The following is a 72,089-nucleotide window of genomic DNA, read 5'->3' as shown; positions in this document are numbered from 1 at the left end:
TCGTGGAGAAAGGCATCAGGTTCCATTGCCAAAAAACGGACAGGGGGGCCCAATGCTCTGGGGCCCACGACCACAATGTACGGGGCACTGGAGGAACCCAGAAACACCATGGAGGAACCCAGCAACACCATCAGGGTAGTGCCCAGGACACACTATCCATCAGATCTCTCATCAGACGAACCAGAGGGAGCGCAGGGTTGGACATCTGCGCCTCCGCCAGAGCAGTACTAACTCCAGAGATGGGAGTTCAAATCATTCCCACAGGAGTAAAAGGACCTCTTCCCCAAGGAACAGTAGGCTTAATGTTAGGATGCAGTTCTTCTACGCTAAAAGGACTTATGATAAGTCCCGGGGTAATTGATCCTGATTATGAAGGTGAAATAAAAATTATAGCTAGTTCTCCAAAGGGTATATCAGTAATTTCACCAGGAGATAGAATAGCACAGTTATTAATAATATCCAGCCTACATGATAAATTTTCCAGTAGTACTATGGAAAGAGGTTCCAGGGGTTTAGGCTCCACAGGTGTAGATTGGGCTATGCTGTCTTTGAATTTAGATTCTCGCCCAATGCTAAAACTAAATATTCAAGGACATGAATTTAATGGGCTACTGGATACAAGTGCAGACCTTAGCATCATATCTCGTTAAGAATGGCCAAAACATTGGCCATTACAACAAGCCACTCAAACGCTTCGAGGCCTAGGAGTGGCAACTAATCCCCATAGAAGTGCAATTGTCTTAGATTGGAAGGATCCTGAAGGATGTGAAGGAACTATACAGCCATATGTATTGGATCATCTTCCTATAAATTTATGGGGACGAGATGTCCTAGATCAATTAGGTTTGACATTAACAAATAACATCAATCCAAATATGCCCACTATTAGGGCTAGACAAGGTTTCAGGGAAGAAAAAAGATTAGGAGAACAAGGTATAGCAGCACCGAGTCAAATAGTTCAAGGAATAAATAGACATGGACTGGGTTTTCAGAAGGGGTCACTGAGGCAATAAAAATTACTTGGAAATCAGATAGACCGGTATGGGTTCCTCAGTGGCCCCTGACTAAAGAAAAGATACAAGCAGCCCATGACCTGGTCAAACAACAATTAGCGGAGGGACATATACAATCTTCTGTATCTCCCTATAATACTCCCATTTTTGTCATTAAAAAGAAATCTGGTAAATGGAGATTATTACAAGATTTAAGAGCCATTAATAATGAGATGGTTATTATGGGACCTGCTCAATCAGGGATTCCCCAATTGTCTGCTTTACCAAAAACCTGGTATGTTTTAGCTATAGATATTAAAGATTGTTTCTTTTCAATTCCAGTTCATCCTGAGGATAGTCCACATTTTGCATTTACTATCCCTGCACTGAATCATGAAGGTCCTGATCAGAGATATGAATGGAAAGTACTCCCTCAAGGGATGGCTAACAGCCCAACTATGTGTCAAATTTATGTTAATAAAGCAATCCAGCCACTTAGAAATCAAAATCCTGAACTACAAATATTTCACTATATGGATGATGTATTGTTAGCACACAAAGATAAAAACACATTGCTGGACTGTTATGCCACACTTACAAATTTATTAAAAAATTATAATCTAGAGATAGCAATAGATAAAGTACAATTAAATTTTCCAATTAATTATTTAGGAGTTCTATTATCCTCAACCATGGTCCGTCCACCTAAAATTCAAATATGAGTAGATCAACTCAGATCACTTAACGACTTTCAAAAGTTATTAGGAGACATAAATTGGATAAGGCCTTATCTAGGCATACCAACAGGAGAGTTGGGACCTTTATTTGATATCCTAAAATGTCCATCAGATCCAAATTCACCCTGCATATTAACTCCTGTAGCAAGAAAGGCATTAAAAATTATTGAAACATATATGGAAAATATGCATTTGGATAGAATTGATATAAGTTTGCCTTTATTATTTATTGTAATACCAACAAAAAATATTCCTACAGGAGTATTTTGGCGAGAAGGTCCATTATTGTGGATACATTTATCTTATTCTCCTAACACTATTCTTACTAGGTATCCTGAGGCTGTAGGACAATTAATACTCAAAGGAATAAAAGCAGCAAAGGCAGTGTTTGGAATTTCTCCCAATAAAATTATTACTCCATATACTATGGATCAAATTGATGAGTTAGCTAATGAGTTAAATACTTGGGCAATAATCATGTGTAAATCTAATGTTTCATTTGATAATCACTTACCATCTAATCCTTTGTTGTCTTTTTGGTCTAAGCATCCTGTAGTTTTTCCAAAAATGACAAGAAAAACCCCTATCATGAATGCTCCAAATATATTCACTGATGGGTCAAATAATGGTACAGCAGCAGTAGTTACCCCTGATCAAACTTTTACATTTTTAGTACCCAAACAATCAGCTCAAAAGGTAGAGCTTAATGCAGTTTTACAAGTTTTTGTGATGTTTAAAGATTCTGTATTTAATTTATTTTCTGATAGTCAGAATATAGTTAATGCTATAGTATCCCTTGAAGATGCTGGTAGGATTTCCCCTTCCTCTACTGTTTTCTCTTTGTTTTCTGCTATACAAAGTCTAATCTGGGACAGAAAAGATCCATTCTTTATAGGACATATCAGAGCACATACAGGATTGCCTGGAGCCCTTAGTTTGGGCAATGATTTAGCAGACAAAACTACACAGGACGTACATATTTTCTCTACACTAGAAGAAGCTACACATTTTCATAAAAGATTCCATGTCAATGCTAATACTTTACAAAAGCATTTTAAAATAACTAAGGAACAAGCTAGACAAATAATAAAACAATGTCAAAATTGTGTGACCTTTTTACCACAAGTTAATCTTGGAGTCAATCCTAGAGGACTGATACCTAACCACATTTGGCAGATGGACGTCACACACTTGCCAGAATTTGGAAAATTAAAATATTTGCATGTTACAGTTGATACTTCTTCTGGATTTTTGATGGGCTCCCTTCATGCCGGAGAAAAAACTAAAGATGTTATAGCTCATTGCTTACAAAATTTTGCCACTGTGGGCGTTCCAAAACAGTTAAAAACAGATAATGCCCCTGGTTATACTTCTACCTCTTTTAAACAATTTTGCTCATCATTTGGCATTACTCATATAACAGGAATCCCATACAATCCTCAGGGACAAAGCATAGTTGAAAGAGCTCATCAAACTATTAAAACGTACTTATTAAAGCAAAAAGAGGGAATTGGGAAGGGGTATATATCCCCCAAAGATAAACTTAAAATAACCCTTTTTACTCTAAACTTTTTAAATTTGGATTCATCAGGGCTTAGTGCTGCAGAAAGGCATATGTGTCCAAAAAATGTACATAAGCCTAAGGTACTTTGGAAGGATATTCTAACAGGACAATGGAAAGGTCCTGACCCAGTGATTGTCTGGAATCAGGGGTCTGTTTGTGTATTTCCACAGGGAGAACAGCAGCCGATTTGGATTCCAGAGAGATTAACTAAGGTCCTGACCCAGTGATTGTCTGGAGTTGGGGTTCTGTTTGTGTGTTTCTATAGGGAGAACAACAGCCGAATTGGATTCCAGAGAAACTAACCAAAGTGAATTCTATGGACCAAAACAAAAACGAAAACAAACAAACAAAAAAAAAGGTGATTTGACTCAAATCCATAACAGCTGATATCCAGAGCTCCAATTTGGCTATTCTTACATCTGCGACAGTGATTAACCAGGATGCTTTGTTCAATATTTATTTTATTATTGCCTTTTCCCACATCATAAAGTTCTATTTTATTTTTGAGCTCATACAGACCTAGGTTAATGTTTTTCTGATCAGTTTTATTTTTTGACTGTGGAGTTTTTAAACATTGCAATGGAGATTTCACCTAGGTAAAGCTACAAGGCCTTTACTATTGTCTTATGTGTTGTATGTTATGTGCGCACACTTCTGTTTTGTGTTGTATGTCTGTATGTGTGTATGTCCATATATCTTATATGAGGAGGGATTTCCTGGGGAGCTATTTCTGGCTGGGGGTTCCTGCAGGAGCCCCGTGGCTTTTCGGGAGGATTCCCCAGGAGCGTGTGTGAGGTTTTTTTCTGCAGTTAAAAAATAAAGTTTGTTCCTGCTTCAGTGGCTCGTGATTTGTGCCCAGCCAGACTGTGGCACTTTGTAGAACCTTTTGGGTCTGCTAGGTATAGGATCATGTCATCCTGCAAATAATGCCAATTTAAGTTCTTCTTTTCCTATCTTTATTCCTTTAATTTATTTTGTCTGTCTAATTGCTCTGGCCAGTGTTTTGAGAATTATGTTGAATAGAAGTGGTGAGAGAGGGCATCCCTATCTTGTTCCATATTTTAGAGGGAATGCCTTAAATTTTTCTCCATTTAGAATGATGTTAGCCTGAGGTGTAGTGTAGATAGCTTTTACAATGTTGAGGTATGTTCCTGTTATCCCTAGTTTTTCTAGTGTTTTGAACATAAATTGATGCTGTACTTGGTCAAATGTTTTTTTCTGTGTCTATTGAGATGATAAAATGGTTCTTATCTTTAAGTCTATTGATGTGGTGAATAACATTTATTGATTTCCATATATTGAACCAGCCTTGCATCCCAGGGATGAATCCTACTTGATCATAATTCACAATTTTTTGATATGTTTTTGTATCTGATTTGCCAGAATTTTATTGAGGATTTTTGCATCTAAGTTCATTAGAGATATTGGTCTGTAGTTTTCTTTCTTTGAAGTGTCTTTGTCTGGTTTCGGAATCAGGGTGATGTTGGCCTCATAGAATGAATTAGGAAGAGCTCCCTCTTTTTCTATTTCCTGAAGTAACTTGAAAACTATTGGTATTAGTTCTTCTTTAAAGGTTTTGTAAAACTCTGCTGTATACCCTTCCAGTCCTGGGATTTTCTTGGTTGGTAGTCTTTTGATGGCTTCTTCTATTTCCTCCATTGATATCGGTCTGTTTAAGTTGTGTGTATCCTCCTGACTCAATCTGGGCAAATTATATAACTTAAGAAATTTATCGATGCCTTCACTATCTTCTATCTTATTAGAATATAAGGTTTCAAAATAATTTCTAATTGTCTTCTGTATTTCTGTAGTGTCTGTTGTGATATTGCCTTTTTCATCCCGTATGCTAGAATTTGAGTTCTCTCTCTTCTTCTCTTTATTAGCATGGCTAAAGGTCTGTCAATCTTATTTATTTTTTCAAAGAACAAACTTTATTTTTGTCAATTTTTAAAATTGTTTCTTTTGTTTCAATTTCATTGATTTCAGCTCTGATTTTAATTATTTCTTGCCTTCTGCTACATTTGTTGTTGTTTTGCTCTTCTTTTTCTAGTGTTTTGAGATGAAGTGTGAGATCATTTATTTGTTGGTTTTTTTGTTTTTTGAGGAATGAACTCCAGGCAATGAATTTCCCTCTTAGAACAGCTTTCATTGTGTCCCATAGATTCCGATATGTTGTGTCTGTATTTTCATTTACCTCTAAGAAATTTTGATTTCCTCCTTTATGTCTTCTGTAACCCATTGATCATTCAGTAGCATATTGTTCATTCTCCAAGTGATGTAGGATTTTTCCTTCCTTCTTTTTTTGTTGATTTCCAGTTTCATTCCATTATGATCAGATAAGATGCATAGTATTATCTCCACCCCTTTATATTTACTAAGGGTTGCCCTGTGGCATAATATATGGTCTATTTTTGAGAAGGATCCATGTGCTGCTGAGAAAAAAGTATATCCACTTGATGATGGTTTATATATTCTATATATGTTGGTTAAGTCTAGGTTATTAATTGTGTTACTGAGTTCTATGGTTTCTTTATTCAACTTTTGTTTGGAAGATCTGTCCAATGGTGAGAGAGTTGTGTTGAAGTCACCCATAATTATTGTGTTGTGGTCTTTTTGACTCTTGAACTTGAGGGGAGTTTGTTTTATGAACGTAGCAGCACCATTTTTTTGGAGCATAAATATTGATAATTGTTATGTCTTGTTGGTGAATGGTTCCCTTAACAGTATATAGTGTCCTTCTTTATCCCTTTTGATTAACTTAGGCTTGAAGTTGATTTTATTTAAGATGAGGATGGCCACCCCTGCTTGCTTCCGAGGACCATGTGAGTGGTATGATTTTTCCCAACCTTTCACCTTCAGCCTGTGTATGTCTTTTCCTATCAGATGAGTCTCCTGAAGGCAGCATATTGTTGGATTTGTTTTCTTAATCCAGATTACCAGGCCTATATCACTTTATTGGTGAGTTTAAGCCATTAATGTTTAGGGTTACTATTGATATATGGTTCGTACTTCCTGTCACGTTTATTTATTTATTTTTAATTTGGTTTGTTTTTCCCTCTTTGATTAGTTTCCCCACCCCCATTTACTGAGGTACTTCCTACCATTGGTTTTGGTTGTTGTTTTTCATTTCCTCTTCGTGTATTGTTTTGCCCAAAATGCTTTGCAGTGCTGGTTTTCTGGCTGTGAATTCTTTTAACTTTTGTTTATTGTGAAAGATTTTTATTTCATTGTCAAACCTGAAGCTTAATTTTGCTGGATACAATATTCTTGGTTGGAACCCATTATCTTTTAGCATTTGAAATATGTTGTTCCAGGATCTTCTTGCTTTCAGCATCTGTGATGAGAAATCAGCCATTAACCTAATTGGTTTGCCTCTGAATGTAATCTGCCTCCTTTCTCTTGTAGCTTTTAATATTCTCTCCTTGTTCTGTATGTTGGAAATGTTCATAATAATGTGTCTTGGAGTTGGTCTATTGTGGTTTAGTATGTTCGGTGTCCTGAAGGCTTCTAGGATTTGGACATCCATTTCATTTTTCATGTCTGGAAAGTTTTCTAAAATTATTTCATTCAGCAGATTTCTCATTCCTTTGGTTTGGACCTCTATACCTTCCTCTATCCCAATGACTCTTAAGTTTGGCTTTTTTTTATGATATCCCATATCTCTTGGATGTTTTGCTCGTGGTTTCTTACCAGCCTTTCTGAGTTGTCTAGACTCTTTTCGAGATGATATATTTTGTCTTCATTGTCTGATGTTCTGACTTCTACTTGATCTACTCTACTAGTAATACTCTCATTTGAGTTTTTAATTTGGTTATGGTTTCCTTCATTTCTAGGATTATTGTTTGATTCTTTTTTATAACCTCTATCTCCTGGTTGAGTTTTTGATTTGCTTCTTGAATTTGTATATGTAATTCATTGTTGAGGTGTTTTTTCATTGTTTGTGTTTGCTGTCTAATGACCTCTTTAAGATTCCATTCCATGTGAGTCAGGTATGCCTTGAGTTCTTTATTTGACCATTTTTCTGATGCCTCTAGGTTCTCCTGTAGATTTAGGCTGTCTTGCATTGTTTATAATCTTTTTTCCCTTGTTTTTTCATGATGCTTATGTTACTTTCCGGCTCTGTTTGACTGCTGTGTTAGTATTTACTCCTATAAATTTGTTTTGGTTTTGTATATCTCTGGGATCTCTCCTTTGTGATGGGAGACTATATCTAGAGATGTTGAGTTTTATTGTACTTTAAAGCAAATTCATTCATTTCATAAAAGGCATACGGATTCTGATGGCGTATAGCAATCTGTGGTTTGGTCTTGGGACTTTATGTTTAGGTCGGGTGATGTGATGGTATGGCGGTTGTATATATTGGCAACCTTTGAAGATTGCTCTACTGAAGGGGAATATTGACAGGAGAATGGACTGGAGTATTTGGGAGGTATCTAGGGACTTGGGAGCACTATAGATTGCCTCGGAACATTCACCTATATGCATTTAGTAAATTGCACATAAAAGGAGTCGTAATGCTTGGGAAGAAAGGTAGGAGAAGGGGAAGGAAGAAGTCACTAAGGAGAATGAGAGAAAGAAAAATAGGTTGAATAAAAGAAAAGGGGAAAAAATTGAAAAGAAAAGAAAAAAAAGATGAATGCTCTCTTAGAGTGTGATTAACTTTTCTTCCAGTAGGTGGAGCTGTGTCCTCCAGGCCAAGCTTCTGCCCTCAATACAGGAAACAATCCCTGTGAGGCGGCTCCTCCTCCCCCACTGGGTGGCTCTCCAACCCTGGTCACCCAGGGCCGTTCCTGGTCTCCAGCCACCTCCCCGCTTCTCCTGCCAGCCAGGCCCCACTCAGCAGTGATGTTCTTCACAGAACTAGCTACATGCTGGGCCCACAGCCCCCTGGGTGCCCTGTTCTCTTGAATGACTGGGCACTCTCTCTGTTTGTCATTCCCCGGGACCCCAAGATTGTGGAGCAGGGGGCTGGGGTCCGCCAGCTTGTTTTGCCTGATTCCCTCCCGTAGCCACGCCCCTGGAGCTGGCGAGAAAGGCCTCGCTGTCAGCGCTGGTGGGAGCGGTAGCCGGGGGTCAGGCGCCCCTCCGGACTCCCTAGGGTCCGACAATCACGCTCACTAGAGCTGGGGAGGGGCCTTGAGATTTCCCAGCTGTGTGGAGAGGGGGGCCCAGGGTCACACACCTGCAGTCCTGCTCTGGCTGCAGAGCGATCCCATCCGCCCAACTCTGGTGACCTCAGTTCTCTGCCGGGGTGTCCGACGGGAAGCGTGTGTCCGGTCCCTCTCTCCCAAGTCCCACCTCAGCTCTCCATCCGCTGGCCCATGGAGGCTCGGTTGGCACCACCTCAAAAGATCCACAAAAGATCCAAAGACTTGTTTTTCCACTCTGCTCGAGGGTCTCTGTAGCGCTAAGTCGTGGCAGGTGGGTGGCAGGTCACCAATGAACCAGCCAAAACTCCGCACGAGGGGTAGCCTGAGTTCACCCGCGCTGAGCTCCCGGGGCCTCTGAGAAGCTCAAACTGCTCGCTTAAGTTCCACCTGAGCCCAACATTGCTGGACGCTCCTGAGCAGACAGCATCCAGTGGGTCTGAACCCTCTCTTTGCCAGCGTAGCTGAGGAGGTCACCGGATGGATCCCTCCGCACCCGACACCGTGTTGGTCTCCTAGGTGCACTTTTAGCTCGCGCTTGACCTCACGCTTAAATGATACTATATAAATGATACACCTATAAAGGATAAAAAGCCCCAGACAATTGGTTAGCGTGGGAAAGGTTCATTGATGCCCGTGGAAAGTAAGATCCTGTGGTTCCTATTAAACTTGTTAATCCAGGTTCTTTGAGGTGTTGGAAGAAAAAGTTCACAACAGATTTTAGCATCTTTCCATAGTCAGTTGGCTTTCGGTTATTTTATCCCAATATCGTTTTTTTGTAACCTCTGTGGGTTAAAATAAAACGTGGAATGCCTTATCAGGCAGCATTTTTTGACATTAAAAAGACCCTAGATTTTTATTTTTAGTTTATTAAAAGGACTGTGACTGGACACCCAGGCCCAGAGGGCCTGTACAGCTCAGACTTCTAAAAAACATTGTAAGAAATGAGCACTGATTTCCCTAGGAGGAGTCTGTTGTTAGTGAGGATGTCAGTGTGTTGGAACCTTAAGGGCTGATACCAGCTAATGGTACCTGTGTGCATTAGATTATTGTTTGCTGGGCTAATCTGCACCATAATCCTGCCAAGGCATCAGATTATGAGAGCGACTGTGTGACCTTCAGTAGTGCCAGCCTCAACCACCACTTATCTGCAGTGATATGAGAGACCCCAACTGAGAACCAGTTGGCTCAGCTCAGTCTTGGGAACTGTGAGAGGGGAGAAAAATGCTATTGTTGCTGTCCAGCCACTACATTTTGGGTTGGCTTGTTAACACAGCAATTGATAACCTGAGCACTTCCACCACACTATAACTGTATGAATTATATCTACATAAAGGTATTTTAGGGCTTAAAACCCAAATGTCATCCAGCACAGGTCCAGGAACAAAGTAGAAGGATTCAAATATGGTATTTTGATGCAGAATAGAATTGTCCTGAATCCAGATCTGGAAAAATGGATAGGGAATAATTTTTGGAAGAGTTTGCAGTAAAACAGAATCTTACAGAGTGGAGAAGTTGGGGAGACAGAAGTGGATGAAATTGAGAGATGTCTAGAACATGCCTCAGTGCTCCCATTTGAGGGCTGCTACGGTAACACTTTGATAAAACCAAACTGTGAAATCAGAGTCATTTGGCACAAGTAGGGATTTTCTTCATTGTACCCTTGGAACTAAAATTGTGCTAACTCCCCAAAGTTTTGCATTATCTGAAAAATTATGCTTGTCTTGTGTCTTGAGCCATGGATTCAGAATTAATTCCCATGTAGAATGTTCTTATTCCCACAGCTCTATTGCCCCACAACACCCTCAACTTCACTTTACAGTGAAGAACCAATCATCTTTCCAAAGAACCAATTGGTACTTCTGCTCAGTTTTTCTATTGTGGGTCTATTTTCTACTTACAACTGCCAGGTCAGAGGAGCAGCAGATTTATTGAGTTCATATTGACATTTACATACCAAGGGGGAAAAGTGGACTTAGGTTTGCCATCAGGGATCAGGGATGCTGTGGACACCTGATGCTTGTAGTTTTAATTTGCATTTTCCTAGTGATTAGTGATGTTGAGCATATTTTCATGTGGTTATTTCCTATTTGTATTTTCCCCATTAGATTAATGTCTATTCTTGACCTTCACCTAATTGTAAATTGGGTTGCTTGTTTTTGAATTGTAAGAGTTTTTTAAAAAAATATATTCTGTGCATTAATTTGACTCTTTTTTGTCACTCCATCTTTTTTTTATTGTCAAAACCATTACTATCACAACAGTGAGTCACTGAGACCTTGCAAGGTGCCAGGCACCCCGGGAGCTTACATGACTTACAGCACTTAGTGTTTGGAACAAAAGCATTACTCAGGAACTTTCATTACAGGTCAGACACATCTGAGGAATGGCTGGGAACAGCTGGGCCCTCTTCCTCTAGCTGTGAGCAGCACAGATGCTGAGGGACCTGGGGCCTGGGTTGCTTCCCCAGCAAACATGTGGACGCTGGGCATGGCTTGGCTGGCATCCAGGATCATGACATGACATGCTGCTGATGCCCCACAGAAATGCAGGCATTTCTGCAAGGTGGCTAGCAGAAGGAGCCCAACATGGCGCCCCACATGCCCATCACTGAGTCAAGGTGGATGGTTCACAATGGCACTGTGAATAGTACCTGGCCCCAAACTTACTGTGTTGAGTGTCATGGTAAAACTGTTCAGGAGAAAATCCCAGACTCAAAATGCCTCTTACCTGATATGCTGGAAACTGGGTTTGTATCTACAACACTGACTGCATTTCACTGGCAATGATAGCTGACAAGGTCTCTTCCTTGTGCTGTTTGCTCTTTGACTTTGGAGCAACAAGTGCTGACATTTGCTCACAAAGATGCAGGGAATTATGACTTTTCTTATCTAATATATTGTTAGAAAACACTCTTCCATTTTGTGTGACTATTCCAAACACTTCTTTTAGAGGTTATAATATCATTTAATTGTGGGATCAGAGGCACAGTTAGATTGTACCTAACACAGTACTCTATCACTTTAATACTCTCAAGCCTGGTGTGGCAGCTCACACCTGTAATCCCAGTTACTGGGGAGGCTGAGGCTGGAGAATTGCAAGTTCAAGACCAACTTCAACAACTTAGGGAACTTCTCTGCAATTTAGCGAGGCCTTGTATCAAAATTAAAAAATAAAAATAAAAAGGTCTGGGGATGTAGCTCAGTAGTAAAGTACCCATTGTTGAGTCCCTTGTACAAGTAAAAACAAAACAATAAAAAATTTCAAAATGTGTCCATCATTCTCTCCAGGATTTTTCGGCGGCATCCCGGTCTTCTCCCCTAGGTGGCAGCAGTGACGCGCATTTGCAGTCCGCAGGCTTCTCAGGTAGATGTCACTGAAGCAGCGCATCAGCATAGAGCAGGGTAGATGGCCAAGTTTCTGAAGCCTTCACGTCGTTAGTGCCTCCTGGACCGTCTGGACGCTTGGGACGCTGCGGAACTGTGACTGAGGCAGTCCTCTCGCTGTGACTGGGATTTGGTGTTCTCGGTGCTGTGTCAAGTCGCGCTGTGGCTGTCTTCCTGAGTGTCAAACTATCCAAGTTCGTGGCTTTGAAAATGCATCGAATTGCAGCGCACCTACTTTTGCAGCCCGTGGAAGTCACTGAGGTGCATCCACCAAGTGGATTGGAGACAGCGTGAACCTCCTCAGCCCGGCTGACAGCAGGTCACACCTGTGAGGATCAGGATGTGCCAGTCCACCTCCTATCCCAGCCTGCCCTCCAATCCAGCACTGGGAGTTGCCTGGCGCAGTCTGTTCTTGGAAACCCCAGCGCCTGGGAGCCCCGCAGGGGTGGCGGATCAGCTCCAGCTGCACCCACGTGTGCACTACGCCCACCAGCTCAGCAGGCAGCCAGTTTTCGGGAGTGGACGAGGGATATGAAAATTCACACGAAATCAAGATATCAGTGCAGTGACCTGCAGGAAGCTCAGATTAGAGTCCTCAGCATTCCTGTTGCAGTCCTTCTTCCCCCTTTTACTATGCTGTAGCTCTTTTTGCCATCTTAGCTGTTTATTATACTTCCAAATGACTCCACCAGCAGCCTCCCAGGGACCCAAATGAGCCATTCTGGAAGCAAATCCTCCAGGCCCAGTCAGCCCACCCATTACCATTGCGTGAAGGACACACGAGCCTTCCCCACTGACCTCCAAATTCATATGTGTGAGGAAATAATTGATTGTGTTTTTTAACCACTAATGAAAAGAGAAAGATGTTTTGTAATTATGTTCTGTAAATCAGGATTTTTTAGCAAAATTATCATTTAAATATTAATAGTAATAATAACAACAACAGCAGTAATTTCATTTCTCATTAGAAAAAAATGTCTTTCAATCATTCTGTCCAAAATCTTTCTGCCTGTAAAGATGTCCACCCCGTCCAGAAGGGAAGCTGGGATCATGATGACTCAGGGGTGCTGAAAGGTGGGCCCTGTCTCTGGAGTTTCCCAGATGAGTTGCTGACAGGAGAGGCCCAGGCAGCAAGGCCTGGGTGGAGGAATGTGGTTATTCTGGTGCTGGTAGAAACTGGACTGTGCAGTCTCTAGAGCTTTATCTGGGTGACTTAGGGTGTGTCGGACTTTCCTCCCTGAGCGTCAACACCCGACCATCACATACTGAAATGGTCCCCCCGCCTTTGCTCTTATACTTGGTCCAACAGTTAGCCAGTATCTTGGGGGTGGTAGAGTCATCCTACCTGGGCCCCAGAATTCCCATGGACTCTCTCCTTAGGGCTCACAAAGAATGCCCTAGACACACTAAGGCCCAAGGAGCCTCAATAATAGTCCTGAGAAGAGGAGTGTGTAATTACAATTTCAGGCTTGAGGAGGCATTTACAGCACCTGACTGTGTCTATAGCTGTCAGGGTCACTCCTGTGTGCTGGGTTGCTGGAGACTGAAACACTCAGGCTCACTCCAGGGCAACTGGGCTAATTGGGCTGCACAAAATAACCAAGAGACAGAAATACCTTTTTGGGGGGTTGCTGTGATGGCTCCTCTGACCTTAAGGGTCCATAGGAAGAGAGAGAGCAAGAGTACGTGCTGACCCCTTTTATTGAGGAGAAGCTATTCAAATGAGGCAAGGGGCTGAGTCTGTCTTCATGATGTCCACTGTCAGCAGGCTGACTGACACCTGGGTAGGCCACACCCAAGGGCACAGTAAGAGAAGGGGACACACAATAGGTGTTTCCATGGAGCATTCTATCCCAAATAGGGCCAAGGGGTAATATCCCAAAGGAACAGGTGAGCATAGCTCCACCCCTGGGGCTGTAGGAAGACACACCCAGGCAAGAAGACACAGTCACTCAAACCCTAGAAGAGCGGGGCAGTCTAGCAGCATGGGTGCCTGATGCCCCATCATCCAGCATGAGAGTTAACTCATCATGTGCAAGGTTGGTCTCCCACATATTCCCCCTTTCTTAATATATAAAAATATATAACTGGGAAATTTTATCCTTTAGTCACGGATTCTTGGTCCGAGGTCATCATGATCTGCTATTGAAACACAAAAGGAATCAGTAGAAAACATACCATTTAAATAGCACAATCAACTTGGAAGATCCAGGTTATTATTATTACTTCACCAAACACCCATCAGAAGATTCTTAATCTTTTTCCAATTTTATTGGGAGGCATTGCATTTGGCCATAGTAACACAGACATTTTCATTAGCAGAGGGCTCATTCATATCATTTATTACATTGTCTTCTAGAGCATTATAACTTAGTTCTCATCCTTCCATCAGCACTTATCTGACCATGAAGGATTTTGGAAGTAATTTAAGTCAAACATTAAGAAAATCCGTACATTGTAAGTTTTAAGGTATAGCCACAAAGGCTGCAATTGAATAAGCAAGGAATAATATTTAAAGTAGTCACTTTAGGGATTATGAGACCAGTAGTTTGCTTAGGTCTGGTTAATTGACATACACCTACCTGTTTTAAAGCCTGAATATTAACCTCAGCATATCATAGCTCTGAAATATTTGCTGGCAATAACTAATGATACAATAAGTTGTATTTTTACAGGTTACAAGATATTTATCATCTTTTTTTCTTAATTCTCACATTTAAGGAGTCTATTAGGTCTGTCAGTAATGTAAATACTCTTGGAAAATCTATTTTAATAATCTTTCTGATAATTGTTCATATATACTGTATCATTAAAGACCAGCATAATTGGCTGGTTTAGGTTTCTCATATGCTGTCTTGCATACGTTCCTGTCACTGGTGTGGTCAATTAGTTGCTTGGCTAACTTAGTCGCGGGCCGGGGGGTGCGGGTAGAGACATGCAGAATCAACACACAGACTCTGGGAGCTGGTGAGAACTGACTGGTGACAAACCTCAAGTGGACGTCCAGTAGCTCAGTTTCTTTTTGGAATGCACACAACTGTTACAGGGTTTGACTGGGATGTGCCTGTCAATCATACATAAGCAAGACAATATCCATAGGCCAATCATCTTCTGCCTAATGTAACCGCACCGTGAGGAAACTCTAAATATTGCTGTCGTGGTGGAAAGCAATCTGGAAGGGTCTTTGTCCCTAAGAGAAGGGGCTTACTGAATCAGGGATTTCATGCCCTGCAGCCCCTGACTCGGTTTCCTGGCCTGGTAGTTGTCAATGCTAACCACAGTGCGGAGGATGTGGTTTCATGGACGGCTCCTAGAGCAGAGCACCCCATCCTGCAGCTGTTCCTGTCAGGCCTGAAGGAATGCGGATTCCGCCAGCACTCCAAGCTGCTCGTAGCTGCCAGTTGTAACTGGAAGTGATTCCAACATCTCCTCCCCTTTTATTAAATTTGTTGCTGAAGGAGAACCTTGATGAGAAAAGAAAGGAAAAGGGAAAAGCATAAAAAAAATAAGAAGAACCAAGAAAGAGAAAAGCACCCAGACATGGCCCATCCCTGTAGCTGCATTTGTCTCCTGCTGTGGTGAGCAGGCAGTCACTGTTGACTAGGTCTCTGTCACTAGGGTTCTGATCTGAGCTGGGTGTGGGGAGCAAAGCAGCCATGGGTCAGGAGACCTCTCTCAGAAAGGGAGAAGAATTAGGCCTTTTCACCAGTGGGGGTGGTGAGGTTCTTTGCCTCACCTCTGTTGGCCCCCAAATTTTCTGCTGATGGCCCCTCTGCGACTGTGCCTGTCTTAGGTTGTCCCTCCCTTGAGGAATCTTACCTGTCATTGACTAACCAGCCATCCTCCAGGGCCAAACAGGGTGATGTGGAGTGTGCATGGCATCGTCCCCAAGAGGGCTCTCTGTCTCCTGATAGATAACGCCCCTGTGGCCTCCACGCCAGCATTTACCCTGGGATCAGCAAACTCAGGTTTCTTCTCCATGGAGGGCCCAGCTCACAGCACTGGGCTGGTGGGGATGCGTTCAGGAAGGAAGGAGACAGGCCATAGACAGACAAACTGTAATATAGTGACAAAGCTGAGAGAGACAGATGAAGAGATCAGTGCTAAGACTCAGAGCAGATCCCTCACAGAACTGGCCCTTAGTTGGTGTTACTTACATCTGGTCCATAGTCGCCATCCATAAAAATTCGGAAGAATCCGTTATCCCAATACTATCTTTTTCTCAAAAGATACTTCCAGACACTCTGTTTACCACAGAATAAATATATAATTGACCATTACAGTGAGTACAATTAATCTAGTTATATGAGTGGACCCTCTAGTCCACACTGTAATGTACATTAAAGGTGGACCTGGGAAATGGGTCCATACAAGTCTTTTTATAATTTTTATTTACTTGACAAGTTTGTGAAGCTGCATGTGTATAAACTCATAGCTGGAAATTTACTTTCCTGAGCCAGGTTTCTCGGTCATTATCATGATGACTGGTTTAAACTCTCCTTTGATAGCTGATTTAATTTACTGAATTGTTTTTAGTGACATTAAGACTCTCAATATTACAATTTAAGAAAAAAAATTTAAAATATTTTGTAAAATCTAGTGTGTGTCTCTGGGGTCCTGAATTCTCCCTTTTCTTTATTTAATAAAATTGAGTAAAGGCTTGGTATAAGCCATAGTATCATCATTTTGAGTTATATATTATAGTACAAGTATTTAAATGATAATAGATTTACCTTTATTTGATTATTGTACTTTTTCAATATAGACTAGTTAATCAACTCTAACAATTTAGAAAGAACCCTCAATCTCTTTTTGAGAAGGTCTCAAAATATCTCTATATTTAGAATATTATCCTTTAAAGAGATATCTTTCAATTGTCTTTAAAAAATATGATTAAGGTTATTTCCCAATGTAGGGAGCAGTATATAAATCTTACCATATTTTTTATGGACAATAGGTCCAGCCATATAACTTATATAATATCAATGAAATTTTAAAGTTTGTAATCTTTATTTCTCAACATTATCATATGACTTTAATTTGGAGAAACTTAGTCCTAATAAAATGTTTTCCCAAATTTTATAATTATGAAACAAACAAAATGTAAGAATCAACAGTGTCTTTGAATCAATCAAATTTGGTCTCCAAGGACAATTGTCAAAATTGGGATCTAAGTTAGCAGTTTAATATACTTAGTGTTTAATCAACGATGTGAATTTATTTACCAAAATTAATCTTGGTTTTAAAAAGCAAGAATCATTAGGCAATAAAGACCCTTTTTAAAAGAAATAAACTTAACATTTTAATAGGTTTTTATCATGTTAAAATATGGACAAAATCTTAGCTCACATCAGTATAGTCAAATTAGGAAAATAGCCTGAAATATCCTTGAATTAATCAGTTAAAAAGTTTATCGTTATTTCAGTATATATAAATCTCTTTTTTACTTGTTCTAATTTTTTAGATCATCTGGTTAGATAATGATATAAAGATCTTTCTATTAGAAAAATATTTTTATCATTACCCAGAGATGATTTTTTTCCCTTCTTTTTTGGATCCCCAATGTGTGCTTCCTCTCTGTTGAAGCATCTATATTTTTTAGATTTTTTTCCTAGTTATACTTTGGAACAATTTCTAAAAACCTTATAGTTTAAACAAATTATTGTACTTTGATAAAAAGAATTATCAATGAAAATATAGTTAAAGTCCTTAGCTATTTCTGCAGACAGAATTATTTTTGTTTATCATCTTATAAGTTTGTACAATAACTTGAGAATTAGAACTACTTTAAGATTGTATTTTCTCTTAAAAGCAAATTTATAGTAAATACATTTATCTCAAATATCTGTAACTGAAAGAATATCAGATAAATATATGTGTAAAATTATGAGTTTTCTGTGGAAGAAAAATCATTAGACAAATATATATTAACTAAACAATTCAACCTATATTAATTATTTTATGGATTAACAGCTATAGGTTATCTAAATATCTAGAAAAATATATATTAAGGACATAACTTATAATTGTATTAACCTTATTTAACCACGTGGTTTTTAAAATACTTGGATCCATTTTAATTTATGTTTAATTAGGAGTCACCATGGTATGTGACATCACTTGATGTGACTGAAATTAGATCCCTATGTATACATATTTATTTCTTGTAATTATATAGTCAGGAATAAGAATAAGAATTTTTTGTTCATCATAGGAACATTGCCCGCTTTTGTTCCTGTGGCAAGCAAATGCAACCCCATAACCTCCAAAATTAAAAATACAAAGAAGCATGTTTGATATTTCTCATCAATAGAATATTATTTAGTAACATAACTATAGAAAAAAGTCAGGTTATTTAACTCAAAACTAACTTTAAATTTAGGGCTGCAATGAAGAACCTGGGAAATTAAATTTTGTCTGAAAAAGATATCTTCTGTTAGCATTTACAAGTGACCATTCTCAAAAATACAGGCTCTGAGTAGCTCTAGCAGGTCTGAAACAGGAAGTACAGGTTAGTGGCTAGAAGGCGGGTCCTGTCTGAGTGACTGTGGAAGAACCAATTGGAAGCCCAAGAAAATGCGGGAGGCGGGACCAGGAGCCTGCTCATCTGGAGAGGCATTACATGGTTACCATGGTGACACAAACCACCTGGAGTCCCTTGCCCATTAGCTGCAGCAAAAGTTCCCTGAGTTTTCCTAGCCCATTGCATTTTGTTTGGTTTTGTTTGCATTTTCCCCTGCCTGACCAGGATCCTATGGCTGGTAGCGGCTTGTTTTGTCTCTGCGACCTGCAGTTGCAGCTTGTGTTCTCTTGTTTTACTTTTTCTCATAGAACATGGGTGCTTTAAAAGTTTTAGAGTCAGATGCCAGCATTACCATCACACATTAAGGAAGTCTGCATTCAGCAGCATTTAGGTCAAGTCATTTAAGGGCTAAAAAGCTCTGCTGGCTGCAGGTCTAGTTATACACCCCATAGGGTGCAGCAGCTACAGTCTTTTGTCCCCAGGGGCTGAGTTACAGCCCATTTGAGTATTCACAAAAACAATAGAAAATTGAAATGTGCTTCTCTCCAGGTAAACATCACAACATTTTCTCTCTCTTTTTCTCACTCTCCTAGCACAAACTTCTAGTATGCAAAACCCACAAAAAATCTTTTATAAAGATTCACAAAAACAATTTTTAAAAACTCCATAAAAGTGCTTTTTCCATGGAGAGGACTCAACTCAACAACACAGCCCATTAATCATCTTAATAACTCTTAAATTTATTTAGAGTCTCTAGAATTATACCCCAATATTTGAAATTTTAATTTCACAGATTTTCCTTCTGTCTAATTCACTTACTTTCTACAATTCTGCCCATAATACTCTGCAATCCTAAGCATGCTTAACATCTGGAGAGAAATTCCAAACTCACTAAACTTACTTTAATATTTATATTGGAGTCCCTGTACAAGTCAGCATTATTTTGTCGCTTTTGTCCCCATGGGTTAAAGACTCAGACCTTTTGTCCCATGTTGGAAGCCATTTGCCAGGTTTCTGTTCTCATGACTAAAAGGCTCAGGGGTCACTCCAGGTAAACAGAGCTAACCACACAAGAGACAAACTACCTTTTTCTTTGAGGTCACTGTGACTGCTCCTCTGACCTTAAGGGTCCGAAGGAAGAGAGAGAGTGAGAGAACAGGCTGACCCCTTTAATTGAGGAGAAGCTCTTCAAATGAGGCAAGGGGTCAGGTTTCAGGGGGCTGAGTATCTTCATGATGTCCACTGTCAGCAGGTTGACTGACACCTGGGTAGGCCACACCCAAGGGCACAGTAAGAGAAGGGGACACACACAAGGCACTTCCATGGAACATTCTATCCCAAACAGGGCAAGGGGTAATATTACAATGGAACAGGTGAACATAGCTCTACCCATGGGGCTGTAGGAAGACACAGCCCGGGCAAGAAGACATTGTCACTCGAACCCTAGAAGAGCGGGCCAGTCTCAGCATGGGAGTCCATTGCCACATCACCCAGCAGGAGAGTTAACTCAAAGCTAGGTTAGTCTCCCACAGTGCATATAAGTGGGAAGTAAGCCCACTTGGCCTAGGATTCCAGACTTTCCTTTGAAATCTTGGTGGAAGCCTCTATGACCCCCTAACTCCAGCATCCTGCATTCCCACAGAACCATCTCACACCTAATGGCTTACCATTAGGCTTTGAGGGCATCTCAGAAACCTGCAAATCTGTATCACCATCAAAGGGCCAGAAGACTTCCAGGGCAGAGAACTTTTGGGAAAGGGACTCAGGGGAAAAAAGAGATGGGCAAAAGTAGAGTGATGGAAATCCTAAGAAGGAATTAAGATGAAATTTTAGATGTCAAAAACATTGTGTGAGAGTTAAATTTATGTCAACTTGACTGAGCTATGAGGTGCCCAGATGTTTGGTCAAACATTATTGTGGCTATTTCTGTGAGGATATTTTGGATGAATTAGCACCTAAGCTAGCAGATGTATAAAGCAGTTAGCCCTCCCTGATGTGGATGGACCTCACCCAACCATCTGAAGGAATAAATAAGGGCTGGATCTCCTTAATGGACTAAATGATTATTTTTCCCCAGATTCATGCATTGCAATCCTAACCCCAATGTGACAGTATGACAAGGTGAGGTCTTTGGAGGTGATTAGGTCATGAAGGTGGAGCTCTCATGATTGGGATTAGTGCTCATAAAAGGAACTCCAGAGAACTTTCACCCTCTTTCTCCCTGTGAGGATACAACAGAAAATGGTGTTGTGCACTTGGAAGAGGGGACTCACCTGAAAGTGACCCTTCTGTCCTGGCTCCTGATCTCAGACATACAGCTTCCAAAGTGTGAAAACTAAACATCTGGTGTCTATAAACCACCCAGTGTATGGCACTTTGCTATTGCAGCCCACACCGATCAAGACGCCCTCCTTGAGAAGGGAGAATTCCACCTGCCTGACTGCCTTCAAACTGGGACATTAGTGGTGACGTTTTTACCCCTATTTTCAGACTCAAAGTGGAGGGAAGCTCTTCCCAGGCCTCAAGTCTGCTACCCATCAGACTGGACCTACACCAGGGGCCCCCTGACTGTTGGCCTTTGGACCTGGACTGTAACTAAACCATTAGTTCTCCTGCTTCTCCTGCTCACTGCCTCACCCTGAATCTTTGTTCTTGAGGCCTCCAAGAGTGTGTGAGGTATGCGGTTTTCAATAATGAGCAGTTGTGGGCTGGGGTCATGACTCAACAGTAGAGTGCTTGCCTAGCATGTGTGAGGCCCTGGGTTTGGTCCTCGGCACCACATGGAAACAAATAATAAAAGGTATTATGTCCAACCACAACTAAAACAATAAATATTTTTAAAAAATAATAATAATGAGCAGTTGTCCTAAATAGATAACTGACAGGTATTAGAACTGGTTCTGTACTTGGCCCCATTCCACTGTTAATGCTTCTCTGTGTATATTGACTCCACCAAAAGCACCCTAGGGCGCTACAGAATCATCCTTTCTTTCCCGTAAAATATAATTTGTTCATGAATATTTTTGGAGACCTCTTCCTGCCTTGATGCTTTATAGGCATCTTTGTATTTCATTTGGTCTGTCATTTTTACCAAGCCAACAATGCTTTGTTTACTATAATCATCTTTACCAGGCTAGGCTTTCTGTGAGATTTATTGAGGGGAGTCATCCCACCAGACAGAAACCCCACTACACATCTTTCGGATACAGGAGAATCTCTCTATCCTCAGCTCTCTGACTGGGAAAGTGTGGGAGGTTAAAATTCTTTGGGAGGTTCCAGGTTGGTCATGCAATCTTGTGCTGGGTAAGGCAGCCCGATCCACAGGGATGGGAGACCTTGAATTGGGACCCTTCTAGACCTCGCCTTCTGTGCAGCTTCAAAAGTGTATTAATCTGTGTCCTTTTAATATCATTTATAAGAATAAGCTGATGAAAGTACATTCTTAGCGCCTGGTGTCTGACAGGGAAGGTCTGGGAGACGTGCCCTTCAGACACTCAGAGGGCACCTGTCTTGCTGAAAGTCTCCACGGGGCATCCCCTTGGGCATTTCTGAGGTCTGATGGTTTGGATATGGGTTGAGTGTGTCCCCGGAAACTCACAGGCTGGGCTCTTGATCCCACTGTGATGGTGTGGAGGTGGTAGAACATTTAGGGGGGACCTAGTGGCAGGTTGGGTCACTCGGGGTGCTGTCCTTGGAAGGGATTCATGTAGTTCTTGGCCTACCCTGGTGAGTTGCTGAGAGAGCAGATTTTTATTTTTGTACAAAGTAAACTGGGCCCCTCTGTCCTACTTCCTATCTCACGTGTGTCCTCTCCACCTCACATGAGCCCACACCTGACGCCCTCCACCAGGCTGTGACAGAGCTGGGAAGCCTCATGGAGCAGGGAAGATGGGTCCAGCCATCTGGGAAGTTCAGGATCAAAAATCTTAGTTTTGCCTTATAAACCACCTCAGGTTTTTATTAGAGCAAGACCTAAGGTCTTCAAAAATCTCAAACAGCCTCACCTTGATCTGATGATCACTAAAAAATTTTCTGAAAATTTGAGAAACTTGCCATTAGGAGCGACAGGGTTTTGAACCTGATTTATTTCGGAATCCAGCAAGTCCTGGCACTTCTACGTATATGCACTGAAACTGGCCTGGAAACTGGACATTTTCCTTTTATTCCATCTTACATCTCTGTTCTGACTAAATATGGCTAAAATAAATTGTTACACAGAATACTCTGTCCAGATGCCAATATTGATCTGATGCCAATACTTCCTAGCTCACCATGATATCGGGTCTCCTGCAAAGATTCAGCTATCTACCCCCCAAGTCACTTACCTGGGTTTCTCATTACACCAACCCACAAGGCAATCGCCATGGATAGAAAGAACTTAATTTCTCCCCTGCCATCTGCGGCTATAAGGCAGGAAGTCCTCTCCTTTTGGGGAGATGCCAGGACTCCTTTGCTCTTGTGATCCCCACTATCCCCTCTGGCCCTCCCTCTCTATGAAGTACACGAGGCCCTTCTATGAACCACTTCTGAATCCTCTCACACCACATTTCCCCAGGCTTCAAAGCCCTCCTTCAAGCCCCTGCCCTCCGTGTTCCTGGCCTCACTCCCTCATTTTGTGTGTATGTCACTGAGAAGGATGGATATTCTCTGGGAGTGCTGGGACACCAACTGGGGCCAACCTTTGCTCTGGTCGCATCCTCTCAAAAAAACCAGATATAACCATCCAAGGTTTGGGCCCCTGATTGACAACTTTAGCCTCGCAGCCTTCCTCACACAGGAATCAAAACAACTGAACTTTGGATCTCCTATCACAGTCCTCTCTCCATATCACCCCTCGAACTCCCCACCTACAAGGCCTTCAAACTCTTCCTCCAGGACTCTTTCCCTCCAAGTTGCCCTTATACGGGATTCTACACTGACTTTGCAACCGATTGATCTGGGCAGTCTTCTCCCTTCTCCCTCAAAACACTCCCATCCTCCATTCCCCTTCTGTGTGGAGCCCCTAGAAGACCCTCTACCTCGCCCTACCCACATTCGAGAGAGGCCCCTGCCACAGGCCACCTGCACATGGTTGACTGATGGAAGCTCCTTTCTTCATGAGGGCACCTGCAGGCAGGTTGTCTACCTTGATGAAATCCCTGAGGCCAAGCCTCTACCCCCAATACCTCCAACCAACAGGCGGAAATTATCACTCTCTCAGGGGCCTTTACCCTGGGTCAGGGCTACACCCTTAACATTTCCACCAACGCCAAATATGCTTTCCACGTTCTCTGGTCACACTCAGCCATACGGGAGGAGGAGAGGGAGTCCTCCCCACCAAGGAACCTCAGTGGTTCATGCTTCCCACATCCTGCCCCTGCTGGAGGCCTGCCACCTCCCCAGGGCAACTGGAAGCCCTCACTGCAGATCCCACCAAACCCACACTTCTCCCGTTTCCCAGGGAGACCACAAAGCTGATGAGGCAGCAAGAAGGCAGCCTTGGTCCCCCGCAGAGGACCCCATCAGGACTCTCTTCCTCACCTCGGACCCACACCCCCACCACCCAAGACACCAACTTCCCTACTCAACCTTTCACCCAGCCCCTCTGCCCTGGGAGAACACATTGAGTCCTGTTTCCCTCTCCCCGGGGACTCAACCTTTCTAAAGACCCTCTCTGTCTCCTGTGACACCTGCCAAAGGTCTGATCCCAGCTCAAGCCTTCACCCTCCTGCCTTCCCAGCCCATCAAGCCCCAGGCCATTTGCCCGCATCTGATTGGCAGATGGACGTCACCTTCTGCCCACAGTGAAGAGATGTAAATATCTCCTGGTCCTGGCAGATACCTCCACCGGCTGGACAGACGCCTTCCCTACAACTAATAAAAGGGCCCAATGGTAGCTGACACCTTAATGGAAGAAATCACTCCTCACTTTGGGTTGCCTTGCTCACTGCAGACTAATAATGGCCTGGAGTTGATATCCCAAATCTCCCAAATCATTTCAAAGGCCCTAAACATTCCCTGGCACTTTCACATTCCCTGCCATCCCCAGTCGTCTGGAAAGGTGCAACAGACCACTGGAACCTGAAATCAACCTTGACTAAACCATTGGAATTACATCTAGACTGCCTTAAACTCTTCCCTCTAGCCTACTTATGGCTAGGGCCCTACCAAGAAAACCCCTAAACATTTCCCCCTTGGAGTACAGTCGCCCCATGCTCCCTCCTGCTCTAGCTCACCAACCTCCCACCCCCCCATCTCATCTAATGACCCCTCCCTTACACTATCCAGGATATTTACTACGGGCCCATGATGGTCAACTGCTGCCTAATCCTAAGGCCTCAGGCTCTGCTCTGTCTCCGGGAGACCCAGTCCTCGTCTCCTGCTCACACCCTCTCTCCTTCACTAACCTCAAAATGGAAGGGACCACTCAGGGTAACCTTAACTACCCACTCCATGGCCAAACTCAAGGGCATTCCACATGGATTCATAACTCCCATCTCCAACTCTTCACACCAACTCACTATACGGCAACCCCCACAGGACCTCTGTCTTTGTGCATCTCCAAACCTCTACTTTCAACCCTCTGAAGCTCTCCGCTGATTTCTAAAGAAGACTTTTCTTGGTCAGAGGAGGTTGTTCCAAAGACTACCAGCCCCTGACGCCCAGGACCAAGACCTACGACTCATGGTCAACTCCTCCACTCCAGAGGTCAACTCTGCCCCACCTAAACCCTCCCTGATCCCCTTTACAGGAATGATATTCTTCACCCCTAACCAACAGGAAGAAGCTACAGAAGAAAGACCATCATCCCCACCCCAGGTATCTATAAAAACCAAAAGGGAGGAATATTGGCATCAGAATCACCATTTAAGGGGGCTGGGATTGTGGCTCAGTGGTAGAGTGCTTGCCTAGCATGTGTTTGATGCTAGGTTCGATCCTGGCACCACATAAAATTAAATAAAGGTATTGTGTCCATCTACAACAACAACAAATTTTTTTTTTATAAAAAAATCACCATTTTAGGTTGGGAGCCATTTTATCTAGAGGCTCCAGGGTGTTGATTCTGAGGCAAAGCTGCTTCACTTCTGGTGAGAACACGAACCTGCTAAACAAGCAACTCCACCCCAGCCTATGTCTCAACTCCTAAGCAGCTTATGACATTCCTCTTGGGACTGTAAAGCTGCTCTGTGGGTGCATCAACTGCTGCTCACTGCTCTTCTCCTCAGGACAGCCCTGTCCCTTTGCCTTGTGCTACTGACAATAAACCTCTATTGTGAGATTCCAGTGTGTGGCATGGTCTTTGGACTTTGGTGGACTCTGCAGGTGTCCTTTCATGTGCCACTCTCTGGCCTAGGGAAATGCTGCTTCCCTAGTAGCCACCAGAAGTGTAGCAAACAGTGAAGAACAATTTTCCTATTTCCATGGGATCCGCAGGTCAGGAACAATCTGTCTCTGCTCCATTATTTCTGGGGCTTCAGCAAGAAAGACAGGAAGGCTGGGGTGACTCAATGCCTGGGAGCTGGAATTGCAATGGAGCTGGAGGCTCCATTGCATACGTGTCTGTCCCCTGAAAGAGGGAGACACAGTGCTCAGTGCAGCCAGGACTCCCCAAGGCACTCAGATGTGGCCTTTCAGTGCCTGGGGCTGCTGCAGGCCTGGGTTCTGAGAAGGAGGACCTGGATGACTCAGCCTGGGCCTAGGTTCCAGAGAGGAAGGTGGGGTGGCAAGGGAACCTGCAGAGGGGAACGTGGTGTAGTGAATATCATTCTCTTTGAAGGATGCTCTTTAAATACCTTCTGACATATGGAGATGGCACATCACTTCCCCGGGCCTTACCTCTGAGCAGTGCCTTGTTCTCTCTGCCATCTTCAACCTTCTTTTAGGTTTGCCTGTGTGTCTAACAGAGCATTGCTCCATTGCTTGGCCCTGAGGCATGTAGACAAGTGTGGCCCTGAAATACTGTGCTGTTCCTGTAATGGAAAGAGAGAACAAGCTCTGCTGTGTGTTTATGACCTGCCCATCAAGTCTGCACACGTTGCTCTAGCCATTGCTGAGATGTGGGCGTGCGTCTGCTTCCCAGCTGCAGAAGAAATGCAAATTTTCAGAAAGTAGAATGGTCTTGAGTGACACTGATATCTGCATGTTCATAAGGGTAAACAGCTTGGAAACATAGTCTTGACCTACAAAACCCCCAGGCACAGCTCTTACTGAGGGGACACACTCATCCCCAGCACTAGACCACGTGTCTTGCTTCCGTTTGGCCAAGTCTGAGCCCAATGAGCCGGGCTCTCAGTTGACCCTAGGGCCAAAGGCCAGGCCATTAATCATGGAAAAAATAGCACCAAAAAGGGGAAATCTCAGCTGCAGAAGGACATGGAATGTGCACATTCTGCAGAGGAAATCAAGGCTGGGGTATGCAGTGCAACTCCCCACAGACAGGAGCTGGACACCCATTACATATTTTCTATAAGAAGCTGATCGTTTCTGAGTTGCCTCATATTTAAAAATAAAGGCAAAGAAGGGGTCTAAAGTTTTATAACCCTGCTTTGCCTTTATTTTTAAATACCACCTTATTGTACTGGGGATTGAACCCAGGGGCTCCTTAGCACTGAACTGCACCCCCAGACCTTTTGATTTTTATTTTGAAACAGGTGCTGCTGAATTTCCCAGGCTGCGCAGGCTGTAGTGCCCAGAAAAGTGCCTCACAGTCTTACTGACTAAGTCCTGAGTGTGTGGGGTGAAGATGTCCCAGAATGGGAGAAATGGGACCTGCTTTTAGAAAAGTGCAAATCTCATATGGGTCTTTATTTTTGAGAGAGAGAGAGAGAGAGAGAGAGAGAGAATTTTTTAATATTTATTTTTCAGTTTTCAGTGGACACAACATCTTTATTTTATTTTATTTTTATGTTGTGCAGAAGATCAAACCCAGTGCCCTGCACATGCCAGGGCTCGTTACTGCTTGAGCCACATCCCTAGCCCCATCATGTGGGGTTTTAAAAGAAGATAACTTCATTTGACTTAGTTTTACCAAGTTTTCACAGAAAATATTTTTAAGGTAGAAATTGATGCAGGGATAAAATCATGGCATTCAGAGGTAAATGGATAGCATTGGAGAGGATAATGCTAAGTGATTAGCCAATCCCAAAAGAACAGTGCCGAATGTTTTCTCTGATATAAGGTGAGTGACTCAGAATGGGCTAGGGAGAGGGAGCATGGGAGGAACAGATGAACTCTAGATAGGGCAGAGGGGTGGGAGGGGAAGGGAGGGAGCAGGAAGTTAGCAAGATGGTGGAATGTGATGGACATCATTATCCAAAGTACATGTATGAAAACAGGAATTGGTGTCAACCTACTTTACATACAAACAGATATGAAAACTTGTGTTCTATATGTGTAATAAGAATTGTAATGCATTCTGCTGTTGTGTATTTAAAAAAATAGAATCAATAAAAAAATAAATTGATGCAGTGAAGAGTACCCACACACTGCAAAATCAGAAAGAATTCCACCTTAGACGTCCTGGTTGTGTGAGGCTGCTGGGGGAAGGGAAGGGACCCACAGATACCCGCAACAGCCGCCGCCCACCTTCCTGAAGGCCTCCTGTTTCTCAGGCTCTGTCCATGTTGTCTCTTCACAGAACGGCTCCCCCATGATGTCCCTTTTGTGGTCACCTCCTACTAACCCCTGGAACCACAGTCTGTTCTCCGTCTTTACAGCTTGGCCCACCCAGGATTATTCTCCAAGTGAATTCCACTGTACATGACCTTCCATCAGGATTTGAGATCCTCTGATCTCCATTTACTGGGTTTTCCTTTGAGATCCAAAGGCTGTCTACACATGAACCTGTTGATGGACATTTGTAGTGGTTCCAGTTTCCAGTTACTAAAGATAAAACTGTTATGAATATTCACATACTTTTTCATGGGAAGGTAATATTTTGTGGTGTTTTTGATTTTGCTTTGCTTTGTTTTTCTGTTTTAGGGGCTTTTTGTTTGTTTGTTTGTTTGGCACTGGGAATTGAACCCCAGGGCACTTAACCACTGAGCCACATCACTAGCCCTTTCTATTTTTTATTTTGACACTAAATTGCTCAGGGCCTTGATAAGTTGCTAAGGCTGGCTTTAAACTTGGGATCCTCCTGCATCAGCCTCCTGATTACAGGTGTGCATCACCACACCCAGCTGGGAAGGTAAATTTTTGCACCTCTGGGATGAATGACCAGGAGTATGAGCATCAGGTCATGTTGCAAGTTCACCTTTAGTTCTATAAGAAACTGTCAACATGTTTTCTAGAACACTGTACCATTTTGCATTTCCACCAGTATTTTAATTTTTTCCCCTTTATAGTGGATGTGAGGTGGTTGTTCATTGTGGTCTTTATTTTTGGTCTCATAAAGACTCCTGATGTTGAACACCTTTCAAGTGCTCATTTGCTACCTGTACATCCTCTTTGGTAAAGTGCTGCTTTCACCTGTCCTGGGCTGTTCTTCTTCCTGTTCAGTTTTGAGAGATTTACAGATACTTGTGTATGATGGTATATTTTTTCCATATATTTGCATACTTGAGATAAAAGTTCCATGTCAGATATGGGATGGGCAACTATTTTCCCCCCAAAGTTTTAAGTTTTGACCAAGTTCCACTTATCAATATTTCCCTTTATGCTGTGTGTTTTAGGCGTCATATCTCCAGTTCATAAATGTTTTCCCCAACCTTTCCTTCTAGAAGATTGATAGTTTTACATTTCATAGTTGATCCATTCTGATTTCAAATTTGTACAGAGGATGAAGTATAGTTATTTTTTTCTGGCACAAGAATGCCTCACTCCCCCACAATGTCTACTCAGTGAGCAGACAATGCTTTCCTCTATGAATTGCCTCTGCACTTTTGTCAAAAATCAAATGGCCCCAGGATGTGGCAGTGCACACCTATAAGCCCAGAGACTGGGGAGGCTGAGGCAGGGGGATCGCAAGTTCAAAGCCAGCCTCAGCCACTTAGCAATGCCGTAAGCAACTTATCATAACCTTCTCAATATAAATAATAAAATAAAAGGGGCTGGGATATGCTTCAGAGGTTAAGTGCCCCTGGGATCAATCCCCCATATCTAAAAAAATTCAAATGGCCAAAGTAGGGTGGGTCTATTTCTGGTTTATCATGTTCTACTGATCCATGTGTCCATCTGTTTCCCAGTCATTAACCCTGTCTTTTTGAGAGTGGCTTCACAGTAATTCTAAAAATCAGGGAGTGCAAGTCCTCGGATACTTTTTCCTTTTCAACATGTTCCATTCTGGTTTGACTCACCTTCCCCTACACATTTTAGAATTCACTTGTTTGTGAATTTTCCTTCATTGGAGTTGTGCTAATCCATAGGTCAATGTAGGGACAAAGCCATTGTTATCTACATCCATTTCAGGAGGTTGTCACAAGGAAGTCTCTCCCTGCCACCACACCAATGGGGCAGGTAGGGCTCAGCTGCAGGATGTAAACTGCCAGCCTGCGGCACAATGTTGCTTAGGTGACGATGAAGTGTCCCATTACTCTCACTGCAGTCATGGGGACCCTTTGGTTTGAGTATCATCCTGTACAAGGGACATGGGCAGCTGGCTCTGGGGCTCACCTTGCTTTCTCTATGAAGTAGTAGACTCTGACTCCACAGAGGGTGCGCTGGGTTTTACTGGCCCCAGAATCTATCAGCCTGGACTCTGGCTTGGCTGTAGGTTCCCTGCGACTCTCCACACAGACACTGCAGTTAGAGGTTAATTCTCCTGCTGATCGCCCTTATTATTTTCCTCCACAGTCAGTTCTGTCCACCTGGGAATTTCTCTTTCCTGTGGTCATGAACTTCTGGGTTGCCCTCATGAATGTGGCATCAAGCTGATTAGCTAAGATGGAAATGATCTGGTTTCCCAGAACTGTTCTGTATAAATGTGGCAGTGGGACAGGGTGTCCTTTTTTATTATTATTATTATTTTATTTTAAAGATTTTTTTTAGTTGTAGATGGACACAATGCCTTTATTTTAGTTATTTATTTTTTTATGTGGAGCTGAGGATCGAACTTAGTGCCTCACACGTGTGACGTAAGAGCTCTATCACGTCTACCACTGAGTCCCAGCCCCAGCCCCAAGGTGCTCTTTACAGGCAGCTCTCCTGTTGGGTGCAGGGGCCAGGAGAAGCTTGACTCCCTCACAGACACCCCTGCAGAGGAGGGGGGAGGGTAAGGCTGTACCTTGGGAGAGCACAATTTAAGAAGGAGGAGGAGCAGGAGTCTCTCTGAGGTCACACAGCCTTCTGTGACTCTCTAATGCTTCTGCCTTTTTCACTCCTCCCCCTCCCCCACTTTTCACTGTGACTCAGAGGAAGCCCCTGGAGAACAAGGTGGGGGAGGGGCACCTGTCATAACCCTCAGGAGATGGCTCCTCCCACTCAGCACTCATCACACACAGCTAATGATGGTGACAAGAAAATAATAGAAAAATATATGGATGGGGCATTTCTAGGACAAGAATTGTGCAAATAAAGATGCTGTCCTCCCTTGTGCTCTGTGTGGCAGACCAACCTTGAATGTGACTGTGTCACACTCCCCCCTGGGTGATGAGGGGTTGGGCAGCAGCTATGACAGACTTCCTGCCCTTCTAGGGTTTGTGTGACTGTGTCTTCATGCATAGGTGTGCCTTCCTGCAGCCCCAGAGGTGGAACTACGCTCACTTCTTCCTTTGTAATATAATCCCTTGCCCTGTTTGGGATAGAATGTTCCATGGAAACACCCTTTGTGTGTCCCCTCCTCTTACTGTGCCCTTGGGTGTGGCCCACCCAGGTGTCAGTCCACCTGCTGACAGTGGACATCATGAAGATACTCAGCCCCTGAAACCTGACCCCTGGCCTCATTTGAATAGCTTCTCCTCAATAAAAGGGGTCAGTCAGCAAGTGCAGGAGCTATGGCTTTCTCTCTCTCTCTCTCTCTCTCTCTCTCTCTCTCTCTCTCTCTTCTTTCTGTGGACCCTTAAGGTCAGAGGAGCTGTCACAGAGACCCCCAAAGAAAAAGGTATTGTGTCTCTTGTGTGGTTATTTCACACAGCCCAGTCAGCCCAGTTCCCCTGGAGTGACCCCTGAGTGTCTTAGTCATGAGCAACCCAGCAATTGGCGTCCCTGGGTGGGCAAAAAGGTCTCAGTGCTTAAGCCGCCGGGACAAAAGCTGCAAAGGGACAAAAGCCACAGCTCTGTCAATCCCAGAGCTCTATCCTGACTCTTTTTTGTTCTCCTGGCCTCTGCTCTTCCTCTACTTTATGCTGAAACTTCATAATTCTCCCCAAATTCCTGAAGAACTCTACATAGCTCAGATGGAGAAGTGGGCTGAGTTGTGGGTGAAGAGAGCCCTTGAAACTTCCAGGGTGAGGAGCATGGGAAGCCTAGAAACAGCCAGTGGTTGGTGGGTAGTTTGCACACAAAACTGGGGTTCCCCTGGCAGCACTAAGGAAAGTCACTTGCCAGAGTCACAATTTTGAAGAGTGTTCAGGATGGCAATCAATTTGAAAACTGATATGTGCTTTTATATGCAGATCCTTTGTGGCCCAACCCTTACCTGAAACAACATGTGTCTGTTGTAATACATGATGGGAGGGACCCGCTTTAGATTCCTCCCTCTGTGTATCCATAACCCATTTATAAACCACAGCCCAAGGTCCCAGACAGTTCTTCTGCTGCTCTGCCTCCCCCTGCTCTGCAGCCGAAGCAGAACCATGCTGCCCTTAATCTTTGGTAAGGAGACTCCAGCCCCAAGTTGAGCCTAAGTGTTCTCTCAGCCCTTTGTTCCTCTGAACCTCAAACTCAGTTCTCTCCTCTGTATTCAGTTCTCAGCTTCCCACCTGGCAATCACCCCTGTCTTTCCTGACTGCACTGCAACCCTCTGTCCACCTGCAAACTTCAGAAGCCTCACTCTTCCCAGAGCCTCCCTGCATTCCCTCACCTGCCAGCCCTGACCTGACCCCACAGTCGGTCTCAAAATCTGCTCAGCCATCACCAGCCGTTTCCCACCCAAGAAGCTCAGTGACATTGTCTTTTGGCCCCTATCACAGCCAGTTGGCTACACCCCCAGCATCACTTTACTTTCCCTTTTATTCTCAGCTGCTGTCTTCATGTCTGAACTCCTGGGCTCAACACCCTCAGGAGTCACAGGTGAGAACAGGTGGAGTGAGGAGGGGGGAGATGGCTCTGTGGACAGGAGCAGGTACTAGGCTGGTCCTGGAAGCCCACCCAGCTCTGACTCTTCCAGATACTGCTCCATGGCTGTGCCAGCCAGCGCCCAGATGTGGGGACCACATCTACAGCCCCTTGGAGAAGTGTTGTGACGATGACACCATCCTGCCCCTGAACCGGACTCGCCTGTGTGGTCCCAACTGCATCTACTGGCCTTGCTTTGAGCTCTGCTGCCCCGAGTCTTTTAGTCCCCAGAAGAAGTTTGTTGTGAGGTTGAAAGTTCTGGGTGTGAAGTCCCAGTGCCACTCATCCCCCATCTCCAGGGACTGTGGCAGGTAAGGACCCTGGCTGTGGGGTGGGGCAGGGGAGATGGAAGGAGGAGGGCAGTCTGGATGTCTACACCTCACATTTTGAAAAACCATTGCCTTGTGGTCTAATTGCTTATTCAAATCTTTTTCTTTTTCTTTTTTTTTTTTTTTTTGTTCCATGGGTGCTTAACAACTGGGCCCCTTCCTTAGCTCTTTTTTTCCAGTTTACTTTTTGTGTGTTTTATTATTTTTTATTTGTTCTTTATAAATATACCTGACAGTAAAGTGTATTTTGACATATTGAACATACATGGAGTATAACTTCCCATTCTTGAAGTTAAACAAGATGCAAAGTTTCACTGGTCGTGTATTCATATATGAACATGGGAAAGTTATGTCTGATTCATTCTATTGTCTTTTCTAATCCCATTCCTCTTACCTTCCCTTCATTCCTCTTTGTATAATCCAGTGAACTTCTATTCTCCTCCTTGCATACACTTATTCTGTGTTAGCATCCATATATCAGAGAGAACATCCGGCCTTTAATTTATTTAATTGGCTTATTTTATTTAGCATGATAGTCTCCAGTTCCATCCATTTACTGGCAAAAATCATAATTTCATTCTTCTTTATGACTCAATAATATTCCATTGTGTGTGTGTGTGTGTGTGTGTGTGTGTGTGTGTATATATATATATATATATATATATATATATCACATTTTTTAAGCCATTCATCTGTTGATGGGCACCTAGTTTGGTTCCATAGTTTTGTTATTATTATTTGAACTGCTATAAACATTGATGTGTCTGAGTCAATGGAGTATTTTGATTTTAATTCCTTTGGGTATATAGAGAGGAGTGGGATAACTGGGTCAAATGGTGGTTGTATTCAAAGTTTTCTGAGAAATCTCCATACCGCTTTCCAGAGCGGTTGCATCAATATATTGCTGGTGGGACTACTAATTGGTGCAATCACCATAGGCCTGTTTTATTTTATTTAGAGGTAGGATCTTGTTAAGTTGCTTAGGACCTCACTAAGTTGCAGAGGCTGGCTTTGAACTTACAATCCTCCTGCCTCAGCCAACCAACCTGCCAGGATTATGGGCATTCACCACCACATGTGGTTCAGATCTTTTTATTCATCTTCTTGTCTGTGATTCATAATTTCTTGTTTTCTCCTTCCTTGTAGCAGAGAGATGTTTTCTCAAAGAAGATACAGAAGACAAGCATCTTTCACTAAGGCAAGATGCTTGTCTTCTGTTTCTCTTTGAGAAAACATCTCTCTGCTACAAGGAAGGAGGAAAACACAGAAATTATGAATCCAGACAAGGATGAATAAAAAGATCTGAACACATGTGGTGGTGAATGCCCATAATCTGGCAGGTTGGTTGGCTGAGGCAGGAGGATTGTAAGTTCAATGACAGCCCTCTGATTGCACATGCTGTGGCTTGTCTAAGTATCCTCCAAGGCCTGTGCATTGAACATGTGCTACTGGGAAATGGTGGAACTTTGAGACATGGGACCTAGTGGGAAGCTCTAAGATTATTGATGGAGGCCAGTAGGAGAGTGAGGTTATGGTATAAGGGGGGCAATTTCCATTTACAAGTGTACAGATTCTGCTTGTTCATTCCCAACATGTTCAAGTGAAAAGCCTCATGATGACTTTGTCCTTTGTACATTTTTCTTCCTGTTTTACTCAGCTTTTTGGCCACTGTGACTAAAAGACCTAACAAGGACAATTTTAAGGGAGGAAAAGTTTATTTGGGGGGCTCATGGTTTCAGAGGTCTCAGTCCATAGACAGCAGGCTCCGTTCCTTGGAGCTCCAGATGAGGCCGAACATCATGGTGGAAAAGTGTGGAAGAGGGAAGCTGCTCACATGATAATCAGAAAGTAGAGAGAGGGAACCACTTTCCAGATTCAAAATATATACTCCAAAGGCATGCTCCAAGGGACCCACCTCCTCCAGCCACACCCTATCACTAAGTTTATCCGATCAGGGGAATAATTCACTGATTGGGTTAAGAGTCTCCCAACCCAATCATTTCTCCTCTAAACCTTCTTGCATTGTCTTACACATGAACTTTTGGGGGATACTTGACATCCAAACCATAACATCCCACCCCTAGTTCCCAAAAGCTTATGCTTATTTCACAATGCAAAACAATTTAGTCTATTTCTAAGAGTCCCCAAGAAGTCAACAGTTCCAAGATTGCCCAAAAGTTTAAGTCCAAGGTCTTCTCTGGTACTTAGGGCAAATACACCATGAGCTCCTGTAAAAATAAAGTAATTTACCGGCATCCAAAATATAAAGGTACAGAGAAAACATTTCCATTCACAAAAATAGGGGCATAGAAAGAGAAGGGATAGGACCAAAGAAAGACCAAAATCCAGCTGGGAAAACAAGTCCTGTAGCTCCATGTCCAGCATCTGGGGCATGTGGCTTGTGTAGATATGCCCCTGTGGCCTTGTTGGTTGCAGCCTAAGTGGCCTTTCTGTTGGCTTGTCTCTGCTTGATTGCTGTAGCTTTCCTCAATGGACATTGCAAAGTTCTGGCATTTCTAAATTTCCAGGATCTCCACTGCAGCTTTGGTTTCCTCCTCACATCTCTGCACATCACCCTCTCAGGCACAGCCTGCAGGGACTCCCACCCTGTTTCACTTTGCCTGGCCTCCCAGACTTTCTTTTGAAATCTTGGTGGAAGCCCCCATGACCCCCTAACTCCAGCAGCCTGCAATCCTGCAGAACCAGTCCCACACTGTTGACACCATTTGGAGGAGTAGCCAAGTTTCCAGGAACCCTTCCTCTAGCAGCCTCTGAATGCCTAGGTGACTAAGTTGTAAGGAAAATAATAAGGGAGTCACAGAGACAAGATGCAGAGGCAGGAAGGATGGTAGAATGGCTGCAAGGCCAAGCTGCCAAGCTTTATTTATATTAATAGGTTATATGAGGTCATTAGTACCATAACTACATTATTGTTTAGAGTATCAGTAAGGTTGCTCATTCTGCAGTTACATTCACAGTTACAATATGCAATGTCAAGAGCTTTGTGCAGCCTTAAGAAAATCCACTGTATTAAGTTACTGTGAGGTGGACAGATTTAGGTTCAGTGAAACATTGTGGTTTTATAACAAGAGAGTCTATATTCCCAGGAGCTATGTGCCTGAGATGAAGGTTGAAGCTGATAAGACTCTAACACAGAGCTTCCTTGTGAAGGACATGGCTACAGTAGCCAGGCATCCTGTGTCTTTACACAGAAGTTTCCCAGCAGCCAGGCACTCTGCATGTTTGCACAGAAACTTCCTAGCCACCAAGAATGCCACAATCATAAAGTTTGTCAGAGACCCCAATCCTAAACACAGAACCCCTACCCTACACTAAGCATGTTGAATAAACAGTGGGCCCCTTTGTGCAAGAAGTGTGCCCCACTGGTCTCTTCTCAAGAGAATTTTTATTTTTATTCCCTTGATCCTGAGAAGGGTATGGTCTCAAGCCATCTTTCTTATGGTCTCTGGGGAAAGCCTTTAGCATTTTTTTAGTGGTGGTAATGTCTTGAACAAGTGCAACTTCCTTAGCCCCAGTTTTATTCCTGCTCTTCAAAGACAAGCTTTTTCAAATATTTCTTTGCAGCTTTTGGCTCCTGAATATTACAATGAACTTGGCTAAAAGTCATCAGCAATATCCATGCTTCTGCCTGAATGCTATGCTACCTAGACATTTCTTCTGCCAGATTAAGAAGTACATTGCTTTTAAAATCAGCCTTACAGAAAGTCTCCAGACATGGGCAAAATGCAGCAGTTTCTCAGCAGAACTAATGGCCTCTGGTTCAATCACCAATAGTGTCCTACTTTTCCTCTAAACCCTCTTGAATCCTGTCTTCACTGTCCATGGTCCTATTTGCATTCTGGTCTTCTGAGTTCCCACCAGAATTGGCCATAAAGATCCACTTACAACAATCTAAAGCATTTTCAACTTGCATTGCTACACATCTCAAAATTCCTCCCACCAATTCCAAAAAGCTCCCAAAGTTTCTGAACCATATACATGGTCAGATTAGTCATAGCAATGAACCCACTCTTGTTATAAATATCTCTTTTAGTCAGCTTTTTCACTGCTGTAACATAACGCTTCCCTCCTTGTTGACTTTATTACATTGAAATTATTCCATGAGCCAGGTGCAGTTGTGCACACCCATATCCCAGGGAGTCAGGAGGATGAGGCAGGAGGATCACAGGTTCAAGGCTAGCCTTAGTAACTTAGATCCTGTCTCAAAGTAAAATAAAAATCAAAAGAACTGGGGATATACTCAGTGGTAAAGTGTCCTTGTGTTCAGTCCAGTAACAAAACAAGGAAAGAGAAGGAGGAGGGGAGGCAAAGAGAGAGAGAGATGAAGGGGGACAGGGAGAGAAAATTATTCAATGAGAATGCTTCTCATGTGCTGCAATTAGCCACCTATGAGTCCCAAGAAATACAGCTGCCCACAACTCCTTTTTCTACTTTTACTCTGCTGTCATGACCAAATGTCAGTCTTCTGAGTGACTTTGGCCCTCTTGGTATGTTGGGCCTCCTTTCTTAGGATCTGTGAGTGTAATCAATACTTTCATTTCATGTAACCCTGAGTGTAATTTCCATGGCTCTGTTGGAACAGGGATCTTACTCTCATCTACATCAGAGGGTTCTTCTGTCTGTGCCTTTTCTTAGCCATTGCTCCTTTGTCTTTTGTCACTCCATTTTAATTTACCTCCCTCACTACATATTAATTAGTTATCCCAGGGAGAAAGAGAGGGTACTCTTAGTTCTTCATATGTGCCTACATTGTCTTTTGTTGTTAAATATTTTTGGAATTTTATTGTTGAAATAATGTATTTTTCAGAATCTAACTTATACAGAAAAGATTTTCCAGGATGGATGACACTTGTTTATGCAAACTTAGAGATGTTGTCCAAGAGAGATCCCAAGTCTTCCACTATTTGGTACTGAAAAGAGAATTTCTGGTGGCTGTAAACTGACTGTAAGAGTAACAGAACCCCATAACTGGAACATTGTCACCTTTGTTTAAATGTGACACTTTTTTGTGGAAGTAGTGATCAGAGCAAGCACTTGAAAAGATACTAAGTGGAACTCTATTTTTTTTAAATTATGCATTGTAGTTATACATAGTAGTTGGGTTCATTTTGATAAACTTATATACACATTTTATTTATTTATTTCAATCTCTGATAGTCCCCTTTCTCCCCTCCCCTTCTCCATGCTTCTATTCTCCTTTCTCTACTTTACTGGTCTTCCTTTCATTTGTTTACTTATTTATTTTTGATTACTGTGATGTAGGTATACATAAAGGTAGAATTCACTGTGACATACATATACACGCACATAGCAGTGATTTTGTTAAATTCCATTTCACATTTCCTCCCTTTTCCTGTCCCCCCTCCCTCTCATCTCTTTCTTCTACTCCACTGATCTTCTCCATATATTTATAACATCAAACATCCACCCCCTCTACTTTCCATCATTTTGGTCCAGCTTCCACATAGGAGAGAAAATATTTGATCCTTGACTTTTTGAGTCTGACTCATTTCACTTAGCATGAATCTCTCCAGTTCCACCCATAGTTTTGGCAAATTCCATAGTTTTATTTGTCTTCATAGATGAGTAAAACTCCATTATGTACATATACCACATTGTCTTTATTCATCTGTTGATGGCCATCTGAGTAGGTTCAATAACTTGGCTATTGTGACTTGTGCTGCTACAAACATTGATTTGCCTGTATCACTATATCCTGCTGATCTTATTTCTTTCAAATAAACACCAAAGGAGTGGACTAGCTGTGTCATATGGTGGTTCCATTTCTAGTCTATGGTGTTTGTGTAATCTGCAGTCCCACCAACATTGTATGAGTGAACATTTCCCCCTCTATGCTCAGCAGTTATTATTATTTGTATTCTTGATAATTGCCATTCTGACTGGAATGAGATGGAATCTTAGTGTACTTTTGGTTTGCATTTCCATGATTTCTAAAGATGTTGAACATTTTTTTTCATATATTTGTGAGCCATTTGTATTTCCTCTTTTGAGAAATGTCTGCCCAGTTAATTTGACCTTTGGATTATTTCTTTGTTTTTGGTGTCAAGCTTTTTCAGTTCTTTATATGTTCTGGATATTAATTCCCTTTCAGAGAAGTGGCTGGAAAAAAATTGTTTCCCATTCTGTAGACTCTTCATGTTCTTGTTTCCTTTGTTGTGCAAAAGCTTTTTAATTTGATACCACCCCACTTTTTGATTCTTGGTTCCATTTATTGAGTTTTAGAGTCTTGTTAAGGCAGTTGGTGCCTGCACCAATATGATGCAATGTTGACCCCATGTTTCTTCTAGTAGTTGCAAAGTTTTTGGTCTGATTCCTAAGTCTACAATCCTCTGTGAGTTGACTTTTGTGCAGGGTGAGAGACAGGGATCTAGTTTGCAACTTCTACATAGGGATAACCAGTCTCCCCTGCATCATTTGTTAAAAAGGCTGTCTTTCCTTCAGTGTATGTTTTTGGCACCTTTGTCAAGTATCAGATGACTGTGAGCATATAGGTCTGCCTCTGTGTTTTCCACTGATCAGGTATTGTGGTGCCTCCTGCATTGCTATTTTTACTCAAGGTTGCTTTTGTTTTTTGGGGGTTTCTTATTCTTCCAAACAAATTTTAGGACTATTTTTTCTAGTCATGTGAAAAATGTCATTATAAGTTTGATGAGAATTGCATTGAATCTGAACAGTGCTTTTGGTCAAATGACAATTTTGACAATATTAATTTTACCTATCCATGAACATGAGAGGTCTTTCCATTTTCCAAGGTCTTCAATTTCTTTCTTCAGTGTTCTCAAATTTTCTCTGTAGAGCTCTTTTACCTCCTTGGTTAAATTAATACCCCAATATTTTATTTTATTGAGGTTATTATGAATGACATAATTCTTCTGATTTTTTTCCTCACCAGAATCATTATTAGAGTATAGGAAATCTGCTAATTTATGAATGCTGATATTTAATTCTGCTACTTTACTGAATTCACTTCTTAATTTTAGAAATCTTCTGGTGGAGATTTTTGGGTCCTCTAGATAGAGGATCATCAGATGAGATAAGTTGACTTATTTTTCTACTTGTATCTCTTTAATTTTCTTCTCTTGCCCAATTATCCTGGACAGAGTTTCAAATATTGAATGGGAGTGGTGAGAGTCAATATATTTGTCTTGTTCCTTTTTTAGAGGACATGACTTTGAGGTTTTTCTCCATTCACTATGATGCTGGCTTTGGGTTTATCATATATAGCCTTATTAACATTGAGGTAATTTCCTTCTATTTCCTAGTTTCTCCACCATTTTTAACATGTATGGGTACTGATTTTTATTAAAGTCCTTCCTGTCTCTATTGAGATGATCATATAATTGTTGTCCTCAGTTCTACTTATGTGATGAATTATATTTATTGATTTATGTAAGTTGAACCAACCTTGCTTCCCTGGGATAAAACCCACTTGATGATGGTGTATTATCTTTTTGATTGTTTTCAAATGTAGTTTGGTAACATTTTATTAAGTATATTTGCATCTATGTCCATTAGGGATGTTGGTGTGTAGTTTTCTTTTCTTGATAAGTCTTTGTCTGATTTGGGTATCCAGGTTACACTGGCTTCAAAGAATGTATTTGGGAATGTTCCCTCCCCTTCAATTTCATGGGATAATTTGAGAAAGACTGATGTTAGTTCTTCATAGATCTGGTAGAACTCAGTTTGGAATTTGTCTCTTCCTGGGCTTTTCTTTGTTTGGAAGGCTTTTACATGCTGTTTCAATTTCATTACTTGATATTGGTCTGTTTAGGTTTTTGTATCTTCTTTGTTTGATTTGGGATTTTTTTTTTACTGTAGACACTTACTACTATAAATTTTCCCATTTGATATGCTTTCATGCTATCTTAGAGATTTTGATTTGTTGTATCTTTGTTCTTCTTTATTTCTAATGATTTCTTGATTACTTCTTTTATCCATTCTTCACTTAAAAGAGTGTTCAATCTCTGTTGGCATGGTTTTGTTACAATCATCCATTCTCTCATTTATCATATGGTACACAGAAACATATTTATTTTATTGTTATCACTTTTTATTTTGCAAATAAAAAATAATATACACACATACATAAATATATACATATATATGTATATATGGTATCATAGGCAATCTTTTAGGTATCCCATTATGGTTTTAATGTGAAATTCTCTAACAAATAATTCTGTGTATTTTTTTCATATGCTTATTTGCCATTTGGTTATCTTTTTCAATGAAACACCTGTTTAAGTGTTTCGTTAATTTTTAATTGCATTATTTGCTGATTGTTGAGTTTTCCAGTCTTTTTATATTTTGTAAACAAGTATGTGTATTGCAAATGTTTTTTCACAGTCTATAGATTGCTCCTTTATAAATGATTTGTTGACTAAAAATTTTTTAAAAATAAAATAAAATAATGAATAAAAAGTGTTCAATCTCCATGTGTTTATGATTTCTATTATTTTTCATGATTTTGATTTCCAGTTTAATTCCTTTATGATTTGATAGAATGTATAGAATTATATCAATTTTTTTTGTATTTGCTACAAGTAATATTGTGACATGGAATATGTGTATTTTGGAAAACATTTTCTTAGACGCTAGAAGAAGGTAAATTCTGCTGTTTGGAGTTGAAATATTCTGTAGATTTCTGTTAGGTCCCTTAGATTGAAAATATCTTCATTGATTTCATGTTTGGATGACCAGTCTATTTGTGATAAGGTGTGTTGAAATAAACCAGCATTATTATATTCGAATTTATACAGTAATTAATGTTAAAAAGTTTTTTTGTGTGTGTGTGTAATTAGGTACGCTGACATTTGGGGTATATATATTTACTGCAGTCATATCTTCTTGTTGGATGGTTCCTTTTACTAGGATATAAGGCCTTCTTTGACTCCTTTAATTAATTTTTGTTTGAAATCTGCTTTTCTAGATATGAAAATAGCTTCCCCTGCTTGTTTTTGGACATCATTTTCATGGAATATTTTCTCCATCTTTTTAATTTTGGCCTATGGGTGTCTTTGCCTGTGAGATGAATCTCTTGCAAACAGCATATACTTGGATCTTGTTTTTTAAAAATATTCTGACAATCTATATATTTTTAATTGTAGAGTTTTGACCATTTACATTCAGGATTTTGTGAATAGATGTTTGTTATTTCCTACTAAAAGCAAAAATAATGAAAGTGGGGGCAGACCTAGAGAGACTTTCTTTATTAAGCAGCAGAATGGCACATTTTCAGGGGAGAAAATGGCAACTGATTACAACAGGGGTCTAATTGTTGTAGGGTTCAAGTGAGTTTTGAATCATTTGCAGAATGTGTTGGTTGGGCTCTCAGGGGGAATAGTTGTGCAATTTCAAGGCCCAAATCAGGAGAAAATAGTTGCAAAAGTTCAAAACCTGTTGTTGTTGGGAAAGGGTGAAAGTCCAGAGCCCATTGTTTGCATTCTCCTCCCCGTCACTGGGTCACACCGTCCTTCTATCTCCCTGGGGGTTTTTACTCCATTTTTTCTTGAGGGCTGATATTTTTCATATTCTTCATTCCAGACTCTGAAATGTAATAATGAATTGGGGCATTAATATCATGTTTAGCTGCTTCCTACTGAGAAGGAGCAAAATACTGGGATTCCCCCCAACCCTCATGTTGGGGTTTAAGTGTGCAGAGTTTAGCTCCCTCAGCCTGACACTTTGCAAGAAGCTGTGACTGTGATTTAGGTCAGCTGAGGCACGCCTCGCTAGGAGGAGGAAAAGTTCTCTTCCCCTTATCACAAGACACAAGCTTCTGCATGGTTTGGCCTAGAGGAAGAAGCTTCCTGCATACTGGACCTGGGAACAGTACATTCGGGGATTAGATAATGTCTACAAAGAACTTTGGGAGGGTACTTATCAAATGAACAGGAACAATCTGAATTTAGCTCTGTGTACCCGCTGAGACATGATATTTGGGCAATGTAGATGAAATGTTACTGAAGAATTGCTTGCTTTGTTAGAAGAAGAATATAAAAGGAACTTGCAAATAAAGCTCAGCATGCAGTTGCAATTGCTGCCTTGGCTCTGCATCCCCTGTGTCCCGGTGATTTTGTGACCCTTACCCAGGGACCCGAACGCACTAGATGTTCACACCCTCAGAGTTCTGGAAAAGAATACAGAGAACCTGGTAGCTGAGGCTGAAAAGGGTGCATATGGAAGGAATCTCAAGGTCATAGTAGGTGAAGTCCTCTTTTTGTGGTTTCAGAGAGTCAGAATGTGAGCACAGGAGGAGAATGGCTTTGATGTACTCCCAGGAGGAAGTTTGAGCTTAACAGGTCACTTTACTAAGAAGCTGTTTCTGTACAGAATTAAGAATATGGAGAAAAAGATTATTTTAAGAAAGATGAAGATTAATGGGTTTGCTAGTGCTAAGAAAACATTTTTCCCAGAGTCAAAATGGAATATATTCTTCTAAAATGCCAGGAACCATACACTTAAAGTATGAGGTAGATAATATAGTTGGGGACTTATTTTTCTCCTTAATCAAAGTCATCATGCCTTACTCAGAGATTCAGGGTACACTCTTAATGATTTCAGGAGTCTAGGTCCTTTGAAGTGTAGCAAGCATGATTAGCTTTGGAATAATATTTTCCCAATGGTTTAATCATCTCCCTCCTGTTTGGCAGACTGTGCATAACAAGAACAGAAATAAAATTACAGTACAGTTATACACAGCAACCCAGCTACCTATGTAGAAAAGTATTTAAAAGGATTAAGGGAAGAAATTATTTTGGCCAAATGTCCCCAAACTTCTTCATTATCAAAGGTAGGTGTTTTGGGGGACCAGGGGTATAGCTCAGTTGGTACATTGCTTGCCTCACATGCATAAGGCCCTGGGTTCAATCCCCAGCACCACAAAAAGTAGGCATTTTGGCATTAGCCATGGCCAGGACATGAGATTGTAATTTTTGTGTGTGTGGTGCTGGGGATTGAACCCTGGGCCTTGTGAATGTGAGGCAAGCACTCTACCAACTGAGCTATATCTCCAGCCCAAGATTGTAATTTTAACCCGTACAAAGAAGCATCATGAAAATGATCAAGCCACATTAGGTGATCACATACATTTTGCCATTGAATTTTGGTATCATTATATGAAACTCTAGTAACAAAAAATTGGGTAATGTTTTCACGGCACTGAAGTCTTTGAGCCCATCATAAATCCTGTACCTGCTCTCCAAGTCATACTATAGAATCTTTTAGTTGTTGAATTTCACTCCAAATTTTCTAGTCGATGTGGACTTGAGTTGGCCATATCTCAGTGAATATTTTATGGAATTGTTGAGGATAATGAGTAGTTTGTACCTGCTGATGTAATGCCATCACTACAGTGGATACAGAGGGAATGAGCCCATCCAAGACAACAATGCCAGCTATCAACCATCATGTAAAATATTTAGTACAATGTTTTAGGTGCCACCACAATTCCTGAATAAATGCTACTGGATGAGTCTCCTGCCATGGTTCTTTTAATTTGACAGAGAACCAGGGTGCAACTGGTCTTTTGAGAATCATAACAATTTGTCTTGAGCTTTGCATGTGGCTCAATTGACACTTTGCTGTAACACATAGTTTACACACTTAACATGATATATAATGTATGAGGCATTATATTCTATTTGAATGGGTCCCTATAATAAAACAGGGATTTAAAACACAGGCTGTGATATATAATTACTTTTGAAAACTGATATTTAAATAAGTAACATTTTAGAACCAATCATAATGTTAGTCACCATTCCATATCTGAAATGCCTCCTGAGTCAAACCCACCCTCCATATAGTGTCCTGAACTGGCCCCAAATCCATTCTCATGGTTGGAGATGCATCCACCATGGCCAGCAGACTATTCCTAATGCTCCCAACTGCACAGGTCCTTCTCATTTCTGGGTCACATTGTAAAACTCTGTGATAAGCTCTATTTTAATTTATAAAGGGTTAAAGTTAATGAAGACATTAATAAACATCTGTAACTGTTGTCTCCTACGTGTGAAGATTCGTTACCTGATGAAAAGCTACAAAATATTTTTTTCCTGTCTGTTTTATGTATGCATGCGTACCTGTGTATTGTACATCATGGGTCTACATATGTGCTTATGTCTATATTATGTACCTGGTATCAAATTTGACCTATAGATATATGAGTGCTCTTAAATTTAATGAATGGATACAAATCCCTTTCAGTTCACATGACTTATATAAAACTTTAATAAAAAGGATCAATCTAAATTGGTAAGAGTAAAGATGCCTTTAAAATGACTAACTCATGCATTTTTCCAGGTGACCAAGTTACCAAAAGCTTGGGTTTTGTCCCCTATGCATTGAAGGGGACACAATTTTAAGAAAGGGGAGAAGGAAGGTTCATTGCTTTGATCAAGGAAAGGCATAGAAGATTCCAGTCCTAGAGGCTATAATTCTATGTTCAGGAAGGAAAAAAAGATTTTTAAAAAAGCTAATCAAGGGATCCATCTGGGTGTTTCCAGTGGAGAATTGTGATGCCCTTGTTAATTTGTAAGACTACTATTTCTTTGGGTAGGTGCTTGGCCTGGGATGAGAAAGGGATGGTCCTGTTTCCTGGCCTCCAGGTTGGGGAGGGAAAGGGAGAAAAGAAAGAAAAAAGTGTCCACTTTAAAATAAAACTCAAATTGTTAATTTCTAGAAAATATCTAGAATGTAATATTCATTACTTTAGAATTTTTCTTCAGGAGAGAAAATATGGCTTATACTGTTAACTAGATTTGTCTGATACCTTAGTTTTCATGAGTAACCTAAGTTGAAATGGGTAAATAAATTTTAACAAAATGGAATAAATCTTTCTAAATCTGTTTGTTAAAGGAGACATCTGATTAATTTGCAAAGTTAAAATATTAAAACATCAACTAAATATAAATTTAAATACCCTTGGCTTCTTTTTTTTTAAAGAGAGAGAGAGGGGAGAGAGAGAGAGAGAGAGAGAGAGAGAGAGAGAGAGAGAGAGAGAGAGAGAGAGAGAGAGAGAGAGAACCATTTCCTAGCAGATAAATACAAAGGAGCGAATGCTGACACCAAATTTGTTACTGTTTGATGTTTACCAGAAGAGCTGGGGACCACCTTCTGTACTCTTTGACAATCAAATATTTAACTCCTTCATGTCTGGTGGTGGAGTTTTTGACCTTAGTTTGGTCCTCTACAGAACTGTCATGGTGGCCATCCTATTTTGGGGGGGGGGCTTCACCAACAAGTAAATCCCATGTGAACATGGGCATTGGGGTCAGCAGCTGGTCAGAGGTTACTTTAGTTTTCCTGTGCTACTGAAGGAATCTTTCTTCCCAGACAAATGGAGATGTCTCATGTCGCGACCCCCTTGCCCGCAAGGAAGACGCGACTTAGGAATTTTTTTTTAGCAGTTTATTTAGGCCCTTGATATTTTTCTAATAATTTTTAAAATAATTTTTGGATGCCCCTCCCAGCCTTAATAAAGCACCGTGAACCCCAATGCGAAGCTGTCACGTGGACCCTTCTCACAGGGTGCTAGAAAACGACACGCCAACTTTCTCTGATAAGGAGCTGACAATAAGCCAACTCTCTCTGATATGGAGTTGTCCTTCACAGACCACAGCGGAGCCAGCGCCATCATGTAATGGCGACCACAGTCCGCAGGAATGGCTCACCACAGTCTCACAGTCATAATTTTTTAGCTTCACACCAACCTCTGTGGACTCTGTCCAGAGTTATTCCCATTAATCCTTTAATTTTGATATATTGTGCAATTAGCTCATTTGCTTCTGTTTATTTTCTACAAATTAACCACCACTCTTTGCTTTCTCAGCCACTTTAAAAGTATTAAAGAACACTGTGACCTTGACATATATTCACTGCTCATTTCTAGCTCCTACCTAACAATTCCTTTCAACCCAGTGCTGTTAGTGTAGCACTGCTTCTCAGCCTGACCCCAGGGGCCCGAGATCATCCTGCTGTGGGTTAGGAACATCAATCCTGGACTGGAAAAAAACCAAACAAACCAGGAGAGCTCCTGGGGCTGTAGAGAAATGGGCAAGGAGGACATGGCCTCTGTCCTGCCTTGGGTCCTCTTTTTGACTGTGGGAATAAAACTGAAGTTTGTCCCCTATGCATTGAAGGGGACACAATTTTAAGAAAGGGGAGAAGGAAGGTTTGAGAATGGGGCTCAGTTTGATGCTTCTGCTGGCAGGTGGGTCTGTATGGTCTGCAGGCCTCACTGATTTCTTTGGGATTCCTGTCTCATGAATTCAAAGAATGCAATCCATGGATGGTAGCATAGGGCAAAAGTGAAAGGAGTAAGACTTGTTTGAGTAACAGGAGAAAAGATGGGGTTCCCATGATGTGATGGAGAAGCAGGAGGGAGATTTTTTCCACTTGGGTAATTTCCACTTGGGTCCACTCCCAATTCATTTCCCCACCACTTAGAGAGCTCATCATAAATAGATAGATAGACAGACAGACAGACAGACAGACAGACAGACTGGGAGGTTGTAGCTCAGAGGTGAAGTGATCTTAGGTTAAATCCCAAGTAAATCTCCATCCAAAGAATAATTTAAAGTTAACAATTAAAAATGAGTAAATTATATTTAACATAAATGGGATCAATTTTCATAAATGTTTGTTAGAGGATACATCTAATTAATTGACAAAGCTAAGGTACTAAAACATCATATGCTAAATATAAATTTAAGTACTCTTGGCCTCTTGAATTCCATAAGGTAACATATATTTGGGTCTTTTAAATGTGTTTTTTTTCAATTGGTAAATGGAAAGCAGTTTAAGATTGCTTTGTTTCTGAGTGTTAACTAAAAGTGAGGTTACTAAGAGTTAAGATTCTAAAAAGTGTAATTCTATATGCAAAGATTAAAAAAGCATCACCCATGTTTCAATTAAAGTTACTATAAAAAGTATAAAGTATTTCATCTTATTGAAAAGGAATAATTTTGCCTAAATTCAGAAATTTCATAAGAATTGTTCAGGACATAATTTAAGGGTCTAAAACATTGATCTGCTCTTCTCCAGCAAAATAATTTTCTTGTGTCTGTTAGGTTTTATTACTTAGGGAACCTAAATCTTAAAGGAATTAGGGTTTGTATCTGTTTTAAAGCCTTTTAAGTAATTACTTCAAAAGTGGTTAAATAAAAAATTATTATTTTAGGTTAAAACAATATAATTGATATATGCAACTAGAGATATGTATGCATCTGAGAATCAAATATGTTTGTCTAAGACTTGTCTAAAAGTTATATAAAAGTTGAAAAAGTGAAAGTTTGCAGGCAAGGTAACCAATAAGTGCTCTTTTTTATATATGTATATGACATAAAAGGGCCATGTTGCCAGGTTTTTAAATCTGGCTTATATCTATTTGTCTTGACTAAGTCTATTTCTGATCATAAACACTGTTTCCTAAATGGATAAGAGTTTTAAAGCTATCCTTTGATTTTTTTTTTTTTGGTGTGTGTGTGGGGGGAAACCGGGGATTGAACTCAGGGACACTCAATCACTGAGCCACATCCCTAGTCCTATTTTGTGTTTTATCATCAGGGTCTCATTGAGTTGCTTAGTGCTTCACTTTTGCTGAGGCTGGTTTTGCTCTCGCCACCCTCCTGCCTCAGCCTCATGACCTGCTGGGATTACAGGTGTGCACCACTGTGCCTGGCTATTCTTTGATTTTTAATAGTCCTTCTAACATATGCAAATCTGTGATCATTGTTACCATAGACTATGGATTCTAAATTTTACTTTAAAAGTTAAACTTAGTTGTGTAAGAACTTCTGTGTAATTGTGATGCTAATCATTACTGACTTCTTTGTATATTAAAATATTCATGTTCTTCAAGTATAATCACTTTTTAAAATGTAAAGCTTAGGAGAGTATTTTACCAAGTTGATGTTCTCCAAACTAAAATAGTCTATAGCAATAGTCTCCTTCAGATTTATATATAAGTAAAAAATTTATTGGCATTTACTTATGTCATTTAATGTTTTGTAACTGGATAAAGCTAACCTGTTATCAATAAGTTATATATACAATTTTGTGTTACTTTTTACACTGGGATGGAAATTTAAATGTGTTTTTGGAAGGTAATAAGGACAGTCTAATTTGTTTAAAGGTTGATAATGTGGAACATGAAAACATTTTGCCACTTTTTTTCACAAAAAGGAAGAGCTTTTTTATCCTTTTTGGTTAATTCATGTTTCAGATGTAATGTTGTATTATGGTAACTGATATTCAGATAGTACTCAGGAAAAAATATGTAAGAACTTTGTTGAATGATATTTTTTAAAAGAAGTGAAGATCAGCTTCAGAAATAAAATACTTTAAAGTTTGTCAAGAGGCCAGCCCCAATTGTGTACTTAAGTAAAGATTTGGGTAAATTGTAAAATATATTTAGGCCTATAAATAATTTCAAAAATTGTAAAGCTTGTAGGTAATTTAGTTTATAAATATATGAGTCTTTGTATGTGCTAAATAGATACTAAATATACATTAATGTTCATTTTGTATTTACCTTGTAAAACTTTGGAACTGTTGCCTGTTAATTGTTTTGCAGAAGTACTAACAGAACAACTGAGTTAATTTAAGACACTAAGTCATCACCTACAGGACAGATAAGTTATAAGACTGACTTCCAGTACTAATACTGACTCCAAATGAATGAAAGGGATAACTATAAAATTATAGACATTAAATTTAAAACCCAGTACTCACACTTTAAGACTAGTGAAATTGGCTTGCTGGGCATTAAAAACCAAAACTTGGAAACCAAAGACAAGGAAATAAAAGGGCCAAGTAAAGAGCAGCTAACATTTTGGCCCTTGCCCTCTAAGGTCAACCAAGACCCATGGAATGGTAGAACCTCTCTCTGGGCCCTGAAACTCTGGTGAGTCACTCTATCTGCTTCTCAGGGAGATTGAGAGGGCCCTAGAAAACAGGGAGCCAACCAGTGCACCTTCTGCAAAGAGGAGGGTCATTGGCGAAGGAAATATCCCTGATGCTTCAAAAGGAAGCCACATATGTTTAGCAAGACCTGGACTCATCCTGACAGATGGCACAACTGGCAGAGGAATACTAAAGAAGCTAAGATTTTCTCACATGTCCCCAAGAGTGATATATGAGGAAGCTCAGCTGACTCTAACAGTAGATAAGAACAAGTTCAGTTGTGACCAGCTTGGAAAGAATAACCTGTAGGAAAAGAATAACCAAAGCACAATCATACATGAACATTAAAAGGAGAGACAATATTTTTTAATGTAACTTAAGATGTACACTTATGTCATCTCTACCAAAAGTAAATAAAACTGGAGGCAAAAAAGGAAAGGGTCTTTTTAGGAGTGCCTAATAATAATGATCAGAAAGGACTCTAGGGTCACAAGTTTGTCCTTATTTTAGAGACTGGCTGAAATACTAATTGCTTTTGTGTTAATTATATACAAAAAGTATGCTTTGCTGTCTTGTTTAATGTTGTCCTGGTATTATCCCTGGAATATGTATGCCTTGTCCTGTAAGGAAAATAAGAGGAGACACAGAGACAAGATACAGAGGCAGGAAAGATGGTGGATCATCCAAGCGGCCATGTTTATTCATATCAAAAGGTTACTTTAGGTCATTAGGGTCATAATACATTATTGTATGGTGTTCCTTTATTCTCAGGAGCTGAATGTCTGAAATCAAGGTCCAGATTGATGACTCTAGCACAACGCCTCTTCATGAAGAACATCACCATAGCAACTAGATGCCACACCTGTATTAGTTACCTTACTTGCTTCTAGGAGAAATTGCCAAGCATTTCAAGCATGGGAAACAGAGTGTCTGTTACCCACCAGGAGTTCGCTCACCAGAGGAATGCTTCCTCTGTTTCCATGGCCAGAATCCCTACAGTGTCCAGTCATCTGCCAAGTACCACCATGGATATCTAAACTGCTGTGATGCTGAATGCCCTTAACTGTCCACACCCCACCTGTCAGAAAGCAAGGACATCAATCCCTACCCCCAACTTTGCTCTCTCTCAGCAGGAAACAGCTTGGAGATGTCAGAGCCCATCTTTCCATGGAAATGAAATATAGAAATTGATGCTGGGAAATGTAATAGTGGTCCACCTCATGCTTTGAATATAGTCCTTGCTGCTCTGTCTCTGGGACTCTTAAAATGGGCATTTCCCTCATGCTCTTCTTCCTCTCTTCTTCCCTAACCCTCAGGGGAAAAAGTTTACTTTCTTCCTATCCTAGGCTCAGTTGTCAGCCTTTGAGCCTACAACCACCACAGGAACCAAGTAATTCAGACTTCATCAATGGCACCAGAAGATCTAAGAAATGACCATTTCCCAAATTAACAAGTAAATCACCCCACCCCCAGGGGAAACCTGAAATATAGCCTTTGTTGGGAGTTGCCCAGGCTCCAAAGACTAACTCCCCCCCCCCCAAGAAGAGCTGTCCAATGGTGAGCCCTGCTGACTCACATGATCCTTACCCACCAATCAGAAAGCACCCATGCCAACTGTCAAACCATTAAACTGTTAAACTGACATAACTGTCAAACCACCCCTGGCTCTATAAATATGCAGAGCTGTTCCTCAATAAACGGGAATTTTCTCCAACAGTGAGTTTTGTTCATTCTTTCAGCCTTTGACTTACTTCTTCTAAAACCCCATTCCTCATCATGGGTAGAACCGCAGCCTCTGGGACAGGAGTCCCTGTGTTTCACCACTGCTAACGAAGCAATAAAACTTCTTTCCTCCCTTTCCCCCCAAATCTGTGTCTTTATTATTTAATTGGCCTCAATTAAGCTTTCAGTCACAATGGGGTTGAGTTATCATGAGATCTTGAGCGTCCTCTGGCCCTGGGGAGTGACAGGGTCCCCAACATCTATGGATATGACCCTAACTGATGCAGCCCAGGCTTCCACCTGAAGAGCTATGGATTTACCAGAGGTGGCAGACTTGTCCCCAGACAGTGACAAGCCAGACTCAGCTGCTGTGGCAGGGAGATGCAGAGGCAGCTGCTTTGGGAATTTTTACATGGTTTTCTGTCTCAGGAATTCGATGGTTTCCAGGAGAAAAAACACAGGACTGACAGATGTGAAATAAGGGTTATTACTCACATAGGAAACAGCATCGGCAGTCCCCAAGGAGAGGGCCTCAGCCTGGGTCCAGGGGGAAGCAAGTGGGAAACCAGACAGATGGCTTTGGCTATGTCCTGGTAAGGCAAGGGGTTGGGTGAGTGTTGCTGCCTGTGAACTGGGGCTTAAGGGCTTTGATCTTCCTCCACAGTCAAGAGAAGGATCTTGAGGTTTGCCTAGCTGGGCAGGCAAGACAAAGCTGAAAGACACACATCCACTCAGCTTCCTTTCTCTGTAAGCTCTGAGCCCTGAGAGCTATGTGTCTCTGTCTCGCCCTCTGAGCCTTGTCTTTTTGAATACTCTGTCCCTAACTAATTGTGTCTCTGCTCACTTCACACCTTCTATCACCCCTGGGTGTAGATCCTTAAAAGCCAGGATTCAATGTTCCAGACCCAGTTCTGCTGCTACTCTAATATCTAGTGCTTTGGATAGTTCATTATCAAGACCACTGTAGTTTGCTGCATAAAGAGCCTGCTTCTTCCCTAAATTTCTTTGGAGGTCTTGTTGTCCTTCCATGGATGTCATCTTGCGGGGTGCCACAGGTAACTCTCCTTATCAAGACAAGCATTTTGACAGAAAGTTACTAGCCAGGACAATAAAGAGATGGCACAGATCTCCTTAACAGCTGGACATAAATGCTGCCAGAGTAGGGTGTGTGGTGACTGAAGTGATTTTACTCATCTCACTCCCTGGCAGTGTGAGAAACAGGCTCACCTGTCCAAGGCCAAAGAATGGACTAAGAGAAAAAAAGGTATAAAGAAAGTAAGGCGTTTACTGACAATCTCGAAAGACCTGGCATCTGGATAAGCAGGCAAACCTAGAGCAGTTACTGCGTGGGCTCTCTCTCGTCCAGTGAGGAGGTCCACGGAACAGGGTAGAGGAGACTGTGGCTTCCAACATGGGACAAAAGGTCTGAGTCTTTAACCCATGGGGACAAAAGCGACAAAATAATGCTGACTTGTACAGGGACTCCAATATAAATATTAAAGTAAGTTTAGTGAGTTTGGAATTTCTCTCCAGATGTTAAGCATGCTTAGGATTGCAGAGTATTATGGGCAGAATTGTAGAAAGTAAGTGAATTAGACAGAAGGAAAATCTGTGAAATTAAAATTTTAAATATTGGGGTATAATTCTAGAGACTCTAAATAAATTTAAGAGTTATTAAGATGATTAATGGGCTGTGTTGTTGAGTTGAGTCCTCTCCATGGAAAAAGCGCTTTTATGGAGTTTTTAAAAATTGTTTTTGTGAATCTTTATAAAAGACTTTTGTGGGGTTTGCGTACTAGAAGTTTGTGCTAGGAGAGTGAGAAAAAGGGAGAGAAAATGTTGTGGTGTTTACCTGGAGAGAAGCACATTTCAATTTTCTATTGTTTTTGTGAATACACCTATGGGGTGTATAACTAGACCTGCAGCCAGCAGAGTTTTTTAGCCCTTAAATGACTTGACCTAAATGCTGCTGAACGCAGACTTCCTTAATGTGTGATGGTAATGCTGGCATCTGACTTTTAAAGCACCCATGTTCTATGAGAAAAAGTAAAACAAGAGAAAACAAGCTGCTACTACAGGTCGCAGAGACAAAACAAGCCGCTACCCGCCATAGGATCTTGGTCAGGCAGGGGGAAATGTAAACAAAACCAAACAAAATGCAATGGACTAGGAAAACTCAGGGAACTTTTGCTGCAGATAATGGGCAAGGGACTCCAGGTGGTTTGTGTCACCATGGTAACCATGTAATGCCTCTCCAGATGTGCAGGCTCCTGGTCCCACCTCCCGCATTTTCTTTGGGCTTCCAATTGGTTCTTCCACAGTCACTCAGCCACTAACCTGTACTTCCTGTTTCAGACCTGCTAGAGCTACTCAGAGCCTGTATTTTTGAGAATGGTCACTTGTAAATGCTAACAGAAGATATCTTTTTCAGACAAAATTTAATTTCCCAGGTTCTTCATTGCAGCCCTAAATTTAAAGTTAGTTTTGAGTTAAATAACCTGACTTTTCTCTATAGTTATGTTACTAAATAATATTCTATTGATGAGAAATATCAAACATGCTTCTTTGTATTTTTCATTTTGGAGGTTATGGGGTTGCATTTGCTTGCCACAGGAACAAAAGTCGGCAATGTTCCTATGATGAACAAAAAATCCTTATTCTTATTCCTGACTATATAATTACAAGAAATAAATATGTATACATAGGGATCTAATTTCAGTCACATCAAGTGATGTCACATACCATGGTGACTCCTAATTAAACATAAATTAAAATGGATCCAAGTATTTTAAAAACCACGTGGTTACATAAAGTTAATACAATTATAAGTTATGTCCTTAATATATATTTTTCTAGATATTTAGATAACCTATAGCTTTTAATCCATAAAATAATTAATATAGGTTGAATTGTTTAGTTAATATATATTTGTCTAATTGTTTTTCTTCCACAGAAAACTCATAATTTTACACATATGTTTATCTGATATTCTTTCAGTTACACATATTTGAGATAATTGTATTTACTATAAATTTGCTTTTAAGAGAAAATACAATCTTAAAGTAGTTCTAATTCTCAAGTTATTGTACAAACTTATAAGATGATAAACAAAAATAATTCTGTCTGCAGAAATAGCTAAGGACTTTAACTATATTTTCATTGATAATTCTTTTTATCAAAGTACAATAATTTGTTTAAAATATAAGGTTTTTAGAAATTGTTCCAAAGTATAACTAGGAAAAAATCTAAAAAATATAGATGCTTCAACAGAGAGGAAGCACACATTGGGGATCCAAAAAAGAAGAAAAAAAAATCATCTCTGGGTAAGACAAGGTCTTTATATTCTAAATTTTAATGATAAAAATATTTTTCTAATAGAAAGATCTTTATATCATTATCTAACCAGATGATCTAAAAAATTAGAACAAGTAAAAAAGAGATTTATATATACTGGAATAACGATAAAAATTTTAACTGATTAATTCAAGGATATTTCAGGCTATTTTCCTAATTTGACTATACTGATGTGAGCTAAGAATTTGTCCATATTTTAACATGATAAAAACCTATTAAAATGTTAAGTTTATTTCTTTTAAAAAGGGTCTTTATTGCCTAATGATTCTTGCTGTTTAAAACCAAGATTAATTTTGGTAAATAAATTCACATCGTTGATTAAACACTAAGTATATTAAACTGCTAACTTAGATCCCAATGTTGACAATTGTCCTTGGAGACCAAATTTGATTGATTCAAAGACACTGTTGATTCTTACATTTTGTTTGTTTCATAATTATAAAATTTGGGAAAACATTTTATTAGGACTAAGGTTCTCCAAATTAAAATCATATGTTAATTTTGAGCAATAAAGATTACAAACTTTAAAATTTCATTGATATTATATAAGTTATCTGGCTGGACCTATTGTCCATAAAAAATATGGTAAGATTTATATACTGCTCCCTACACTGAGAAATAACCTTAATCATATTTTTTAAAGACAATTGAAAGATATCTCTTTAAAGGATAATATTCTAAATATAGAGATATTTTGAGACCTTCTCAAAAAGAGATTGAGGGTTCTTTCTAAATTATTAGAGTGGATTAACTAGTCTATATTGAAAAAGTACAATAATCAAATAAAGGTGAATCTATTATCATTTAAATACTTGTACTATAATATATAACTCAAACTGATGATACTATGGCTTACCCCAAGCCTTTACTCAATTTTATTAAATAAAGAAAAGGGGGAATGCAGGACCCCAGAGACACACACTAGATTTTACAAAATATTTTAAATTTTTTTCTTAAATTGTAATATTGAGAGTCTTAATGTCACTAAAAACAATTCAGTAAATTAAATCAGCTATCAAAGGAGAGTTTAAACCAGTCATCATGATAATGACTGAGAAACCTGGCTCAGGAAAGTAAATTTCCAGCTATGAGTTTATAAACATGCAGCTTCACAAACTTGTCAAGTAAATAAAAATTATAAAAAGACTTGTATGGACCCATTTCCCAGGTCCACCTTTAATGTACATTACAGTGTGGACTAGAGGGTCCACTCATATAACTATATTAATTGTACTCACTGTAATGGTCAATTATATATTTATTCTGTGGTAAACAGACTGTCTGGAAGTATCTTTTGAGAAAAAGATAGTGTTGGAATAACGGATTCTTCCTCATTTTTATGGATGGTGACTATGGACCAGATGTGAGTAACACCAATTAAGGGCCAGTTCTGTATGAGGGATCTCCTCTTCATCTGTCCCTCTCAGCTTTGTCTCTTTATTACTGTTTGTCTGTCTATGGCCTGTCTCCTTCCTTCCTGAACGCATCCCCACCAGCCCAGGGCTGTGAGCTGGGCCCTCCATGGAGAAGAAACCTGAGTTTGCTGATCCCAGGGTAAATGCTGGTGTGGAGGCCACGGGGGGCGTTATCTATCAGGAGACAGAGAGCCCTCTTGGGGACGAAGCCATGCACACTCCACATCACCCTGTTTGGCCCCGGAGAATGGCTGGTTAGTCAATGACGGGTAAGATTCCTCAAGGGAAGGACAACCTAAGACAGGCACAGTCACAGAGGGGCCATCAGGATAAAGCTTGGGGGCCAACAGAGGTGAGGCACAGAACCTCACACCCCCCACTGGTGCAAAGGCCTAATTCTTCTCCCCTTCTGAGAGAGGTCTCCTGCCCCATGGCTGCTTTGCTCCCCACACCCAGCTCAGATCAGAACCCTAGTGGCAGAGACCTAGTCAACAGCGACAGCCTGCTCCCCACAGCAGGAGACAAATGCAGCTACAGGGATGGGCCATGTCTAGGGCTTTTCTCTTTCTTGGCTCTTTCCCCTTTTTTTCTGTGCTTTTCCCTTTTCCTTTCTTCTCTCATCAAGGTTCTCCTTCAGCAACAAATTTAATAAAAGGGGAGGAGATGTTGGAATCACTTCCAGTTACAACTGGCAGCTACAAGCAGCTTGGAGTGCTGGCGGAATCCGCATTCCTTCAGGCCTGACAGGAACAGCTGCAGGATGGGGTGCTCTGCTCTAGGAGCTGTCCATGAAACCACATCCTCCGCACTGTGGTTGGCATTGACAACTACCAGGCCAGGAAACCGAGTCAGGGGCTGCAGGGCATGAAATCCCTGACTCAGTAAGCCCCTTCTCTTGGGGACAAAGACCCTTCCAGATTGCTTTCCACCACGACAGCAATCTTTAGAGTTTCCTCACGGTGCGGTTACATTAGGCAGAAGATGATTGGCCAATGGATATTGTCTTGCTTATGTATGATTGACAGGCACGTCCCACTCGAACCCTGTAACAGTTGTGTGCATTCCAAAAAGAAACTGAGCTACTGGACGACGACTTGAGATTTGTCACCAGTCAGTTCCCACCTGCTCCTGGAGTCTGTGTGTTGATTCTGCATGTCTCTACCCGCGCCCCCCGGCCTGCGACTAAGTTAGCCAAGCAACTAATTGACCACACCAGTGACAGGAACGTATGCAAGACAGCATATGAGAAGCCTAAACCAGCCAATTATGCTGGTCTTTAATGATACAGTATATATGAACAATTGTCAGAAAGATTATTAAAATAGATTTTCCAAGAGTATTTACATTATGACAGACCTAATAGACTCCTTAAATGTGAGAATTAAGAAAAAAAGATGATAAATATCTTGTAATCTATAAAATACAACTTATTGTATCATTAGTTTATTGCCAGCTAATATTTCAGAGCTATGATATGCTGAGGTTAATATTCAGGCTTTAAAACAGGTATATGTCAATTAACCAGACCTAAGCAAACTGCTGGTTTCATAATCCCTAAAGTGACTACTTTAAATATTATTCCTTGCTTATTCAATTGCAGCCTTTGTGGCTATACCTTAAAACTTACAATGTATGGATTTTCTTAATGTTTGACTTAAATTACTTCCAAAATCCTTCATGGTCAGATAAGTGCTGATGGAAGGATGAGAACTAAGTTATAATGCTCTAGAAGACAATGTAATAAATGATATGAATGAGCCCTCTGCTAATGAAAATGTCTGTGTTACTATGGCCAAATGCAATGCCTCCCAATAAAATTGGAAAAAGATTAAGAATCTTCTGATGGGTGTTTGATGAAGTAATAATAATGACCTGGATCTTCCAAGTTGATTGTGCTATTAAAATGGTATGTTTTCTACTGATTCCTTTTGTGTTTCAATAGCAGATCATGATGACCTCGGACCAAGAATCCGTGACTAAAGGATAAAATTTCCCAGTTATATATTTTTATATATTAAGAAAGGGGGAATATGTGGGAGACCAACCTTGCACATGATGAGTTAACTCTCATGCTGGGTGATGGGGCATCAGGCACCCATGCTGCTAGACTGCCCCGCTCTTCTAGGGTTTGAGTGACTGTGTCTTCTTGCCTGGGTGTGTCTTCCTACAGCCCCAGGGGTGGAGCTATGCTCACCTGTTCCTTTGGGATATTACCCCTTGGCCCTATTTGGGATAGAATGCTCCATGGAAACACCTTTTGTGTGTCCCCTTCTCTTACTGTGCCCTTGGGTGTGGCCTACCCAGGTGTCAATCAACCTGCTGACAGTGGACATCATGAAGACAGACTCAGCCCCTTGCCTCATTTGAATAGCTTCTCCTCAGTAAAAGGGGTCAGAACGTACTCTTGCTCTCTCTCTTCCTATGGACCCTTAAGGTCAGAGGAGCCATCACAGCAACCCCCCCCAAAAAGGTATTTCTGTCTCTTGTGTGGTTATTTTGTGCAGCCCAATTAGCCTAGTTCCCCTGGAGTGACCCTGAGTGTTTCAGTCTCCAGCAACCCAGCACACAGGAGTGACCCTGACAGCTATAGACACAGTGAGGTGCTGTAAATGCCTCCTCAAGCCTGAAATTACAATTACACACTCCTCAGGACTATTATTGAGGCTCCTTGGGCCTTAGTGTTTCTAGGGCATTCTTTGTGAGCCTTAAGGAGAGAGTATGCAGTGCTCCATGTACTTGTCCCCACATGTTACAATCAGCCTTTTATTACCTAGAGCACAAGGTCCTTCTGCTGGTTCCTCTTTGGCTGAATACTATGGGTGTGTACAGTCTTCCTGAACGTTGCCTATGTTTTTTTGTCTCCTATTTGGTTATTTAAAGAAATGTACTTTAGTTAGCTGGGCATGGTAGAGTACACCTGTAATCCCGGTGGCTCAGGAGGCTTTGACAGGAGGATTGCAAGTTCAAGGCCAGTCTCAACAATTTAGGGGAGGCCCTAAGCAACTTAGTAAGACACTGTCTCAAAAAAAAAAATTGAAAATAAAAAAAGGGTTGGGAATGTAGGTCAGGGGTAAAATATCACTGGATTCAATCCCCAGTACCAAAAACGAAATAAAAATAAATTTTAAAAATGTACCTTTGGCTGTGTCCACATTCATTTGTTCTCTAGTGGTGGGAGGAGCCTTTGGGGATTGAGTGTGTTCGGGCATTATGAAGTTTATCTTTTTTTTTGGTTAGGCTGCCTCTTTCCCCTCACCTCCTGTTTGTCAAGAGGCTGTGAATCTGCCACACTCAGGTGTTAACTGCTGGTAACCATTTGTTCTATTTCCTCTTTGGCTGATTTTTTATATCCTAGGTGATTTTACATTAAAGGCTAAATACTTCATACTGAAAATGGATCACTCGACTTTCTATTTCTCACAATTTCCCACTTTTTCTTTTTATACACTTTACTCTCATTTTAATGTTTGTTCCTGCACCCTGTGGTATTGCCACCCATCCTAGCCATATTAATGTTTTGAGGTAGGAACTGCTCAAGGTAATGCATTCACCCCCTTTTCAACAGCTTGGGTAGCTGTCCCAGGGGTCAGGAGCACTTGGTAGGATCCTTTCCAGATCATATGAAGCTTATATTTTTTCCAGGACTTGATTAAAACAGAGTTATGGGCTGGGGATTTGGCTCAAGCGGTAGCGCGCTCGCCTGGCATGCGTGCGGCCCGAGTTCGATCCTCAGCACCACATACCAACAAAGATGTTGTGTCCGCCGAGAACTAAAAAAATAAATATTAAAAATTCTCTCCCTCTATCTCTCTCTCTCCTCTCCCACTCTCTCTTTAAAAAAAATAAAATAAAATAAAACAGAGTTATCAGGCTGGAAGTGTAGGATGGTGGACCCCAAAGGAGGAGTCTGAGCGAAGAGTCCCTTTACCCTGAGGGACGATACATTGGAGGATATGGCCAGAATATATTCTCTTACAAATTGGTCTTTAATTTCCATGGTAGGGAATTCTGCAGTTTTCCCCTGGTAATGAAGGCCATATAACAGCTCATAATAAATATTAGGGCTAGAATATCAAACCAGGACAACAACAACAACAACAACAACAACAACAACAAAAAACCAAAGGAAAAAACAAACAAACAAACACAGATCAAGTTTCCCTAGGTAGGAAGTTAGGTAGATTTGTAGGTTTCAAAATGATTCAGAACAAATGTGACTCTGACAGTTTTTTGTGAGATTTATCAGGCACTCCTTATGAAACCCTTCCTTTTTTACTTACTTTTGGCAGGACAGACACAAACGTACATCTCAAGTCACGTTAAAAGAACATGGGCTGGGCACAGTGGCACATGCCTGTAATCCCAGTGACTTGGGAGGCTGAGACAGGAGATTCAAAAGTTTAAAGCCAGTGAGAAACTTAGGCCCTAAGCAACTTAGTAGGACCCTGTCTCAAAGTGAAAAATAAAAAAATAAAAAAGGGGCTGGGGATGTGGCTCAGGGTTTAGGCACCCCTGAGTTCAATCCCCAGTACCAAAAAACAAACAAACAACAAAAGACTCCCCCGCTTTTTTTTTTTATGTCCACATATGGCTGAGCTTCGGTTATACTCTCTTGCCAGGTGTTTAAGACCAAATTGGCCAAAACTGACCTTTTTCCTATCTGTTATGAGTCAGCTGAGATTTGTCAGGGATCATTCTTGGGAACTTGTGAGAAGATTCTTGGCTCCTTTAGGTTTCTCTTTCCAGTTGTGCCATCTGCTAGGATAGGTCAGTGTCTTGCTGCCCACATGTAGCTTCCCTTGGAAGCATCAGGGACCTTTCCCTCTGCAATGACCCTCCTCTATTTAGAATGTTCACCTTTGGAGTCCTGTTCTCCAGGGTCTTCATAGTCACCCTGATCAGGAAGTTGGGTGACTCACTGGAATTGCAGGGCCCTTAGAGGGCTCCCATCATTCCCTGAATCTTGGCTGATCTTAGAAGGCAAGAGACAAAATATTGTCTACTTTTTCCTATTTTACTTCCTTGACTTTGGTCTTCAGCTTTTGGTTTTAAACATCCAGCAGGCCAGTTTCACCAGTCTTGAAGTTAGGAGCACTAGGTTTACACTTCAATGTCTATAATTTTATAGTAACCCTTTCCATTTAATTGAGGTAAGTATTAGTACGGGAAGTCAGTCTTATATCCTGTCTGTCCTATAGGTGATGGCTTAATATCTCAAATTAACTCAGGTTGTTCTATTAGAATCAGTATTTATGCAAAATGCTAACAGGCAACAATTATAAAGTTCTGTAAGGAAAATCCAAAATGAAATGAAGAAGAGCAAAAAACATTCAGTTTGTGTTATATTGCTCACATGTTATATTTCATTCCTGTGTGTATTTTTAACTCTAGAACCAAGCTGAAGTCCATTTTTTCTTCTGCATATGAATGCCAATGTGAATCCAAGAAATATGCTACTGGTACTACCTACTACCTAGTGGTTACCAGTAGAAAACAATCATACAATAGAGAAATCCAGCAAAGTTGTCTTTGAAGAAATATTGATACAGTTAAAAGTGAATTCGGGGGCACTGAGGGGCAACAGAATATTTTTGAGCCCTTGGCTCAGAGGATGGTAGAGAAAAAAATAAGTATAATTTTCAGATAACATGAACATATTGGGATTATGTACTTTCATTGTTCTAGGGGCTCAATGAAGAAAATTCCCATCTCTGTCAAATGACTCTGATCTTGCAGGTTGATTTATCAGCCTCAAATGAGTGAGGCCCAGATGTCTCTTAATTTTATCCAACTCAATGTCCATCCACTTTTCCACCTTATAAGATTCAGTTGCATGTTTTTTTCCCCCTGTTCATCTTTCCCAAGATGAATTAAGGACAACTCTCTTCTATACCAAAATATTGCACTTATAGAATTCCTCCCACTCTGTGCCTGGACCTGTGCTGGATGACATTCTGGGTTTTCAGCCCCTCAATACCTTTGTGTAGATATGACTCATACTGCCATTGTATGGTGGAAGCTCTCAGGTTATCTGTTGCATAAGCCACTCCAAACACAGTGGCTGGACATAGCAACAGTAGCATTGTCATCATCTCTCACAGTTCTGAGGACTCAGCTGAGCCACCTGGTTCTCACTTGGGGTCTCCCATCACTGCAGAGACATGGTGGCTGAGGCTGGTACCACCAAAGGTCATTCAGTCACTCTCATGTCTGGCACATTTTCAGGGTTAGGGGTATATATTAGCCCATCAAATGACTGTCAAATACACCACAGGGACCATTAGCTTGTGTCAACCCCTCCATTTATTTTTATTTTGAGACAGAGTCTTGCCAAATTGTCTAGGATCTCACTTAACCTTGTAGCTGGCCTCAAACCTGCACTCCTCCTGCCTCAGCCTACTGAATCCCTGGAATTATAGGGCGCACAAATGAGCTTGTCTCTTATACTGAATTTTGTAGACCGAGCTACACAGGTCCTCTGGTCCCATGTGTCCATCACAGTCCTTTCAGTACAAATGTCTTTGTAACGATAATGAATGATGCCTGATAACAGACATTTATTTTATTTTGACCCTGGATGGTTCCAAAGAAACAGTATTGAGATAAGATCGCTCGAGGTCAATTGGCCACAAAGAGAGGCTAAGATCTGTTGTCAAACTTTCTCCAACACCTTCAAGAACTTGGACTAACAAGTTCAACATAAACCATCAGGATCCTACTATCCAGAGGCAACAATGGACCCTTCACACTAACCGATTGGTCTGTCCCCGCGGCACCCCTCCCCCAAGTTTCCATAAATGTTATAGTGTCATTCAACCTGGAGGTCAAGGGAAGTTTAAAACACACCAAACAGCCATAGATCACTACTGTCACCCACGCGCACCACGAAGGTGCTCTGGGGAGTGAGGCGAAGGCCCGGAGTCCGCAGGCGCCTGCAGCAGAGCTCGCGGGGGGCTTGGCTGCCCAGATTCTGATGCTCTCACGTAAAGAAATTGCTACGGCCGCGGTGGAGGCGAGACAAGTGCTGCGCTTGCCCCCGGGGGCGTCAGCCCACGGTGTTTCCGGACTCCAAAACCGAGCCTGAAGGGTTGAATCCACTGCTGCGCACCGGGTTTTATAGCCGCGCAGGTCACTTAGGTGCAACCGCCTGGTGGATAGGAGACAGCATGAGCCTGACTGAGAGACACACCTGTGAGGATCTGGGCGTGCCTGTGCTCCAGTCCGACACCAGTCTCCAGGTCGCAACCTGCGCTTTGGACATGTCTGCACCTGGGTAAATGGCAGCCCTCCATCAGGAGCGGTTGAGCAGCCCAGCTGAGGGTCGAGAACTGCTGGCTGGAAATATCAGACAACGGAGACGCACTTACCCTCATCAAAGGAAGGTCAGATGAAAGATATCTCTAGAAATTTAAAGCCCAACGGTGGGAGAGAATCAGCTTTAAGTATCTGCAAAGCCCAGAGAGTGACACCATTTTGCTACTGACCAGGAAGAACCTTCTTGCCTCCTGGAGCCCCTTCCTGAGTTGCAACCACAGTAGGATCAGAAACCACATCCCCAAACTAGGGAAGCTTCATAAAAGTTCCTGGTGGGGAAAAAAGTAAGAGGTGCCACATCCTTCCTGTGTCGGGGGTTTCTACTCGGCTGCAGGCCAGGACATGGAAAGAGAGAGAAAGTATAACTTTGTAATGATAATGTAGGCTCATGCTAATGAAATGAATGCTAATGAGAATGTAATACCAATGAAAATGTAATGCTAATGAATGATAATAAGTACATTATTATGTTCATTTTATGTACTTTTGAACATTTTTTAATTGATCATGAGAAGATATTAAATAAAAGTGACCAGAAAATTTCATGAGATCTGACCTAACTTTCATCATCACAAATTTAAAATGAAGGTGTAAAAGCAAAAACTGCTTTGTATTTCTATCCCCAAAGTCATGCTTTGTCATCAAGATGATCCTATTTAAGTATGATAATGATTTTGCTTCTCTTTTCACAAAGCATTTTAGTCCTTCCGTCCAAATCTTTCTATCTTTACAAATGAGCTAAAAGTTCCTTTCAGAAAAAAATTTGTCAAGACCCTGTGAGCCAAGACCTAAGAATTTTAGGTGGAGAGGGGTATGGTAGAGTGTGGTCCAGGTTTTAGTCTTCCATCATGAAAGTCACCAGCCCTCCTTTGGGACCTTGAAGCCCCTAACCTCCCACTTCTAAGATTCACATCAAATCCTTGTTTTAGGAACCAGCAAGGAAGGGAGACAAAGAAATAAAGAGTAGAGCCAAGTGCACACCTGTAATCCCAGCAGCTCAGAGGCTGAGACAGGAGGACTGCAAATCCAGTTCAGCCTCAGAAATTTAGTGAGGTCTAAGCAATTTAGCAAGGCCTTGTATCTAAATAAAAAATAAAAAGGGGGCTGGGGTTGTGGCTTAGAGGTAGAGCGCTCACCAGCATGTGTGAGGCCTTGGGTTCGATCCTCAGCACCACATGAAAATAAAATAAAGATATTGTGTTCACTTATAACTAAAAAATAAATATTTAAAAAAATATATAAAAGGGCTGCAGATGTGGCTAAGTGCTAAAGTGTCTTTTTGAGTTCAATACCTGGAAAACAAAACCAAACAACCAAAAAAACAGTACAGATCTGGTAAATTTAGACCCACAATTGCGGGGGGGAAAAATCAAGAAAAAATCATCCTTTTCAAGTAAGTGCAAAAGGCCTTCAATGTTTCCCTCTAATCTCTCTCTTGTCTCTCTGGCTCCCTTTCCATCCTCAAGCTATGGCCTTTGTTCTTCATTCCTGTGATCTTGTTTGTTTTGCTGCTGACCATAAGAATGGACTCAAAAATGGGATCCTCTAAATGCAAGATAAGAGGATGCTGGCACAGCTAACCAGCCCCACTTAGTGCTGGATGTCTGATTCAAGATGCTAGGAAAAGCTGATCTCTGTGCCTGGTTTCTGACCTGATCTGACCTTCATCTAAAATATCCTATATCTAGCTAGGTGGGAGGAGCACACCTATAATCCTAGCTACTGGGAATGGCAGGAGGATTTTAAGTTTGAGGCCATAGCAACTTAGTGAGACCCTGACTCAAAAATAAATTTAAAAATTTAAAAGGACTGGGGATGTAGCTCAGTGCTAAAGCAACACTGGGTTCAATTCCTAGTACTAAGTAAACAAACAAGCACCTTGTACTTTCACAGAAACTCAAGTAAAGGGAAGACATTGAGATATTAATCTGCCCCCCATCTGTGTTGCTAGCACCCTTAATAAAAGCTTGCGTTCTTTTTCCCCAATTCTCATCTCTCAGACATTGTCTTTCGATGTGATGGGCTTCCAAACCTGAGTTTAGTATTGTAAGTAGGCCAAATGTAGCATTATATTTGCCTTTGTATTGCTTTATTTTGAATTCCATCATAATGAAAGATGATACTCAGAGAATGTGGTCTCTAGAGACTTGAATGTAGGTATTCTGCTGCCGCAGTCTGGTTGGGCACAACTCAGGAGCCACTTGTCAAAAGAAACAAACTTTATTTTTAGAACAGAAGCCAAACCACACAACTCTTCAGGAAAACCTTCAGAGCCCAACTGCCACCACTGGCTTCCCACAAGCCTCTCCACCTCCCCTACTCCTCCTGCTCTTAAGGCCAATTGGCTGAGTTGTGTGGGCGGAGTCAAAAAAGTCCCCCAATGAGCAGCTCCGTGGTCTGATAGGGCGGGGAAACACCCAATGAGCATCACCGCAGAGGAGCCAATCACGTGGCAGCTAGAAGTTTGCTGGGGCTGCTGTGAGCCAATTATCAGCTGGCAGCTGGAAGTTTGCTGGGGCCCCTTGGGGTGTGGCTCTCAACACTCTGCCTGCCCCTGAATTTCAGAGCCAGCCTGACCCATTCCTCCTCCTAAGGTGCCACAGGAAGGAAGCCTCACACTCAGTTCTTTCCTGGGTAGGAGGGTTGCACTTTCCTGAATGGCCACAAGATGGCGCCCTAGCCTTTTAGATCTCAAAGAGGAACTTCAATATTTTGCCAAAAATGTTTCATCTTCCTAATTGATTTTAGTTTTCAGGCAGAATGAGAACAACTGAATTAATGTGTAGCTTTGACAGATATTGATGATTGTTGGATTGGATTGATTTTTCACTAGGGGCTCGTAAATGGTGATCTAAGTCCATAGTTTTTTCTGTTTTTGTTAACATCGAGTTTTCAATAAAGAAAACCTTCTCTCATTAAATATTTGCTTTTCCCCAGGTACATTTTGTACAGGAAAGGCATGTATAATGCTTAACTCCTTATTTTATTTAACTTTCATCAGAATAATGTGTTGGTTCCTTCTCTTTCACCATGGAGAGCAGTGAGTTCTGTTCTTGTATTGTTATAAACTCTGTGAACTTTAACTTAATGGATTTAAAAAAATAGTTGTAGATGAACACAACACCTTTATTTTATTATTTTTATGTGGTGCTGAGGATCAAACTACAGCCTCACCTGTGCTAGGCAAGCACTTTACCACTGAGACACAGCCCCAACCCAACTTAATTGATCTTGTGTTGGTTTCCTATGGCCGCTTGTGACAAAGTTCCATAAAACTAGTGGCTTTAAAACAACAGAAATTTGTTGTCTCCCAGTTCTGGAGGGCAGTGGTCTGAAACCACTTTCACTGGACTGAGGTCAAGACATTGTCAGGGCTGGGCTCCCTCCAGAGACACTGGGGGACTCTGTGCCTCTTCCAGCTTCTGGTGTCTGCTGACATTCTTTGGCTTATGACCATCTCACTGCCATCTCTGCCTGTGGTCACACTGTCCTTTCCTCTTCTGTGTCTCATTTCTCTGATTCTGAATCAGGATACTTGGGATTACATTTAGGGCCCACCCTGATAAGCCAGGAAAATCTCACCTCAAGATCCTTAATTTATCAGACCCATAAGTGCCTTGTTGCCATATCAGCTAAGAGTCAGTTTCCAGGGAAAAGGACGGGGATATCTTTTGTGTGTGTGTGTGTGTGGGGGGACACTTTCAGCCTACCACAGATCCATTCATTGCATTTATTCTTTGTGATGTAGATAATGTCTCGTCTTTGGCCAGTAGGAACCCTTCATGTTGAAATGACCCAGGAGTCTGAGGCCAGCTTGGGCAACAGACCTTGTAACCCTTTATATACAATATTTTCATAGTCCCAGAGTCAGAGTGGAAAAGGGGGTTCCATTCAGAGAGGTTCAGTTTCTATCCCTGTTCTTCCTCCTTTTCCACGGGTAATCAATCCTCCTCCCCCTGCTTTTCTTATGGTGCTGGGGATTGAACCCAGGGCCCCACATTTCCTAGGCAAGTGCTCTATCATGGCTGCATCCCCAGCCAGTCCTTCCCTATTTTTAATCTTTTTTGAAAATATGGGCATATCTATAATTTGTAATTACCTTCTTTTACAAAAAGGGACTTGTGGGACCCACTGTTCTGCCCTGATTTACACTGTATCCTGGTGACCACCTGGGAGCAGAAGACAAGTCTTCCTCCAATTCCTTTCCACAGTTGTTGGCACTCTGACTGGAAGTACAACAGAAATTCAGCTAGTTTTGTTGATGGGCATTTTGATTATTTCTACTCTTTCACTGTTATTAAAAGTCGAGCCACAACACAGAGCCTTATGTATACTTCATTTTCTCAAGGAAGCGTTTTGATCATGTAGTGACCTGATCAGATTTGCATTCCATAGAATCCTCTGGTGAAGACCTTAAACTATACTACAGAGCAATAGTAACAAAAACAGCATGGTATTGGTATCAAACAGGCTGGTAGACCAATGGTACAGAATAGAGGACACAGAGACTAACCCACAAAATTACAATTATCTTATATTAGACAAAAGTGCCAAAAACATGCATTGGAGAAAAGATAGCCTTTTCAACAAATGGTGCTGGGGAAATTGGAAATCCATATGCAACAAAACCCTATCTCTCACCATGCATAAAACTCAACTCAAAGTGGATCAAGGACCTAGGAATTAAACCAGAGACTCTGCGTCTAATAGAAGGAAAAGTAGGCCCTAATCTTCATCATGTTGGATTGGACCCCAACTTCCTTAATAAGGCTCCTATAACACAAGAATTAAAAACAAGAATCAATAAATGGATTAGATTCAAAGTAAAAAGTTTCTTCTCAGCAAAAGAAACAATCTGTGAAGTGAATAGAGAGCCTACATCCTGGGAGCAAATTTTTACCCCTCACACATCAGATAGAGCACTAATCTCTAGGGTATACAAAGAACTCAAAAAGCTAAGTACCAAAAACAAACAAACAAACAAAAAAACCAAAACCAAAAAAAAAAAAAACAACCCACAAATAACCCAATCAGTAAATGGGCTGAGGACCTGAACAGACACTTCTCAGAAGAGGATACAATCAATTAACAAACATATGAAAAAATTCCCATCTCTAGCAACCAGAGTATACTTTAAGATATCATTTCACTCCAGTCAGAATGGCAGCTATTACGAAAACAAACAACAATAAGTGTTGGTGAGGATGTGGGGAAAAGGTACACTCATACACTGCTGGTGGGACTGCAAATTGGTGCAGCCAATATGGAAAGCAGTATGGAGATTCCTTGGAAATCTGGGAATGGAACCACCATTTGACCCAGCTATCCCTCTCCTCGGACTATACTCAAACGACTTTAAAAACAGCATACTACATGGACACAGCAACATCAATGTTTATAGCAGCACAATTCACAATAGCTAAACTGTGGAGCCAACCTAGATGCCCTTCAGTGGATGAATGGACTAAAAAATGCATCATATATACACAATGGAATTTTACTCAGCAATGAAAGAGAATAAAATCATGGCATTTGCAGGTAAATGGATGGCATTGGAGAAGATAATGCTAAGTGAAGTTAGCCAATCCCCGCCCCCAAAACAAATGCCAAATGTTTTCTCTGATATAAGGAGCCTGACTCTTAATGGAGTAGGGAGGGGGAGCATGGGAGGAATAGATGGACTCTAGATAGGGCAGAGGGGTGGGAGGTAAAGGGAGGGGGCAGGGGATTAGCAAGGATGGTGGAATGTAATGGACATCATTATCCAAAGTACATGTATGAAGACACCATTGGGTGTCAATACACTTTATATACAACCAGAGATATGTGAAAAAATTGTGCCGTGTCTGTCTAATAAGAATTGTAACACATTCTGCTGTCATTTATTTTAAAAATCAATAAAAAATGAAATTAAATTTAAAAAAAGAATCCTCTGGTGAGAGACAGAGGGAAGACCTGGCTGGGAAGGTCCTGGAGGCCAGAGTAAGGACTCAGGGCCAGGCTTTCAGGGTGTAGAGATGGCCAGAGGGATGAAATCTTTAAAAATCAGAACGCAATCGCCGTGTCCCCACCCCTCACGGGTGTGTGTGTGTGAGAGATGGGATCGTGCCAGTCTCATAGGATGAATGAGGGTGATGTGATTGTGCCCTTCCCCGGCGGAGATAACCACCTTAACCACTCCACAGGGTGGGGGTGGGGGCAGCTGGGACTGATGGGATCCCGTTCCTACTTGGTGGGGAGGTGAAAGGTTGGCCATGCCCAGCCCCGGTGGAGAAGCAGGATTGGAGGGGCCGTGCGCCTTCAGCCCTCGCCACTTGCTCCCCGCAGGGTGTCTCGCCTGGCATCTGAGAAGCGGGAGCTGGAAGCACAGCTGGGCCCGTCTCGTGAGGAGGCAATGTGCAGGCTGGTGCATGGCCTGGAGCTAGAGCTGTGGCAAGAGCACCCCAATATGGGAGGCCATTCTTGCACGTGATTGAGTTACCTCCCGGGCTGGGTGAGAGGCCTCAGACACTTCTTGGGTTGGAGGGCTTGTTTGTGTGGAGGTGTGCCTGACTACAGCCCTCGAAGATCCAATTGTCTCACCTGACCTTGGGACACTGCCCCCCCTTAATCTTCATTGGATTAAGTCCAATAAAAGTCCTCTCTCTGGACTGTTCTCACTCTCCTGCTAGCCTCTTCAGTAAACCTTGCTACTTTAATAGATAGCTAGAGGCTGGGGGTCAAGAAGCCATCTTGGAGCTGGTTTAAAGGTAATTGGAGTCTGTGTCTTTAATTTAAACTCCCTTAGGCTTTCCCACATAGGGAACCTGCACATATATCATCTGTGCTGGCTGCGGACTAAATTTGGCACCCTGAATGTGAGGCACATGGGTTAAATCCTCTGGATTGAGAAGCACGCTATATAAATTTAGTGGATTCTGACAAATTTGTATGGTCACAGAGGTAGCAGACAGTTTTTGGAGCTGGGGACGTTAAAGATTAATAATAGGAAATTCAACTTCTACAGATAAGGATATGTATTTAACTATTTTAGAGACAATAATTAATCAGAAGGGAAAGCAGGTCAAAAGGACCCAATTATTACAGTTTTTAAAGATGGTTGGCGAATTTTGTCCATGGTTTTGTGATCAAGATTTACCAGATATTCGTACTTGGGAGAGATTAGGAAGAAAGTTACATAAAGTTTGCCTTTCTGATGAATTGCCTAACAGTGCTGTTGATAATATTCAAAAGGTTTGGATTTCATTAGGGATTTGCCTTTTTGATGACCTGGGTCAAAGTCCTTGGACCCCTGGAAGATCTATTAAAGGGTATTCAGAGAGCGATCAAATCTATACAAATGGGAAAACTGCCTGAGGCTAAAAGAATCTCTTTTCCTTTACTGAGGTTGAAAGCAGAATTGAATTCCCATCAGGTGGAAAAACCTTGGAGCCAGACCCCAAACTGAGATATTAACTCCACCAGAACCAGACCAGACCAGATTAGTTGGGAGGAAAACCATAGAGAGGAAGCCTCTGGAGGGGTAGATAATCCCCCTCAGAGAGAGGAAAGTCGAGAGGAAATTCATAGAGAGGTAGAGAGTCCTCCTCCTCCTTGAGGCTCTGGGAAACAAAGCCAAGATGGCGGCGAGGAAGGACACATGGATGAGTCTCAGTCTGAGGGAGATGAGTCAGACAGTGAAATCCAGGAATTACCAGGAAATTTTAACAGATTACATCTAGCAGGACCTGCTCTGGCCATTCAACTTTGGCTGCTTCCAGTTAGGAGGACAAATTTTAACAGGTACTCTGAGCTCACAATGACCTTTCTCATGCCGTTATTACAATGTGGATTTAGGAAGGCTCAGGAGGCCGTGGAAGACATTAGTGGATTTCAGTTTTTCCCAGTTTTTGAACAGGTTAACGACCACGACTAGTGTGTCTGTCCATGCTGTAATTCCATTTAAAACTATTAAGGAGTTAAAAATTGCTTGTGATGTGTATGGTCCTAATTTGCCATTTGTACAAAGCTTACTGAAACCAATTTGCTATCAGCCACTTCCTTCAAGTGACTGGATCTCTATTGCACGCTTTTGTTTAAGCAGTGGAGATTTCTTGCTTTGGAGGTCCTACTGGACCAATTATTGTTCCGAGCAAGCAGAAAGAAATCAAACACAGGATATTCAAACCCACATGGACATGTTTTTGGGGACGGGTGAATTTGTGGATTTGGAAAGACAGTTAAATTATGAATTTGCAGTCTGTAATCAGATTACTGTGTGCGCTAAACGCACGTGGCACCAGATGAACTCCCAGGACCAATCTAGTTTAGTTCTGACTAAGGTTAAACAGGGCGCAAATGAGTTGTATTCAGACTTTGTGGACCACCTGTACCAAACAGCTAACAGATCAATTAGAGACCCAGGTGCTTGTGAATTTATCCTTAAGCAGTTAGCATTTGAAAATGCAAATAAACTTTGTCAGGATG

At 41.4% G+C, this 72,089-nt stretch overlaps 1 protein-coding gene across 1 annotated transcript; it reads left to right on the top strand.

Annotated features, from left to right (window-relative positions):
- The first annotated feature begins 32,003 nt into the window (after positions 1-32,003).
- Positions 32,004-70,095, top strand: LOC101969006 (insulin growth factor-like family member 4). Its single transcript, XM_078033335.1, has 4 exons — positions 32,004-32,080; positions 32,447-32,497; positions 32,595-32,853; positions 69,951-70,095. Exons 1-4 carry the CDS (start codon positions 32,062-32,064, stop codon positions 70,093-70,095), a joined length of 474 nt encoding a protein of 157 aa, XP_077889461.1. The 5' UTR covers positions 32,004-32,061.
- Positions 70,096-72,089: the final 1,994 nt, after the last annotated feature.

The sequence above is a fragment of the Ictidomys tridecemlineatus genome, chromosome 15, assembly GCF_052094955.1.
Source record: "Ictidomys tridecemlineatus isolate mIctTri1 chromosome 15, mIctTri1.hap1, whole genome shotgun sequence".
NCBI lineage: Eukaryota > Metazoa > Chordata > Mammalia > Rodentia > Sciuridae > Ictidomys > Ictidomys tridecemlineatus.
This window is presented reverse-complemented; position numbering and strand designations above follow the sequence as displayed.

Coding starts and splice junctions, on each gene's coding strand:
- LOC101969006 (XM_078033335.1), top strand. Junction 32,498..32,594: donor AACACCCTCAGGAGTCACAG/GTGAGAACAGGT, acceptor TGACTCTTCCAG/ATACTGCTCCATGGCTGTGC. Junction 32,854..69,950: donor ATCTCCAGGGACTGTGGCAG/GTAAGGACCCTG, acceptor TGCTCCCCGCAG/GGTGTCTCGCCTGGCATCTG.